This window comes from Amborella trichopoda, chromosome 7 (assembly GCF_054954075.1).
Source record: "Amborella trichopoda isolate Santa Cruz 75 chromosome 7, AtrichopodaSantaCruz75HAP2 v2.0, whole genome shotgun sequence".
NCBI lineage: Eukaryota > Viridiplantae > Streptophyta > Magnoliopsida > Amborellales > Amborellaceae > Amborella > Amborella trichopoda.
Window position 1 is genome coordinate 16450778 of NC_142342.1, and position 72089 is coordinate 16522866.

General features: G+C 33.9%; 1 protein-coding gene and 2 long non-coding RNA genes across 3 annotated transcripts; 1 reads left to right on the forward strand and 2 right to left on the reverse strand.

Annotated features, from left to right (window-relative positions):
• The first annotated feature begins 10730 nt into the window (after positions 1–10730).
• On the forward strand, positions 10731–16232 carry LOC110006405 (uncharacterized). Its single transcript, XR_002279345.2, has 2 exons — positions 10731–11352; positions 11517–16232. It is a non-coding gene; the product is annotated as an uncharacterized LOC110006405 (long non-coding RNA).
• A 3232-nt stretch (positions 16233–19464) lies between these two features.
• LOC18425994 (uncharacterized) lies at positions 19465–21997 on the reverse strand. Its single transcript, XM_006830527.4, has 2 exons — positions 21208–21997; positions 19465–19825 (listed from the first exon to the last, which is right to left on the reverse strand). The coding sequence occupies exons 1-2, from the start codon at positions 21626–21628 to the stop codon at positions 19605–19607; spliced, it is 642 nt and encodes a 213-aa protein (XP_006830590.2). The 5' UTR covers positions 21629–21997; the 3' UTR covers positions 19465–19604.
• Positions 21998–50879: 28882 nt separating this feature from the next.
• On the reverse strand, positions 50880–52124 carry LOC110006539 (uncharacterized). The gene is made up of 2 exons (XR_016058906.1): positions 51759–52124; positions 50880–51017 (listed from the first exon to the last, which is right to left on the reverse strand). It is a non-coding gene; the product is annotated as an uncharacterized LOC110006539 (long non-coding RNA).
• Between the last annotated feature and the right edge of the window lie 19965 nt (positions 52125–72089).

Sequence of the window (72089 nt, forward strand, 5' to 3'; positions counted from 1 at the left end):
CAAGGAGATTGGAAGATGAAATAATTGGGGATGATGAAATGAATGGCCAGTTCACAATTAATTCACTTTACTCTCTCCTTTTTCATGATAGGTAGATGTGGTCGATGCTTCAAATAGCTACAGTTTGAAAGCGGCCAATACTACACATGGTACAAGTCTTCATTTGGTTGGCTGCACAAGGGAAAGTGTTTACGGTTGATAACCTCATTAAGCGAGGTAAAATTCTACCAAATATTTGCTTATTATGTAAAAAGGATGGAGAGTCTTGCTCTCACTTATTTGTGCATTGTCCATTCAGCACCAAAGTGTGGTATGTTTTTCTCAATCGAGTAGGAATTAGTGCAGCGTTACCTGAGAATGTAGAGGGCATTGTTTCTCACTTAGCTTTTCAATGTTTGTCAAGTGTTTGTGGCATGATATGGAAAGTGGTGAGAAGAGCAGTTATACGGGAACTATGAAATGAACGCAATAGGAAAGTTTTTGAAGGGGATGCTCTACCTTTTGATAAGGTTCTTAATAGCATCTCTCAATCTATTTGGAGTTGGTTGAGTGTTACTAAGGAATGTCGAGGTATCTCCCAAGTAGATGTGTTGTTAAACATCATCAATCTTATCAATCTTAAGGTCATCAAGAGTAGCTTGGTGGGAAGATGGGTTCTACCTATTCAGGGCTCTTTTAAACTCAACTTTGACGACAGTTCTTATGGTAATCCGTGAGAAGTTGGGATTGGGGGTATAGTAATAAATTCATATGGGGAGGTTATATTTGGTTTTTTGGGACCCCTGAATTATGCTACTGCCAATCACGTAGAAATGTCAACTCTATTATGAAGCTTTTTAAATCCAAAAATATACGTGCTTCATTTGTAGTTGAGGTTAATCCAAAAATATTGGTGCACAAATATGCAGTGTGTGCCATGATCCTTAAAGCGTTTGTGATGGGAGATACTTGACTTGACTGGAGGGTTAGTGGTTACATTCCAATAAGTTTACAGGAAGGCCAACTCTTGGGCTGATTCTCTAGCTAAGAGAGGGGTGAACTCATAAGTACTTTTGGTTTTTAATGATGTAAATCAGTTTGTATTATTCCTCTAGATTAATAAAGTTAATAACATTGGTAAAAAATAAAAAATAAAATAAAAAGTAAAATTTGCAATATAAGTTGACATCATTGATTTTTAAAGTTTTTAGGGATGGCATTTTTTTACATCCGTCTACAAGATAGATGTTTCGATACCATTGATTTTAGAGTTTTTTTGGGATGACCAATTTTCTACATCCATGCATTAGGGGATGCTACTGTAGAAGTGTGTCCCCTAACCCACATACTACTTTTCGATATAAAATATAAAGAAGGAAAAAGTTTATATAAGGTGTCAACTGTATAGGTACACCCAAAAAATCCACTGAGAAGGTTTTTCCTAGGCTGTAATACTCTCAAATCGATCATCTAGACCTCGAGATCCATACATATGAAAGAAAGATGATTTTTTGTCCTAAAAATAGTTCATCTTCTAGCATATTATTTGAACCATCTATTTTCAAGATTTTCAAGTATTCATAATTGGGGTAGCAATAAATTTTCTTATCATCACAATAGTTTGCAGCATCAAAATTACATTTTTGATATAGTTTTGGGGTGCACCTTATTTCAACAGTATAAAGTTAGCACCTTGTACAAACCTCACCCATGCAAGAATGGAGCCTTGTATGTTGTCCTTATTTGTGGGAGAGAATATATTAGGGTGCGTAGAATGTGAGGCATATGTTTTATCTTAAATTAGAAGTTAAATATAGGGTGCCTATGAAGCATACTTTTCATCTTAAATTAAGCCTTAAATACAGCATAACAAAAACTTCCCTATTTTAAACATTTCCATGCCACAAGCTTCCCATTTTCTCAAAACCAATAAGCTTTGGAATTCCAAGCAAAATAGATGCGTCAAGGATTGGTTTGGTATTTTTCCCAATGGTTCAGCACTTCTAATGTCGAACCGACCTTAATTCATAAAACATAAAATGGAAAAAAAGGTTTTAGATAAATTTTACCCTTTTGACTGCCGTGGGCGTTTTCATTTATAATTTCAAAAAACCACTAACAAATACTCATGAGAGAATTTACACATTAAATTTCTTATGGCTGATCACCATCCAAATTTTTGTTCTTTTGCTCTTTTTTTTTTTTTAAGTGCATGATATAGTTTTATAAATTAACTCCTTATTATGGCAGTATAATATTCAGATGGATTAAATTATAAGTTAGCTATCTATTACTAATCTTTTGCTATTTGATTAAAAAAGTTTTAATTTTCTTTTTTAGATAAATATAGGTAATAAGATAGTATATAAATTTTTTTGCTATGTAGATAGTATACACTTAATCTATATTTTTCTATTTTATTTATTTATTTTTTTAGGATTTTTGACCCATTAAAAAAATTTATCCTACCAAACCAGTCCGTTAACAGCCCAGTTGGCCAGTACTGGTTCCAACTACTCGTGTCCCCATGTCTAGTTAACCATTCTGGTTTGATTTTTCGAACACTACTTCAAACAATCCTTGTAACGAGTATTGTAAATTTTCCAAATTATGGTCCAAAAAGCCTTTTTTTTGTTATTGATCCAAAAAGTCTTGGAGATAAAAAATAGAATGGTCATCGCAAGAATAAAGGCCTTTTGAGAGAGAGAGAGACGTCAAGTGCAAGAATGGGGTTGGGGTTGTGGTGGTAGCACCACTTATACCCCAACTAAGGTTTAGGTTTCCATTCTTACCTAATGCATTAAAAAACCACTAACAATTTCGAAAAATAGGTAGGGGCTCATCATCCCCATTGAATTACCCAAAAAAAAAAAAAGATGTCAAGTGCTAGACCAGAAAAACAATTCTTTCAAGTGCTAGACCAACATTTTGTATCCGAGAGAGCTGTGTAAATATTGATGCAACCGCAGGCCCGCCTAGCAATTGGGTTAGTTTTAATTAACAGTCCTTCATTATAGGTTTGCAAAAGGTTGCAATATTAAACAATCGAAGTAAGGTGCACTTCCAAATTTTGTCATGATATGAAATTTTGTATCGAGAATTCTTAGGATGGTATGCGAATCTATTTTTATCATTAATAATAAAATTTTAAACTCTAAAATTGGTCAAAACAAGAAGATCTATAGAAAATCTTGAAAATGGATGGTTTAGATAATATGTTGCAAGGTGTCCTATTTTTAGGATTTACAATCTCTTTTATTTATTTATTTTTTCTCCATATTTATACACTTCGATGCCTAAATGATCAATTGGATCTTTTTCCAAAATAAAAACTATCTCTTTCGAAGTAATTTGGAAGTGCACTCCAATTCAACATTTTATGGTGTTAACCTTATATAAACTTTTCCCATTAAATACATCTACTCCCATGTGTAAAACACATTATGGCGATTTATTTGAGACTAAAAATTTCAAATGAACTCCATTTATCTTAGCAATCACTGACCTTGAAAATACTCTTGAGACTTTGTAGATATTTATGATCCTAATAGCCTCACAACTTTGGGGCCTTTTTGGATACTAAGACCCTTCTAAAACTTATTAATTTTTCATGTTTGATTAAAAATTGTATACTATATCATCATTTACTTTTAATACAAGAAGGTCACTATTGCTTTTAGTCATTGGTTTGAAATCCGACATATCGAAATGCATCACAACTTTTGAGAAATTTTGTTTTTAGACTTTGTGCCCAATTAGTGAAACATCCTCAACCACCCGATTTCACAACCAACAATCAATAATAATTATAACTCCTTGTACAAAAAATAAATGGTTTTATCCTGTCTATTAACATATAAAGAACTATTTAATCATTCAAAGGTCGAAAAATCACCCCCTCACCAAAAAAACTCTGCACAACTTTTATAACTCCATTCTAGTCCTCACAACGATTCATAACGTCGCATGCAAGACAAAGTCATCCCCTACTAAGATAGTTAAGGGACTCACTCTCTTATAATATAGTATGGAATAGCATCCACAACGTGTGGATGCTTGAAGGGTGCTTATGCACCATTTAATGGCTCAGATTGAACATGGTATCATTCAAGGACTATACAATAAATACATTTTTATTTTTTTTTCAAATTATATTTATCTAAAATTTTGGGTATGAATTAATTTTTCTAAGGAGAACCAAATAAAAATGATAAAAAAAATTATCTTGCACAAAAAATCTTGATTAAAATACATTTTGGGGTATTTTCGTTTTTTTATTTAAACTATTTTAATATTATTTTATTTAATTCTCCTTATAAAAATTATTTTATACCCAAGATTTCATATGAATATACTATTTAAATAAAAAATGAAAATGAAGATAGACTTTGACCGTTGAATATAGCCCTATTTTTTTTCTTTTGAAACGATAAGAAATTCAGTGAGAGAATGAAGAGTTACAAGATAAAAAAAAACACAAAAAAAGGAGAGAAAAAATAAAGGCAGCCCCAACGAGGAGAGGCTAGTTACAACAAAGCTCCCTCTTTAACAAGAGTATCAGCTTCCATATTATGTTCACAGAAGATGTGACGAAAGTCCACCTCATTGCCCTGCAATCATAAGACGATGACATCCATAGCGGATGTTAATGCCCAAGGCACCTTGTTTGGGCATCTACACCAGGAGATGACGTTGGTTGAGTCCCTTGCAATAATAATTCTTTCATCTCGAGGTGCAGTTTAAGAATCCCTTCTTTCAGAGCCCTCAGCCATATCTTGTTAATATTGCAGATATGAGACCTTCCCTGATATTGCCATAATACCGCTCCATTGGAATCACGGAGAAGACCACCATAACTAGCCAAGCCTTCTTGAGACCTAAGATTGCCGTCGAAATTAAATTTGAGCCAAGCCAAAGGTGAACTCTCCTAGGAGGCGCTTCTAGAGAGCTTCTGCTTCCTGAAGATGAGAAGCTCCTTAAGTTGAGTGGAGAAACACTCCCTTGGGATCAAGCAAAAGGGTCCAACTACAGATCCCCAATGGACCAAAGCAGTTGTGCAGATCTAATGATTTGTGCAAGATTTTTCTTTTTTCCTTTAAAGGCGCGAAGGTTTCTTTCTTCCAGATTGTCCAAATCATTGCAGCTAAGAAAATCTTCCACAGGGCCAAACCAGGAGAAGGGAGAGGGGGAGACCAAATCTGCAAGAGAGTGTCATCTATAGAGGAATGAGGGGCCCAGGAGAAACCCGCTGCTTTAAGGACCTAGTCCCAAACTTCATAAGGGGGCACTGTAAAAAGAAGTGGTCTATCACTTCTTCATCTCTTTTGCACAGGAGGCACATTGAACGGATGATCATACCTCTCTTGCAGAGCTGGTCTATCACCAGAGGACGACGAAGGCCGAGCAACCACATGAAAGCCTTAACTCGGTGCATTGCTTTACATTTCCAAAAGGTTGTAGCCTTGCAGTTGACGTTAAAAAGACGATCATGACAAAGTATTTCATACAAAGCAGCCACTGAGAGGGCCCCATTAGTAGTAGGGGTCCAAACCAGCCTATCCCTTCTGAAAGGATAGTAGTAGACTTCATGTAAAGCTTCCATCAATTCCAAGAACGGTTGTTCCATTATCCTAACAACCCGTCAAACGTCCAGCTTAATCTCCCACACTGGAAGAATGCCATTTTGTGAGATAACTGAATCAACATTCCCAAAATTCTGGGTAGGCCGGTGGTAGAGCTATGGAAAGCCACTTTAAGTGGGTATTGCAGCAACCATTTGCTATGCCAGACCTTAGTCAAAGAGCCACACCTAACCACCATCCTGGAGTAAGTCTGAAATAGGTTCCTCATCGAAAGAATTCCTTTCCAAACCCAGGACATTGTGGCTCTAGCAGGAAAGCGACGAGCAATAAGTCCTTCCAGGTCTCTCCCAGATTTCTCTAAGATAATGTTCTCCCAAAGAAGCCCCTAATTCCTCGACAGCCACCACCACCATTTGGTGAATAAGGTGTCATTAACAACCTCAAGACATCTGATACCCAGGCCTCCTCCTTTTTTGAGCAAGCAAACTGAAGACCATTTAAGAAGGTAAATCTTCTTCTGGTGTTGACTGCCGTTCCATAGGACTAATCAAGGACTCAAGCTTCTTAATGTCCCAAGGTGGAGCTCTGAAAAGGGAAAGGTAGTAAATGGGCATATTTGATAGGGTGGCTTTAATAAGAGTGATTCTTCCCCTTAAAGAGAGGTATCTGGACTTCCACCCGTCCAGCTTATGTTGGAATCTACTGATCATTGGGTCCCACCCCTTGACAAAGAGGTAACAGACAGAGGGATGCCAAGGTACTTGGTAGGGAAAGAATCGATCTGGTATTCCATCCAGAGATCCCAGTCGTTAAGATGGTGCTTAGTCACAGTTTACGCCCAACAACCTAGTTTAGCCATATTTAATTTATCCCCCGAAATAAGCTCGTAGCACTTAAGAAAGAGCCAAGTATTGTGAATGTTTTCTTCCGAGGCTTCTAGCAAGAGCAAGGTGTCATCGGCATATTGAAGATGGTTCAAGGGAGAGCCCCCCGATCTAGGAAGCAACCCCTTGATCATGCCTTTACCTGAGACACCATTGAGCATCTTGCTGAATGATTCAACTACAAAGGTGAAAAAGAAGGGGGATAGTGGGTCTCCTTGCCTGAGGCCTCTCGAAGCTTTGAAGTAACTACAAGACTTTCCATTGACAAGGATTGAGACATGAGTCGAAGCTAAGCATCCCATATTCCATCCTCTCCATCTAACTCCAAAGCCCATAAGTCTCATGATATCGCCAAGAAAGTCCCAATCCGCTCTATCATACGCTTTCTCAAAATCTAGCTTGAGGAAGGCTCCTCTGCTTCAAGAGCTAGCCACTAAATGAATCACTTCGTTGGTGATAAGGACCACGTCCATGATCTGTTTGTCTTTAGTGAAGGCCATTTGCCTTGAACGACACAGTGCAAGAACTTCCTTAGCCTATTGCCCAGAACTTTGGCTAGGATCTTATAGACTACCGAGAAGAGACTAATAAGACGGATGTCATTTAGAGATTCAATTGTGGCCTTTTTAGGGATGAGACCAACAAAACTGGAATTAATGGAGTTACTTACAAACACGTCAACGTGGAACTGAGAGATCCAGCGAAGCACGTCGATTTTTACGAGGTCCCAATAATCTTGGAAAAAGACTAAGGGGAACCCATCAGGCCCAAGAGCTTTATCTCTGAGAAGACTAAAAATTGCCAATTTGACTTATTCTTCAAAAAAAAGGACCATCAATTCGTCAGCTTGACCCTGAGAGAGAGAATTAAAGGGGACATCTTCCAAAGAGCACGGGAGACGAGGTTCCCCTACAAAGGCAGCTTTGAAGTGGTTGACAATTGCTATTTCCATGGCTTCAGAATCTTCTGGGTTGACTCCCTCAATATGAAGGCCCCCGAGAGAGTTTTGTCTCTTTCTGGAATTTGCCAAAGTGTGGAAATATTTTGTATTGTTGTCACCTTCTTTAACCCATTTCGATCTAGGCCGCTGAAACTAGTAGGTTTCTTCCTTTTTGAGCAAGTCGTCCAGAATGCATTTAACGACGATCTGGCCTGAATTTGATTACGCCTCCCAAGTTTTGTTCCAAAGCATTAAGGATCTCAATTCCAACGGTAGTAGCAGCAATGGACTCTACAAGAGAGCCAAAAGTGTTTTTACTCCACTGGCAAAGCTTGGTTTTGAGAAATCTGAGCTTAGACATAAGAACGTGGCCCGGCCAACCATAGAGGTTGTTATTATTCCGGACCTAAGGCACTAAAAGCTTAAGGCTTGGCTCTTTTAGTCACTTGAGCTTGAAACGAAAAGGTGTTGGCCCAAACCTTTTACCCTCAGTGTCCAAGACTAGAGGGACATGATCAGAAGCAATGTGAGGGAGTGCTAGAATAGAAGATTTGGGATACCTCGATTCCCAATCCTGGGTCATAATGACTAGGTCGATTCTCGACATTTGCAGCCTAATTGCAGAATTGTTACTCCAAGTAAAATATGTGCCAATGATGCTAAGGTCAAGGAGACCCAATGATGAGATAAAACTATCTAAGATAACTATAGAAGAGTTAAGAAGAGGATTAGATAGGCTCTCGTGAGGCCATCTAATTTGAGTGAAATCACCCATACTACACTATGGCACACTCAAAGAATCAACAAAAGCAGAAAGCATACTAAAAAAAGCTTATTTATCAACCATTGCCTTTGGGTCGTATACATTAGAAAGCGCACAAGAGAAAAAGGGAGGGAAGGAAACAAAAAGGTTCAAAGAGTAGAGGGTACAATCCAAAATGGTGACACCCACAACAATGGGGTCCCATATAGATAAAAGACCTCCAGAGAGGCTAACAAATGGAAAAAAACTAAATCAACTGGGCCACGGCTCCAAAAACAATACGCCAAGGAGAGGCCTATGGACTAGAGTTTAGTTTCTTGCAAGAGAACGAAAGGAGGCTGGTGCCGGCTCACGAACTGAGCCAACGCCCTTCTCTAGAAAGGATCTTCATTTGGGATGGAAGTCCTTGCCTCCCCTAGTGACCCACTGGTGGGCCAGTAGCGAGTGGGCTGAAAGACAATCTAGTTGTCAATTCTTCCACCTCCCTCTGCAGTCTTGAGGGGGTTCTCCTTGGGCGAGGGTTTGGTGCAGGCATCTCCACAACGGGCACTAAGGCTTCTTCGACAATCTTAACAACTCCTGAGAAGTGCACTTGCATTGCATCCAACATCTTAGCCGCCTTTTCTCGAACCTCAGCTTTCTTGATTTGAGAAGGAGATCAGTTCTTAGAGCGTGGAGAGAGGTCCTCTTCGGAGGAATCCAAGGATTCAACCACTAAAATGGAAGGGGTCTTCGGGAGACCCTTTGAGACGTGGCTTTCAACTGCCAGCATAGAAGGGGCCTTCAGGGAAAGGTGGCCCCAAGCATTCCCCGATTCCCACTCAGAGAAGGTCATCTTCACAATATCGTCGGGGAAAGGCACAGAGGGAGCAGTCACAGGAACATCAAGGTCAAGGGCATCAAGAAAGGTGACTCTAAGGGCAGCCATAATGGAAGGATGGGTGTTTCTGGCTAAGAGAGGTTTTTGTGGATAAGTGTTAGGGAAGATGTAGAGCAGGGAAGCCACAGGGGTAGGAAAGGGCTACGGGATGGTAGCCTACTTTTCAAGGGGTGCATACAGAAAGTTGAGGGGTGGGTGCAGATAATGTATTACAAGATCCACTACTTTTAGGACATGGAATCCATTTTTTATTTTTTATCCATACATTTCAAAATCGAGCTCTTCAATTGTAGGGTTATTGGGTATCAAGACAACCTTTCCTATATTGCATTGTGCACAACGAGAGTTGGTGTGGAAGCAATAGTTGTGCAAATTACACGATGTAGGGATCGCAAAACACATTCACAAATGCACGGGGCAGCTAAGCACAAGAGTGATGGGCATGTGATCATGGTCCATTCAGGGTGAGGTTTTATAAGGTATTAACCTTATACTATTGAAGTAAGGAGCACCTCAAAACTAGGCTGAAAATGCAATTTCTGGGCCGCAAAGACTTCCGATGATATGAAAATCTATTGTTGCCCCCCAATTATGAAATTTAAAATTCCCGAAATAGTGATGATCAAATAGATCTATACACACTCGAAAATATTGAAAATGGACGGTCCATAATGTGTTAGAAGTTGAACTATTTTTAGGACTAAAAATTCATTTATTCATGTCTATGAATTTTGAGGTGGAGATGATCAATTCAAGGGTTTTCTAGCATAGGAACAACCTTCTCTCATCATTATTATCATTTTAGCATTTTCTCTATTAATTGGGATAGACTACATGAGTCCTGATTCTCCATTCTGCTCTATTAAAATCCATAAAAAACAACCTTCTTTAGTGGATTTTTTAGTTGCCCCTTACTCGTATAATATAAGGTTGACATCTTATATAAACTTTTTCCTTCACATAAACACGTATGCAAAATGCACAATGAACGGATGCAATTGTGCAAAATAAGCCAGACACGCACTGTTGCATGCGCAGCATAACAAGATGGTGTGGCAAGTTGTGTATATCATGACAATGGTGAATGTGTATTGTGCATTACATTATAAGGAAAAAGTTTATATAAGTGTGAGGCTTTAAACAATAAAATTAGGACACCTAAAAATTTTCACCAAAAGAGATTGTTTTGATGTTCAAATATCTTTAATTTTATCATCTCAACCTCAAGATCCATAGACATGAGAAAAAAATGGATTTTATTTTTTGGAAATAGTGTATCTTGTAATGCATGTTTGGATCAATAGTTTTCAAAATTTTCAAGTTTTCATAGATCTACTCAATCGACACAATTTTTGAGGCTTTAAATTTTAGAATTAGAGGTGAAAATATATTTTAAAGCAATCACAAAGATTTCTAGTATTGAAACCATATTTCTCAATACTTTTTTGAAAGTGCGCTTTATTTTTATTGTTTAGAGCCCCGGCCTTATACTAACCGCGCCCTTTAAAAATAAAACAAGTTTATATAAGGTTTCAACCTTAAAATATAGAATTAAAGTTGTACCTCAAAACTCTCTCCATCATGAAAGGTTGTTTGGATGTTGGAAAACCTTCGAATTAATTATCACAACATCGAGATGTATAAATATAAAAAGAAAAAAAAGATTTCGAGTCTATAAAATAGTGCATCTTACAATACATTACATAGACCATCTATTTTCAAGATTTTCAATTGTTAATAGATCTAATTGATTAGAACAGTTTTCAAGACTTTCATGTGGAACGTCATCGATTGAGCAACCAAAGACGCAAGGCATTAAGAGCAAAATAATAATAAAAAAAGATCAAAAATATTTATTTTATTTTAAAGAGCAAACTCGATCTAGTCCACATCCATTTGCGCTAAAAAAATCAGGCAAACGCATGACTTCTCGCAGATGTTTCGCTAATAAGATATTCTTACTAAAAAAAACCCCACCCAACCCTGCTGTTAAACCCTAGAAATTTGCTTCCATTTTTCTCGCTGATAAACCCTTGAATTTTTACCGTATTAGATCCTTCTTATTTGATCATACATGAAAGGGAGAATAGGATCCCAATTTTTTCAAACACAAAGGGTCTTTGGAGCAATCAGCCATGGATTTGAGGGAATCAATCCTAATTTATATCCTTCTTATTTGATCGATTTCTCATAGTGGAGGACCTCAGTTGAGCTTTGTTAATGGATTTTGGGTTGATAAGAGTTACGGTCTCAAGGCTTGACTTCTTAACACGGTGAATTCGATTTACTAGACTAGCCCTAAGCCTGCGAATTTCCAGGAAAAGGTAAGGTTTGATGGTTACAGTCAGATCCCTGGTGCCTTTTATGTTGCTTTTTTATTTAATTTTTTTTAATATTTTGTTTGCTTGTTTGAGGTGATGTAACTCTTTTATTGCTGCAATTGTAAAGTTCTAGTCTTGTATAATTGTTGAATTGCTCTCTTTTACAGGGCAGTGATCCATTTTGATGTTTACACCATCTAAACCAGTCAAGGTCACTTGCACTTTGGTATCAGTCAAACATCTGTTTTGCATGTGCATTGAAGTCATTAAGCAATTTAAAATTGAAAATTCAGCAAATAAATATAGTTGGAGCAAAATGGAGAAGGGTCTCTTGGTAGAGGTGGTTAAGGTCTCACCAAGTCCCAAATTGACATTCGAAAAATAATAACGAGAAGATGGAGATCTCAAATTAATATCCTTAAAAAGAAAATGTCCTTTTACTAAGCCCATGAAGATAAAAATTACTAAAATATGAAATTTTAAAGATAAAAAAGTTAACTATATCCTTGAGCAAAAGTATTCCAACTATTACAAAACAATATAATTTAACTTCATTTTCACAACAGGAAGAAAATTCTTAATAGTAAATAGAAGGGAAAATTTAGAGCATATCTTCGTGAATGAACGTACCCTCGCTGAACGAGATGTGTCCTACTCTTAACTGCAGCCCAATGTGTGTATGTTAGATATGACGATTCTCTAATTTTCTAAGCAATGAACAAATCTACTACATAGTCGGTTTAGTCTGGCCTGTATTTGAACAATTTTACCCATAGTGAGTAATATTCCCAACACAGAATCACAATTAACCAGGACTGGCTCCTACTGGTTCCTGCGGTCTAGTTTTGATTATGCTTATTCGACACGGAGTGAGGTGTTACAATCAAAAGCAAGGATGAGGAATTTCTTCATTATGCCATCAGATATGATATTTTATGGTTTATCATTCAAGTTCCTTAGCTTGCAAATATGATACTTTATAGTTTATCATTGAAGTTCCTAAGCTTGGAATTTCTTCATAATGGCCTGCTTTATCCCTTGCACATGATTCTGTTACTACTGAGCTCCTTGATGAGTTCTGTTACTTCTGATCTCCTTGATGAGGGAAGGTTGGTGAGTTCTGTTACTACTGAGGTCCTTGATGAGGGTAGGTGGGTGCATATTATTCAGCTTGCTTCCTTATAACTTATTTTAGTCTCTGAGTATGTGGGAAAACTTATTAAGTCCTGATTTACTTTTTCGTGAAGCTGGTCCTTCACTACATCTATGCATCCCCTGTTTGGGTTGAATATTGAACCATGGTGTTGTAACTCTTATGCATCAAACTGATCTGGTAACTCTTATGCATCAAACTGATCTGGTTAGGCAACTTAGAGTTCTTGCATGTTAGCGAACTCGGATTGATGATATTATGTTGTGGGTGAGGGACACAATTTGGCTGGGCTTACTGGTTCTCTTTGAGATATCTGTTTTAGTTTAGAATAGATTTGTTACCAGCTCAGCTTCTCTCTAGAACTCCATAAATTGGTCTTCTTAGAAGATGCCAATGATTCAAACTTTGTCTTCTCGCCTTTGATACATGGTTCTCAGTATGATAACCTCTGGTTCTGATGGAAGATCCCTTAGGCCCAAAGCAGACCATTTCTTGTCTGATATCAAAGGCAACTGATGTTTTGAGTGCCTTTTCTTCTCAGTTGATTGATCACATACCCCTTGACAGCGGGTTTAGTGTGCACTTCAATTGTGTTTCCTTAATGAATTTGGGTTAAGATGAGTCACGGTCTAAAGGCTGGCTTTCTTGGCATTGTGAATCGTGTTCATGAGATTAGCCCTGAGCCCTCAGATCTCGAGGTAAAGGTAAGGATTGATGTTTCTGTTTTCTTTTTTCTGATTTGAGTGCTTGCTTGTTTTTTTGATGTAGTACTGAAAGTTGTTGGAAGTGGGTTTGCTCGTTTTATTTTACAGTGCCTCTCTTATCCTTTCATTAAAAAAAAATTCAGAATGGCTTCCTTTCACCGTAATTTTGGGTGATTGCTGCTGAAGTTCCAACGTGCCTTAATCTTTTTTCTTTTTGTTGCCAGCAATGTCTATTATTATTAACACATTTTGTGGCAGTCAATTTCTATTTCACTTTGCTTCAAGTACTATGCTAAAGGGGCGAGGCCAAGTATACTAAATGGCTTCGCTTCCTCCTTCTGGTGACACCCGAAGGATGAGCTTAACTTGCTTCTACGCATACAGCTCCTCCTTTCGGTAGCTCCCTCTTCAAGCACTTTTTTTTTTTTCAAAAGCGAATCCTAGCTAGTCACTCTCTCTCTCTCTCTCTCTATCTATGTGTGAGTATGCGTGTGGGTTTTAACATTCCGGGGACATTTTATTTCCACCATATGTATGGTTATCTTGTCTACCTAATGGGTTTTCTCCTTGTCTTCCATGTTTCCCTGCTGCATTTGCGGTGGTGAAATTTTCTTTCTCTCTCTCACACACGCACACGCGCACGCTTGCACACACACGCATGCACACACAGGAGCATAAACACACATGCACATGAAATCTGAGTCAAATTTTTTTATTTTGGAAATACTCTCAAATGGTCTTCCAGTTTATTGTCTGGCTTCTCTCCCTCAGTCTAAGATTCCAAATTGCTTAAAGAATTGTGAAATTTTTCTAAGGGTGTGGTTTGTAGTGTCGAAAGATGTTTCAATACTGAAAATCTTTGTGGTGTTCTGAAAATTTATTTTCTTCTCATAAATATATTTATGAATCGGGTGTATTCATGGGTAAGGGAGGAAACAGTTTTGTAACTGGCCTGGCCCTTATTGAGAGCACTTGTTCTCCAATTATTAGCTCCAATAAATTATGAACCCTTTGCACTCCTATGAACATCCTCCCATGGGCAACTCCAAAGACAACTCCATTCAGCCCACGTTTCCTTCTGTGCAAGCTCATGAATGGATCCCACAAAAGTCATGTTTCATTCCTATCACTGTTAATTCATAGCATTGCCTAAGCTGTTTTCTGCAGTTCTACTAATTTGAAACATCAATTGAAGGAGCCGTTCCCAATGATCTCTTAGATCAATACGCTATCTGGAGATTTTTCATCATCTTTAATTCTCCTCCAATTTTATTTTTATTATTTTTGATATGTTGGTGGTGGGAATGTTGGGCGAAACGCTAAGTTGAGGCATCGGCCCTTCTCTGGGATCTTTGCCCCTGGAAATGTTCACGTTTTCTCGAGCTTGGGCCACCTAGCTTGAACTTGGCTTGAAGAAGGGAGGTAAGTTTGAGCATGGACTGGCGTAGCTTGTTTACTTAAGCAAGCCCAAACAGAAGTCAAGTGCATATTAACAAGCCCCATAATCTTACTAAAGCAAGCCAGAAAAAAGGGCAGGTCAATCTACAAGCAAGGAAATCATAAGCTCTAATTCTATGCTGCAAGCTTTATTAACAGGAAAAGGTTTCTATGCTTCCTCTACATCTACTGCATAGAAGAAACGTGCTTTCCCCCATCCAGCCGTTCAATTTAGATCAAGTGAGCCATTGATCATTTGATTTAGATCCAATGCCGCAGAGTATTACTTTTGTTTCTACAAATTTTGTGAATAAGAAATTTGGTACGTGTCATCATCATAATGGGGCGCAATTAAAAATATATTTTAAAATACTTTTCGATAAAATATAATGACCAAAATATCATTGGAAATTTTATTTTGATTATTTTATTTTGTTGAGAATATTTTTTTTATATTTTTTACCGGTGCAACTTTAAGAGAGGAGTGGACCCACAAAATTTAGTTTCAAAATAGTTTCTAAAAAAATTATTAAAAATAGTGTAAAGTCTGACAATGTAATTGGGGTCATATTTGCCATCCATTTAGAATGGATGGTTGGATAGGGGAAAGCATAGAAAGCTGTTAATTAAATATGGATATCAAACCCACTCAAACCAAGTACAATCGAAGATTACCTTAAAATGCCTGTCGAGCTCAAGCTTGTCTTGGCTTTTTCAATTAGCTTGCAAGCTGGCATTGCTGGTTAGCATTCCTAGTTCTGGTTGTCTATTGTACTCTTCCGAAATTAGAATTTTTAGTGAGATTTGAGATGCAATTTTCCCATAAGGCCTAGGCCTTATTTTAACTTATTTATTTATTTAAATTATCTAATTATCATGGCTATCAATTCGTAGCCCATTGCAGCGCTATTGAAGTTGAAGTCTTAGTTTTCTTACAGTGTGCAATAACGTGAAAAACATTGTTATGGTCACCTCTGTTGCCTTGCCGCCAATATTTTGTTCAATGAAAACAAGCAGCAGGAATGGGATAGCCTTGTTAGGGAAAAGATTTCGTGCTCCTGAGGTTCAGATTGTACGCCTGCTGCTACAGGCTAAACCCTCTTAGAGGAATTAGATTGACAATAAAAAAGTTGCAAATATCCTTCATTTATTTCAGAGATTAATTCTGGGAAAAAGAAAAGAAAAGAAGAGAATCTCTCTTAAAATTGTCTAGTTCAATACTGCTTCAATAGTGAGAAGCACGAATCGTCTATGCAATAGATGACCATAACTACCTCAGAGGAACTCTTTTTTTTCTCAGAGGGAATTGTTCATCTGTTTGGGGGAATTGATCATCCTGTGGATCAAAGATGTCTTGCGAAAAACAAGTAAAAAATCCTCCTGAGTCTCTTGCCGTCTAGAGTAATTAACTCTTCTAGAGCATCCCATATGTGGCTGTTGTTTGGGGCATGCGAAATCAGACCGTTCACGGAAAATATTTGGTGTTCCTGCAGTGTTTTGACATAAAGCACAATGTTATAGCGATTCGTTTGAGCTCGAAAATCTGCAATTGTCATTGTTTACCTCTTAAATAAATCAAAAAAGAAAAATGATATGAAGTTTAAATTATTATTCCAAGTGCATTCCGAAGATTGATTCTAGACTGGGTTTGGACTCATACTTTCAACTTCAAAATTTTTTTTTTTTTTGGATTCATCTAAGAGGTGAACAATGACATTGTGGATTTTCGAGTTCAAACGAATCACTATAACGTTATGCTTTATTCCGAATGTTCACCTCCATTCTTATTGAATCTCAGGTTTTAAGGACTCAACATCAACGTGTAATTGGATGTCTTTAGGATAACATGGGGCCCCCGAAAATCATCCTAAATGGGTGTCTTCCGAGCCGACAAAATGTACAGTATGGTCCCACGGCAGCCTTTTAAGGGCAATTTTTGGTCTTACCTAAGATTTGAAGGGGTTTTATCTATGGATGTCACTAGACAACGTGCTACTTTCTTGTGAAATTATTTTTTCGAAAGAACTATTAGACCATATATATATATATATATAAATACATATTATATATAGAGTAATGATCTTATGAGACCCTCTTACACCTATGTGTGTAGGATTTCAAAGGATCACCATTAAATTTGACACATATCTTTAAAAAAGTTTTACATACGTGTGGGACTTGATTTTATTAGAGATCTGTGTCAAATTTAATGGTGATCATTTGGGGTCCTACACTCATGGGTGTGAGGGTTTCGTAAGATCATTACTTTTATATATATATATATATATATATATATATATATATATATTATTTTTATTTTTAATTTTGGAATAGACAACTTTTTTTTAATTTGACAATAAGAATGGAGGTCAAAACCTGGGGCTGGGGCTCTACCACTAGCTCCATCTCCAGTCCCACGGACGTAACTTGGAAAATAACTCGGCATTTTGGATAGTTCAACTTTTGCTATGTGCATCACATTTATTGTTGTACTTTCCACTTGCTGTGAGGCCTCACTTTGTGGTACCCTCTCAACAAACATCATCCACATTTTCCATAAATTCAAGGGAAATTAACATGCGGATTTTTTTTTTTTTTTTTACCGTTGTAAAAAAATAGTGGTTATTATCTAAAAAGAGGGCTTCACGGTCACAGTTTTTTTATTTTTTTGACAAATTTACTTTCAGTCGCATGTTTCAAGCATCAGACTTTTTTGTAACGTTATAACAATATTGTAAAAAATAGTGGTTATTATCTAAAAAGATGAATTCACTATTATGATTTTTTTTTTTATTTTTTTGACAAATTTACTTTCAGTTTCATGTTTCAAACGTTGGGCCACTTTATTTACGTATTTTGAGCTTGGTTTGGATATAAGAAATCAAGGTCACCATTGTTGGGGTTTCTATTTAAAAAAGAATCCCGATTTTTACAGTATTTAGCAACAACGGTGCGGTACCCAACAAGGAGTAAAGCACTTGCAAGTATTCCTATATTGGCGATAACTAGAGAATATATTGCAGCCCTCTATTTCTGGGTGGGAAGTAACCTTAGAGAGAGAGAGAGAGAGAGAGAGAGAGAGAGAGAGAGAGGAGAGTCCTGAGGAGATGAGAGCACGTTGAAGTCAACGCCCCTCTAAATTCTTGATTTTGTGCGATAACACAGATTCCTATGGAGAGAGAAAGAGGGGCAATGAGACCAGAGACGTGCAAATGGGTTTGTAGTGAGAGAAAGAGGCAATGAGAAAGAGCAAATGGCTGTGTTTCTACGCATATGTAAAAGGGTATCGAAGCTCCAAAAGCAAACAACTTGGAATCGATGGAGCAACACATTCATAAGAATAAGACTGATTCTCTCCCTCTCTGCTGCTCGCCAAAAAAGAAGGATAGAGAGAGAAAGAGGGAGTCAATGGATAATAAACTGAAAAGAGAGAGGAGAGAGAAATAGCAGAGCTAAGTTTTCGAAGAGGTACGGTGTTTCAAACATCGGATCAGAGCAAATTTGTCAAAAAAAGAAAAAATCATAGATGAATCTTTTTTTTTTTGTAATGACGGGTTATTTTTGAGCCATACCATTATAACGGTGAAAAAACCTGGCCAGTATGTAAAATTTCCCCAAATTCAATGTAACTTCTTTCCTTTTTGCTTGGGTAGGAGCATGGTCGTGTAAAAAGGAACATGCTTGAATGATTGGAGATTGATTGGTATGAGACGGGATGAAATAGGCATTTTTTAAAGCTTTCGATTGCAATAAGGTACTTAAAAAAGTAAAATTGCATATCAAAGCCTGTTCAAAAATGGAAATTTGATGTTGGAAACTTTTATAATGCCAAACAATGTAATTTATGAAATTTGAAGCTCAACAAATGGTGCGGATTTGATAATTTGTTCCCAGATTATGAAATTGAAAGCTAAAAAAATGTATAGTTTGATAGAGATAGATTTGTACATACTTGAAAATTGATGGTTTAGATAATGTGTTATTAGATATTTAATTTCTAAAACTTGAAGTCTACTTTTTCTAGGTCTACTGTGGTTGAGATCGATATGATCGATTTAATGGATTTTGACATCATAATTGCATTTTCCATCTGGATTTGGAGGTGCGGCTTTACTTTTCTTCATAGATCCTATGCATTATATAAAGTTTTTCCTTTTTGAAATAGATCTCATAGAGATGGTATACATCAATAGTCTAGGGTATATTGAATCGTTATTTTCGTATCAGATGTTGAAATAACACAAAAGTCGAAGCATTTTTAGAGCTTCAAATCCATTTGAAACTCGATCTTGACGTCCAGAAATAAATTTATTAAATTGTGGATCAATACATCTTTTTGATTGATTTTGAGGGAGCGGCTACACAGGGTGGGCTGGGGCAGCACCACACACTTTCCCATTTCTCAGTTTTCTTAGGCTGAATTTCAAGAATTGTTGATACTTGTGTTTTCAACTAATATAATTGTCTCATAAAATTCATAATCTTGATTGCCTAGAAGATGCTTTTATGCAACACACACAATGACTCCCAGCATCAAACTAAGCTTGATCAAAAGAATGTGAGCCTGCCTTAGGTCGTATTAGCATCGTTATTTATTATTTACACCCCAATTGATGGTTATGTTACTAACATGCTTACTTCCATCGTAGGTAAAGTATTTGGGTTCAAAACCATACAAGCTATACGTCTAGAGGATTTACGAATTCTTCTTGCTTATTCTAAAACTCTCGAAGGCCCACCTCTGACATCCAAGTCGAGAGTGATAAATTGAACAGTTTGAAAAAATTATGATGATGATTATTACCTTAGGAAGGCAGCATGGGCAAGCAGATAAATAAATAATTTAAGCTAAGGTGTTCATACAAAATATTTATCGAAGTATTTAAATATAAGAGGATGGAGCCACAAGACCTATTGGAGTAAGAAACACTGAGAGTGGTGAAACCGGTATTTATATATTGCTAAAAGGTGCAACTCCCCATCAAAAGAGAATGAGGGAGGACCTTTAGGACCGGTTTGGAATTGGAGCTATTGGTGAGGATGCGAAGGCTCTGCTTCAAGATATCGACCTCCCTCTCCGAGCTCCGTAGGCTTGCCCTCAGTCCTTCTATCAACTCATCCTTGCACTTCAATTCCATTTCCATTCTCTCTATCTCCTTCCCGCTCATGCACCATCCTTCCTCTACAAAAACCAGCCGATCAATTCCACAATTACTTCTACTTCTACCTAAAAGAAAGAAATTAGGAATCGGCCTAAGGAATGCTCTATTTATAGGTGAAAAGGTTGGTCAACCCGCTTTTTGTTAGTTTTTTCAGAATTGTTTCAGGATTTCAGGGACCGAATTTTAAATTTTTTTTAGTTTTTTTTAGTAGGGAAACTAAATTTAAATAGAAAATATATACAATAAGATCATTTATCTTTGATACAAGGTGGTCACAATTAATCTTGACCATTAGATGTGAAATTAGATGGTTTCAATTATTCCATTGGCTACGCTCAAACTTCAAAAAAAGAAAATTCTTTAACTTTATTACACATCCACGCAATCAGATCTCACATCCGATGGTTGTAATTAATTGTGACCTCCTTGTATGAAAGGTAAATCGTCTCATTGTATACAATCCCATAAAAATATAACTAATAAAAAAACTAAAAAAATTTAAATTAAATTCAGTCCGAAGAACCTCGGACCGAGAGATAATTTTGAAAAAGATAAAAAAACATAGGTTGACCGACTTTCTTTGTAATTTCCGTCTATAAATAAAAATTTTATAATTAAAAAAAAAATTATGATCAGTACAAAAATCACTATTTTTATTATTATCTTGCTTAAACCCTAATGATTTACTTTAAAAATAGGGTATCCTTTACATAACTGCATTGACCTTTCTTCCGAAACACTTATGTTTATCAGGTGTGTGAATAATTTGAAGACTAGTTTTGCCCGACCACGCTTAACTCTTACCTAACGGCATTTAAACTTAGGTTTTTCTGATGGGATATGGTACATTAATGAACTTTGAATTTTGATGACATCATGTGTTTTAGTGTTGGTAGGACCAGCCCCATACTTAACATAAATGTAGGAGTGGGTTCGCCTACAAAAACGGGTGGAATGTGCACCTAGTCGTATAAGCAAAGGCCCGGAGGAATGGATTCTATTTAGCCAAGCAAAGATTACCCTACCTCACCTAACCTTTAGGGTTAGGTTTAGTTATTTTAGTACTCGCTTTGGGTTACTTGCGGGGACAATAAATCTCAATCAGGCTATTGGGATTTATGATTTCATTAAAGATATGACTTTTTGATGGAGCAAGATGATATATCGGAATTTATATAGCCCGACTTTAATTAGTTTAAAAAAAGCTTTGATGATAATTAACTTGCCGACTTCTCTTAAAGCCATGAGGTAATTAATGGTGTACGTGGGAGAGGCAGTTATGCAGTAGTGTAAGATGATTACTTAATATACTAGTATTAAGGTCTCACTGTTTTGGCTACTACTTGGGCAGACACAATTAAGTGAATGGTGCGAAGAAGTGGCACTAAACTGAGGAACTCACTTTTAGGGGACACTGTTGGTGTAGGCACAATTGCACTGGTGGCCGCGGCCCTCTGGACGAGGTGGTCGAGCTCCGACTTGATCGCGAGATACAGACGCTTCCATCTCTCCACCGCCTCGTCGTGTCTAGCCTGCTCCTCCCTCATCATCCCAGCCATCACCTTCACACCAACCACCCCTTCTCCCTCTCCCTCCCCCTCTCGACACCACGCCCAGCACTCCGAGAGCGCGTCCAATTGCTCTTGCATTTGCGCCCGCTCCCGTGACCAAGCCGCTTCTCTGCGAACTTGGGCCCTCTTTTCACAGGCTCTCTTGTAGGTGACTTGCCTGAGCTTAGCCTCGAGTTCATCTATCCTTCTGTTCAATGCCTGGACTTGTGCTCGCCCCTCCTTGCCATGGCACTTGCCTAGGATACCACCCATGCTGCCTGGCCCAAAATGTTTGGTTTTGGCATCAGGGCAGTGAGAAGACAAAAGTCCATTGAGAGAGAGAGAGGATTAATTGAATGATAGAGAAAGGCCCGTGAAAGGCGCAGGCATCAACGTGGGGGAGCGAGAGACTCTTTATTTCTCTTTTTCTCTCTCTCTCTCTTGTCCTTTTCTCTCTCTACTTCTTTGGGTAGGGTTTTGTGCCTAACTTTTGTGCCCCTATTTTTCTTAGGAAACTATACTATGATCCATGGATTACACCAAAAAACCAAAAGTCTTAGTCTTCTCGCTCTCTCATCGACCACCAATTGATTCGTCCATAACGATACAACTGCCCAGATTTATAATACACTTTCTCCCCCTTTCACTTCATCTCTCTCTCTCTCTTCTCTCTTTTCTGTTCTTTTTTTTTTACAAAGTACTTCATCTCTTTGGTATTACCCACATGCTGACATTTCTTTTCTTTCCTTTATTTTATTTTATTTTATTTTTTATTTACAAGTACTTCATCTCTTTGTTATTACCCACGTGCTGACATTTTTTTATCATTATTTTTCCTTTTTTTGCTTTCCTTTCTTTCTCTCTCATTCCTGACATTCTTTTACCGCAAGAACTTGTTGCATTCCCGGAGCGCGCAGGTGATGTAAGGGGACATTCTTTATTTTTACTTTATCGCACGAATGAGGTATAGAAGAACATGTTTTCCTATACGAAATTTTCTCATCATTTAAGAATTATCCGATGGTTATTTTTATAGGAATATCTCTGCACACTCTTTTTTTAAGGTACTCATGATTTCAAAACATACGGCGGTATAGAGATTCTATTTATTATATCTTTTAAATTTTTGGATTAATTTTATTTTTTTTAACTCTTTTATTTTTTTTAACCTGAACAAAAGTTCAAAAGATATTTTTTTTATTCTTTTCTAAACTCCATTCTCTCTTCTCGTGTTTCTTTTCAAACCTCTATCTCTTTATTTTTTTAATGTTAAAAAATATATTTTAAAATATTTTTTAAATATTGAAAAAAGTAGAAGAGATGTTTAGCGAAACATGGGAAGAGAAAAAGTGGTTTTGAAAAAAATAGAAAAAAAGATATCTTTTTAACTTTTATTTGGGCTAAAAGGTGGTCAAAAGAGATAAAGTTAGTCTAAAGGGTTAAAAGATATAAGACATAAGTTCTCTATCTCGCCAAATATATTTTTAAAACTTCGGTTAGTGAGAAATGAAACCTAAAAAAGGATGCACGAAGATCTTTTCCTTTTTTTTTTAAGTTCTTAGCAGACAATCCGAAAATAATACGTGTCTGTCTATAAGGCTTAGGCTTTATGATCTCAAAATTTTGTTTGAAAAGCACTTTCGATGTTGGAAATATCCATAATGGCTCTAAAATCAATTTCATTTCCAATGCCGACTAAGAATTTTGAAGAAAGTAAAATAGTATAGATCTTGTGAATCTATGAACACTTATTTTTAGGGTGAAATAGACGGTCTAGATAATGTGTTACAATACAAATTAAATTTAGGTCTAAAATCCTACTGTTTTTTAACAACCATAATGGTCAAGACTGAGATGATTAATTCCAAGGTTTTCCAACACCACAATTGCAATTTACAATGAGTTTTGAGGCGAGACTTTAGTATTTTAATAGGGCTGCCGCCCTATAAAAACATTTTCCATCCAAAATTGGTTGGTTTCTTTTCAATTTTTTCTTTTCTGAACAATTAACAGTAGCTTTTTATGGATCGGATGAAAAATTACTACGAAAGCAATACAACAAAAGGAAAGAAAACAGGAAAAAGAAAGATGCGAGAATTTCTCTTAAATTTTAGAACATCGTTTTGTTCAGGCATGTATAAAATACTTTTGAAGAAATCTATTTATTTTTTCTTTATTTTTTTTTGAGGTTTGTGACATTACATTCTCAATACAGAAGGCCTGAAATTATTCCTAGATTAGGTTTTACAGGAGAAAGTTAGATGAGAAAATGAGAAGCGCAAAATCTTGTGGCTGATAATATATATAAAAAAAGAGTCACATGAATAAATGGAGGAATAAATTGGTGTTACTATAATATTGGTCCCACTAGCTAGAGCCAAAAGCTCAACAAATGGGGACGTGGGTCACATAGTTTTTTTGGTTTGAGCCCGTGATCTTGTTCGTCCTTAGCATGCACACCTTGCGTGTCATTCACTACATTTTGAGGAGAGAGAGAGAGAGAGAGAGAGAGAGAGAGAGAGAATGAGATGAGAGAGAAGGATCAAAGCGTATGTGAACATACTTACTTGATGTGTACAAGCTACCTTTTGTTTTTTCTTGAATGAAAGGGATGTTTTCATTGATATCACGAGATTCGCCCTTTTGGAGCCTTGATGGTATTATTGGGGGACAGGATTTACGTCGATTGTTATTTTTTGAATGTTGGCTCGTTTTTATCAATGTACAAATTATATGAGGGTAAAAATTTCAGTAGTTTGTACGTGTTTAAAAACCATCTAGAAAACCCCTTTGGAATTGGCGAATTGTTGACCCGGATCGACAAATCGGACTTATTCTTTGGTGTGAGAATCGATGCCTACGAGTAAAAAGAAATAGGATAAAAATAAAAAGGTGCGGTTTGTATAGAGCCGAGGCTCTAAACAATCAAAGGAAAGCGCACCTTCAAATAGTGTCTGGAAATGTGGTTGCAATATTGGAAATCTTTGTGATGACCTTAAAATATATTTGTATCTTTAATTATAAAATTTAAAGCTTAAAAAATAGTATAGATCGAGCAGATATATGAAAATTGATGGTCTAAAAAGGGGTTACAAGGTGTACTATTTTTAAAACTTGAAATCCATTTTTTTTCTCATGTCTATGCATCATGATGTCCAGATGATCAATTTCAGGGTATTTGAGCATCAAAACTACCTCTTCTAGTGAATTTTTTGAGGTGGGCTCTAATTTGAATGTTTAGAGCATTGGTTCTATATAAACAAATCCAAAATGGGTGTGGTTTTTATAGAGCCGAGGCTCTAAACAATCAAAGTAAAGCACACCGTCAAATAGTATCAAGAAATGTTGTTTCATTACAAGAAATCTTTGTGATAGCCTTAAAATACGTTTTTATCTTTAATAATAAAATTTAAAGCTTAAAACATAGTGTAGATTGAATAAATCTATGAAAACTTGAAAATTGACGGTCTAAAAATGCGTTATAAGATGCACTATTTCCAAAACTTGAAATCCATTTTTTCTCATGTCCATGCATCTTGATGTCGAGATGATCAATTTGAAGATATTTGGGTCTCACAACAATGACTTCTAGTGAAAATTTTGAGGTGGCTCTAATTTAATTGTTTACAGCTTCAGCTCTATATAAACTTTTTCCAATCAAAGTAAAGCACACCTTCAAATAGTGTCGATAAATGTGGTTTCCACATTGTGTATAATAAGCAATATAATGTGTGGGAAGCAGGTTATCCGGATTTGATTCTTAGTCTGGGTCGACAATTTCCTCTTTAAAGTGTTGGTTTTTAAAACACTGTGTAAAGTTATATATAATAAAAAAAAACAAAATAAAAAAGTATACTTTATGGGAATCAAGAGATTCGGTACGTTTGGATCACCCAATTCCCTGGCAAACGTTCGTAGCTGATAGAACCAAGCTAGTCTACAAGAACTGAACCGATTGCCAATTTCGACAAGTAGCCTGGTTAGTTTGGACCAATTCTTGGTATGGGTCAGCCATTCCTGATTTGAATTGTTGATTTTTAAAATATTGCATAATAGAAAAACAACAAAAAAATAAAAAATAAAAAATAAAAAATAAAAAATAAAAAATAAAAAATAAAAAATAAAAAATAAAAAATACATAACATGTGGGAATTGGGAACCACCTGATACCCTGAGACTCTCTCCTAGTTCCTTAATAGATCCGTAGGACCGGCAACGAGCTAGTCTGGCCCTAACGCTCTTAGGGCTTAGGCCAGGCTGGGTTAAAAAAAATAAAATAAAATAAAATAAAGAAAATTGAAGGCCGGGCCGACCTGGCTATTGACACCCTTGCAAAGCCAGGCGAATCCATAGAATTTTTGAAAGACATGCGAATCCATACAAAATAAGATAGTTTTTTGATTCCGACAAAGAACGAGATTAGTTTGGACACCCTTGCAAAACCAGGCGAATCCATAGAATTTTTGAAAGACAGGCGAATTCATACAAATAAGATAGTTTCTTGATTCCGACAAAGAACCAGTTCTTGATTCCGACAAAGAACCAGATTAGTTTGGATCCAATCCAAATCTGGATCAACAATTCTCGATTCAGAAAACCATTTTTTAAAAACTGATTTATTAACAGAATTGTTTAGCTGGCACTGTATTTTGATGGGCACCAGCCTTCATGGTCCTTTCTCTTTAAACATGGGTAAATTACAATTTCAATTACGTTCTGTCTTTTATTTGGTCACTAAGTCTCCATATACTTTTTATTCTCCACTGCATCCGTTGACACGTACAAAGTACCCCTCTATAATTATCAGTGTTAAAAAATTCAGACCGGCCTCGGAAACCGCCCAAAAAGTTGTACCGAGTAAATCGATAAATCGGTCGGTTCAACAGGTTTAACCAGTCAAGTCTCGGCTTGTCAAAAAAATGTTAAAAAAGTTCCAAATAATATATGTAAAGTATATATAAATCATAATTAAGAAAAGTACATCCAAATGAAAGTGAAAATTAGTGAAAAATAAACTTTCAAAAAATTGATTTATGTCCAAAGGTATTTTTTAAATTTTTCAAAAAAAAAGGGAAAAATGTAAAAATAAGTATTAAGTGTTTTGCCAAAATCATTAAAAAAATTTAAAAATGCACTACAAAACAAATCCCTTATTTTTTTAAATTTTTATATTTATTTTAAATTTTATTTAAAATGTCTCGCCGGATCACCAAAATTGATCGAAACCAAAATCGGCCACTGATCAGTTTTGATCTAACCAGGCGAACGGCCCGATTTTGTAAACACCGATAATAACAGGTATGTGATGTCATTAACCAACTCCATGCCGTTAAGTACAGCCATAGTCTCAACACTATTAGAAATACTCCAAAAAGAATCTCATTCCATTGTAATCTCGTCATATGGTAACATCTATCGATATTTATAAAGATTGATGTGCTGTAATCTTTGATTGATTCAATCAAGAATTCTTACCAATTATGTTGAATACACATATATTATAAATAAAACCCACAACGTTCTCCATGGATGATGTGGTGAGTTTTGCACTAATTACAATCTCCTCTAAATTTTTTTATGATATTGGAGTAAGGTTCTTAAATTTCTCTCTCAAAGAGTATACTAGGCCTCGCTGCACCTCTCCCAAGGCTTTGACCAGTAAGTCACAGTCTCTCTCTCTAACCCAAATTCCCACTCTTTTGCGTCTTCTTTTAAATATCATATCCCTGTCCCATAGAGAAACACAAGTCAAAAAAAGAAACTACCCTTAGTTCTTTTGTTTCTTTTACTTATTTTATTTCTTTCTTTTTCTCACTCAAAAGGCCCAGGTGAAAAAGGGCCTCCTCTTTATCTTCCGTCGTTTTTTTAACCTTCCAATCTTTTTCTATTAAGCCTCCTTTTTCGTCCTTACTCATTTATCTTAGGCCGAGTCACTTCTTTTCTCAGTCTAAAACTGGTACAAGCTTTCTCTTTCTAAACTTAACAACATCATTCCTCACCTACTTGCTCACCCATAAATTTCACAAATACTCTCTCTCTCTAAGAAGCGACTAAAGGTCTCTCTACATTTCTTTAGAAACAAATGTCTTATTCTCTTCACTTTCCAATCCTTCTTCCTCAACTTGTCATGGTCATACTATGAAAATGATTATTCCTATTGTAAAACGATAAGGAATCATGAGACACCTTAATGGCTCTACACATGAACCCTCTTAGTTTTTCCTCTCTAGTAAAGATGATCCTAACCCAGAACATGAACAATGGTATGCCCGTGATTAACATGTCATAGCACGGATCAACTCTATCCTATCACTTGAAATTGCCAAAGATATTTGATCTACCCTTCATGATTCCCATGTCAATAATATGAGGTGCGATTGATGCACCTTCGCATGGGGCTTCCAAATTGCACATGTGAGACACAATCTATTTAAGATCATTTGAATAAAATGAAATCCATCTTTGATCAATTGGTAATCATACAAGATCCAATTGATGACAAGGAAAAAGTTTGCTATGTTTTATGAAGGCTTGGTAAGGAATATAAAATGTTTTTCACTCCAGTTATGGCTCGACCACCTCTGCCATCATACAACTCGTTGCCCTATCCTTTTTGAATATGAGTTGTTTATTCTTTCACCTATAAGAAATAATGACATAATCATTGAATTAGGATTCACATATAAGATTATCTATGCATCTGCTAAAATGTCTAAAGGAAGAAGAAGACGAAGATAATAAGGTTGTGGTAATCTCACCAACAGCCAAGGTGGTCTACCACCTTATGTAGCTTGTGGCAATCCTAGTGGCACCCAAGGTGGTCCACCATTCTATGCAGGTCACTGGTGTGGACTTTTACCCACACCACCAACACGTCCTATAAATAGGAATGGTGTTGAATCTTGTCAAATCTGTCGTCGCACAAACTAGCATGCTCCTCAGTGTTATTATGAAACTCAAGATTGGCCTTTCAAGACAACCCCAATGCTTTGACTCACTCTCTAGAATCTATGTTGCTCACTCTGATGCAGGTTGGATTGTAGATGTTACAGTTGTAAACCATGCAGTTGATGATTGAAGTATGTTTGTTGATATTATTCCTTATATCTGTTCATGTTCTATCATTATAGGTCATGGTTCCTTAGTTCTCATCACACATACTGGAACTGCCTCCATCGCTTTGTCCATGGGTTTCCTAAGCATGACTAATGTTTTTGTTGTCCCTAGATTTTAGGAAAATGTCTTCTCAGTATCGCAACTCATTCATCAATTCAAATTTTCCTTCTTATTTGCACCTGTTGTTCTTTTGCTAAAGTATCTTCAATCTAGGAAGCTCTTTGTTAAAAAAAAACATAGAGGAAACCTCTATTTTCTTGAAAGCAATGAAGTCCATGCCTTGCTTGTCGGTATCCTAGTTTCTACGAGTAGTCGTAGTATCTTTGTAGAACTATGACATCATCGGTTAGCTCACACCAATTATGCTATAGTTGACTACGGCCTTGCCCTCCTTGTGTAATAAAGTGCCAACTGACATTGTATGCATATGCTATTAGCTTGGAAAATATCATTAAGTACCTTTTAAACAAGTACCTTATGTCTAATGAAAATAAATGTACTTTTCACTTTCTTAAACTCTTTTATACTAATTTATGGGGACCTCCTGATGTTGCTTATGTATGTGTATGTGTATGTGTGTTGTGTGTGTGTGGGACTGATACTATTACATTAGTTTTGTTGATGACGGTCACGACACTCATTTCGTATATATATATATATATATATATATATATATATATATATATATATATATATATATATATATATATATATATATATATATATATATATATATATATATATATATATATATATATGAAAAAAGCTCCAGTGAGACCTTTCATGTATGGGAGAAATGTATGCCCAACGGTGGATATGCGTTTGGGGGCATTTGGACGGTGATGCCTCATCTAAGGTTTTCAAAACCCCCTGACATTTTCGCCCCCAGGCTACCTGTCAGCTACGCCCATTCGCCCCCATCGCCTCCAAGCTCCTTCTATCTACCTCTCCAACAGGTAAGCTTCTTTGCTTTACCTCTCCCGCAGGCGACGTCCTTCTCTCTACCTCTCTCGCAGGCGATGTAGGCCTCTCCTACCTCTCTCGTTCTCTCTCAGCTACTGAGTTTTCCCCCAAGCTCTTTCTCTCCACCTCTCCTGCAGGCTACTGAGTTCTCCCCCAAGCTCCTTCTCTCTCATTCTCCCTCAAGTTGTTCGCGTGGGAAGGAAAATAGCTGCTCTTGCTCATCATTTTCTCCATATGCCCGAAGGTTTGTACATATTTACATATTTACAGATTTGTGTTTCTCTATATGATCTTAAAGATTTGTGCTTCTCTCTGTGATTTAACCATTAATAAAATGCGAATTTACAGATTTGTGCTTATCTATGTGATTTTACAGATTTGTGCTTCTCTCTGTGATCTAACCAGCAATAAAATACGAATTTACAAATTTGTGCTTCTCTCTATAAAATTAAATTTACAGATTTACATATTTACAGATTTGTGCTTCTCTTTGGAAAAGTAAATTTACAGATTTACTTTTGGGAAAATTGGTAATCGGAAATATCAATTTACAAGTTCTACATTACCTTGTAAAAATAAATTTACAGATTTACGATTGAGAAATTTGGTGAATTTTTGCCAAATCGATATGTTAATCTTGATAGAAGTTTTGACAAGTTTGGTGAATTTTTGTCAAATATCAATTTACAAGTTTTACATTACCCTATAAAAATAAATTTACAGATTTACTATTGGGAAATTTGGTGAAATTCAGTGGTATTCTACATCAGGGTTCATTTTTTTGATAACTTCGGTAAATTTTTACCAAATCGATATGTTAATCTAGATGAAAGTTTTGTCGAATTTGATGAATTTTTGCCAAATATCAATTTACAGGTTCTACATTACCTTGTAAAAATAAATTTACAGATTTACTATTGGTAAATTTGGTGAAATTCAGTGGCATTCTACATCAGAGTTCATTTTTCTGATAGTTTCTTCATTTTGATATAAAGGAAGAGTATCTTCTATGTTATGTTTAGCATGGTATTCTTATGATCCTATTGTTTGTTGCTATTATCATCCTAACTTGCAATGAATTTTACCAGTTATTCTATTTTCTATGTTATGGTTAGCATGGTATTGTTATGATCCTATTGTTTGCTACTATTGTCATCCTAACTTGCAATGAATTTTAGAGTTGTGTGTTTCAACTCAAGCATCTTCTACATAGTTTTCGATATGAAAGGTTTCAAGAAGCTCAATTTCTTCCAAGGTATTTGAATATATGTCTTCTCAAGATATTCTTCGATATAAATGCACATATGGACTTGAACATAAGGATGGTGCTTAAATGCAAGTGTTTTCCTATGCCTGACATACCATCTCTACTAAATTGAAGGAAGGTTAGTGAGGAATTTTCAGTATGTCCCATGGAATATTACAGCATGATGGTGACATTCTCTCACTGCCTAGGGCTGAAATCTCTTCTCTTTTTATCATTCAAATTTCTTGGGACATGCATACTCGCTTTAAATCTTACATGGAGACCATTAACTCTTGGTTCTACCTCAACTGGTCTATCTTGTCACCCTGCTAGACCTTCAATTAGTGTTAGATGTGTAAATGCTGCTTGGGGTGGATCACCATCTCATTGGTGTTAGATAGACATCTTTGACATATTAATGAAAAACAACTCATGTATTGAGAAGAAAGGAAGCGAGGTTGCTAAGTTCAGCAATGGAGCTGAATATTGTACCTCGAGCAATACTGTTGTCGACATAACATGGCTTAGTTGTCATGCTGCATCTTCACAGTATTCATTTTAAGAAACCATTTGTTATACATTATGATAGATAAAGTGGCACACCAAAAAGCTATACAAGCAGGATTACATGCAGAATTACAATTATTCCTAGAGTTTATTGTGCAAGCATGATCAAAACAAACTAAATTAATTGAGCTTTGTTGAGTAGAATGAACAAAACAAACTAAAATAATGGCAAGGGAGTAGTTGTGCTCTGTGCCTTTGAATCAGTTAGTGGATAGTGATGAAAATGAATACATCGACTATATTGGTGCAGATGGCAAGTTGTTTTCTTTCTGCTATTGTTTTTAACATATTCGAAGAAAACACTGGTTTAATATGTGGTTTTGATTAGAGACCTTATTGATTCATGGCTTCTTGACAGTGTAGTAACTCTGGGTTGCCACGACCTCTGTTAGGATGAGGTAGAATCCTAAAGTAGGGTTACTCCCTTTGCTGTATTTTTATTTCCATGGTTTTACTTGTTGACTGATTTAATTCTTTTGTTTGTGAAGATGAAGTCAATAAATATTTCCATATTTAGCTTTGTATTTGCAATTTGTCATGATCTTTGCATTTTCAATATACTCTGTTCATTGACATATTTGCAATATGTTATGATGTGCTTGAAATACATAGTTATTTAGTCCTTCACAATGTGATTCTAATGCGATTATTGTAGGCCGTAACAATGTCATCTCATTCTACAAGTAATTGAGGATATACAACTCGCCAATGCCCTAAGTGCAGTATAGATTGTGCTACGAAAGTATCGGCAAGCCAAATTAACCCGAGCAGGATGTACTATAAGTGTCCATTATGTGGGTTCTTCCAATGGTGTGATGAATATGTTACCGTCATGCAAAATATCAATTTAAGGCATCGCAATACACAACAGTGGAATCCAATGGATGAATCAGAAGAACGTGTCATGGTCAATCAAGAAAGAAGTGTTAGCCCTTATACGATACTCGTTGCCATAGGGCGTTTGCAACAATTCTTACTTGGTGCCTTTGGGCGTTTGCAACAATTTTTATATATTTTGTGTATAATAAATGTGTGGATGCTTGCGCTCATCTTTTTTATTTTTGTAGTCTTTATTCGAAACATGTGATAATTTTTTGGGGTTGCCTTTTTAATAATGTAATTATTCCAATTGTAGAATTCAACTTGTTCTAAATGTCAATGTCTCAACAATTGTCTTATAGATTGATAAAAAGAGAGAGAGAGAGAGAGAGAGAGAGAGAGAGAGAGAGGAGGGGGGTGGGGTGAATTGTTTATCGAAGCACTTCTATCATCACATATCTATGCCCACTATGAGATTCATAAATTAACAGATTAAATGTGTTCCCCATATGAACTGAAAAGGCCAAAAACAAATCCCATTTTACGCCAAGACAAATCATTTTTTCCACCAAAATTGAGTCGAAGTCTCAACTGATGCAAGCACAAACTCACCATGCCAAAGAATAAACCAAATAAATTAAGCAATGGTTTTCGAAATAGATTTCAACTAGCGATTGATACACCTCAGTTTTCTATCACAACATGCAAATACAAGAAAAGTGAAAAGAAGAACCATATTTTCCAATAAGCTCCTAACAGAATTCCAGCTAGAAGAATCACACATTTAGAATTCTAATCACACAAATTTCAAATCCAATACCCAAAAATAGAACAAATAAACAGTTAATATTATCCAAAAGAAAAAATTGAACAAATAAAAAATAAACCAAAACCCCTACATATTAACAAACAACTCTCTGAAATAACATGAAATCTCTTGTAATGTCTAAGACTTATAATCAATAATCCATCATCTTTGTTAACCTTCTTCAAAACAAATAAGAAAAAAAACAAAAAAACTCAAAGAAACAAAAGCAAAAAAATAATAATAGGAAAAAAAAAAGAAAACATCAATGAAGAAAAATAGAAAAACTCAAACCTACAGGGACAAACTTAGAAATATATCCCTGTTGTCACAACTCAAATCTACAGGGAATTGCACAAGTCCAAAACAAATCCAGTCAAAATAACTAGCAAATCTTGTCCTAAGCACAACAATAAGCCAATAAAAAATAACTAATAAAATGCTACAACACAACGTGCATAAGAAATCCAAAAATCTCAAGGAGCATCAAACAATACCATCTATGCCCCCATTATTGCATCCACTAAGAGCATCACATAGAACTTAATGACAAACAATTTGAACAAGAACTGAGCAAATACTCATAGAAGCAAGCCTCCCAAAACAAACTGAACCATAGCAAGGAAAAATTACAAAAGGTCAATTTAAAATGTCGATTGCATTCTCTGTGAAAGATCCTGCCACAATCTACTGCATCAATCCAAAAACCATACAAGAAGATAATAAATGAGAAATTCTTTTCCAGAAACCCATTGTTTAGGGTGTTGAGTCCGGCACCATAAGTAACAAATTTTCATACCTCCTGCACTAATCAAAGAGAGAACAAATTCTCAATGAAACATCAATTCATCAAAGAATTTCATTCCAATGTAGGATTCCTCTCTTTCTGATCCCTTAGACGACGACGCGTGTTCCCTGTTTTCGAGATTTGTGAACTTATTTGGGGGCGGGGTTGCAACCGAGGGATCTTGCTCCATGGGCTCTACAGTATCCCCCATGTTGTCATCTTCTAACCATGTGGGGTATGCCATACTTTCTGAAATGGTGAGGTCCATCTCAGATACTAAAATTACCCTACTCAAAACACATTTTATTTGTGCACTTCACATATTTTTTAATAAATGATTTGACAACTTGCGTATCTTTTTTTTTGTTGTTACGTTAAATTTGAAGCACAAACCTAATTGAAAGACATATCTAAGCAATGGTGTTGAGATCGAGTTCTTCTTTATAACACATGTTAAAGCATCATAGAGACATGTTAAAGACATCATTGAGACATGTTAAAGCAATGGTGTTGAGGTTGAGTTCCTAATTGAAAGACATCTCACTCTTGCTCTTTGAAACTATGTTGTACAGTTTTAGAATTTCAGTAACACATTTTAAAGTATCATAGAGACTTTAGCTTACAAGATCCTTAAATTCATGTCAGAAAGAATCATCTATGGATAGAGCAAAGACTTTATCACGAAGAGTGCTTAAAGCATATCTAGAACTGTTATGCATGAAGGATAGTTGATTAGCATGAAGGATAGTTGATTGCCATGTAAAGTTGGTGCCTATGGGAGATAGATCTGTTATGAATGCAGGGGAGTTGATTAGCATATCTAGTTTCTGGGTTTCGTTCGTATTAATAGGGATTTTCTTTGTTTTGTTGGTTACAATGATTTCTTTATTTTGGCGATCCACATGATTGGTAATTATCTATTTTCATGAAGTCCTGCTTATTGGTAATTATCTAGTTTCATGAAGTTGTGATGTGCTCAATTGGAAAAAAAAAAGAAAAAAGAGAACTGGGTGACTGGATTAGTTCACTTGTACACACCAAAGCTCAATTATTTTAGTTTCTCTTGATCATGATTGTACAATAAACTCTAGGAATAACATTGAACTTAACTAAAACATCGGTACAATGCTAAACGCCAACAGAGTAATTCTTGCTAAAATATTAAAACATTGACATTTACTAAAAAAAAAATTGACAATTTTATTCAAAACACTTGTATAAGCCAACAACCTGACAAAAGAACAACAACTCCTTTGCCGCTTTATGGTGAAGATTTGCTCAACTGAAAGGAAAAAAAAAAAAAAATGATTGAATGAATTTGTTCAGTCTACACAACAAATTTGATCATGCTTGCACAATAAACCCTAGGAATAACATCAAATTTAAGCGAAACATGGGTGCTACATTGAAAGCCCACACATTACTTCTTACTAAAACACTAAAACACACTGTCGTTGGAAAAAAAAGAATTTGACAATTTTATACAAAATTGTAACTGAGCGGGCAGCACTGTAACGGTAACCAAAGTTTCAACATAGTTAATAATACATTAGGAGACCAAATTTATCAACAGAGTATGACACTTTTCACGGACCAAATTTATCAACTATCAAATGAGAATATAGGGTCTGCTTCTACTCTTCCATTATATCAAAATGAAGGAACTATCAGAAAAATGACCTCTGATGTAGAATACCACTGAATTTTACCAAATTTCCCAATAGTAAATCTGTAAATTTATTTTTACAGGGTAATGTAAAACCTGTAAATTGATATTTGGAAAAAATTCACCAAATTTAGCATAAATTCCATCTATATTAACATATTGATTTGGCAAAAATTCAACAAATTTATCAAAAAAATGAACTCTGATGTAGAATACCATTGAATTTCACCAAATTTCCCAATAGTAGATCTGTAAATTTATTTTTACAGGGTAATGTAAAACCTATAAATTGATATGTGGCAAAAATTCACCAAATTTGTCAAAAATTCCATCTAAATTAACATATTGATTTGGCAAAAATTCAGCAAATTTCCCAATAGTAACTATGTAAATTTATTTTTACAGGGTAATGTAAAACTAGTAAATTGATATTTCCGATTATCAATTTTCCCAATAGTAAATTTGTAAGTTTATTTTTACAAAGAGAAGCACAAATCTGTAAATTTACATTTTATTGATGGTTAGATCATAAAGAGAAGCACAAATCTGTAAGATCATAGAGAGAAGCACAAATCTGTAAATATGTAAATATGTAAATTTAATTTTACAAAAAGAAGCACAAATATGTAAATTCGCGTTTTATTGATGGTTAGATCACTGAGCGAAGCACAAATCTGTAAGATCACAGAGAGAAGCACAAATCTGTAAATTCACATTTTATTGATGGTTAGATCACAGAGAGAAGCAAAAATTTGTAAGATCACAGAGAGAAGCACAAATTTGTAAATATGTAAATCTGTACAAACCTTCGGGCGTCTCGAGAAAATGGCAAGCGAGAGCAGCTACTTTCCTTCCCACGCGAATAGGTTGAGAGAGAACGAGCAAAAAGAAGCTTGGGGGAGAACTCAGTAGCTTGCGACAGAACGAGAGAGGTAGGAGAGGCCTGCGTTGCCTACGGGAGAGGTAGAGAGAGGGACGTCGCCTGCGGGAGAGGTAGAGCGAAGAAGCTTGCTTGCGGGAGAGGTAGAGAGAAGGAGTATGGGGGCGATGAGGGCGAACAGGCGTAGTTGACAGGTACCCTAGGGGCGAACGGGCATAGCTGACAGGTAGCTTGCAAAAATGTCAAGGGGTTTTAAAATCCTAGGATGCGGCATCATGATCCGTCCAAATGCCCCAAACGCATATCCAACGTTGGACGTACACCTCTCCCATACGTGAAAGGTCACACCAAAGCTTTTTCATATATATATATATATATATATATATATATATATATATATATATAGGAAAAGTCTTCCCAATGCTTATAGGCGAAAATGAATAGTGATTTCACCTACCATCATCATCGTCCAAAGTTCATCGCAGGTCACGATTGTTTGGTATTATTTTTATTTTTTTATTTTATTTACAATTCAGAATAATTTGAAATTTGGAGTGTATGTACATCTTAGTGAGATGCACCTAATAAAAATATAAAAAAAACAATAAGAGAAAACCATATTGATCAAAATACCCTTGAAATGTTTCGAGGGCAGTTTGATCAATGGTTTTCATGTAAAATATGTTTTTGATATGTTTTATAGATTCAACTATTTTTGATGAATACACGCTCCAAATTTCAGGTTATTCCGATTTGCAGAAAACAAATGAAAAATGAAACAGTACCTGACAATCGTGATCGTGCGATGAACTTTGGACGGTGATGAGGGTAAGCGAAATCGCTGTTCACTTTCGCCTATAGGCGTTTGGTAGTATCTTCCATATATATATATATATATATATATATATATATATATATATATATATATATATATATATATATATATATATATATATATATATATATATATATATATATATATATATATATATATATATATATATATATATATATATATATATATATATATGTATATATATACGTATATGTATATGTATACGTATATGTATATGTATATATATATATATATCGGGAAAATATTGGATTAGCCTACTAGCTTATATGAGCCCAACGACCTAGATTGAATCTGGGCCGATCTGATGATCACGAATGTCCGGTAGTGCTTGAATTTGTTTTTTCTACAAATCCAAATCACTTGAACTTTTAGGTGTGTGTTTTTCTCATTAAAGCACACCTAATACAAAGATAAAAAATTATCCGTAGAAAATAAAATGACTAAAATACCCCCTGAAACTTTTTCGAGAGATTTTGGTCAATTTATTTCATGTAAAATATTTTTTTTGATATTTTTCAAAGATTCATCTATTTTTGATGAACACACGCTTAAAATTGCAAGTGATCGTCAGATACTACTAGACATCCGTGATCGTCAAATCGGCCGAGATTCAATCTGGGACGTTGGACTCATATGTTCATATGAGCTAGCGGGCTAATCCCATCTTTTCCCATATATATATATATATATATATATATATATATATATATGATAACTCTTCCCAAGGCCTATAGGTGAAAATGAACAGTGATTTCCCTTACCCTCATCACCATCCAAACTTCATCGCACGGTTACTATTGTCCGTTAGTATATCAAATTTCCTTTATTTTTACAAATTCAAATTACTTGAAATTTAGAGCATTTGTACTTATATATATGAAAAAATATAGGGTGCGCAGCCTAGCTTAGATAAGCTAAATGCGCCAACGGCCCAGATTGAATCTGGGCTAATCTGACGATCACAGATATCCGGTAGTATTTGAATTTTAATGTTTTTTTAAACAATCTAAATCATTTGAAATTTTTGGCGTATGAATATTCGAAAAATATTAAAAAAATATTTTACACTAAAAAATTGACCAAAATACCCCTGCAAAGTTTGGGGGTATTTTGGTCAATTATGTTTTTACCGATAATGTGTTTTTATTTTTATTAAGTGAGCTTTGATGAGAAGAACATACACCTAAAATTTCAAGTGATTTAAGACGTAGAAAAAATATTAAAATTTAAACACTACCGGATATCCGTGATTATCAGATCGGCCCATATTCAATTTAGGCCGTTGGCGCATTTAGCTTATCTAAGCTGGGCTGTACACTTTAGATTTTTCCTATATATATGGAAGATACAATAAAACACCTATAGGAAAAAATAAATAGTGTTTTCGCCTACCCTCATCACCATCCAAACTTCATCGCACGATCATAATTGTCTGATAGTGTTTTATTTTTTTATTTTTTTTAATAATCGAAATAATTTGAAATTTGAAGCGTGTGTACATCTTAGTGAGGCACACCTAATAAAAATATGAAAAAAATAATTCGTAAAATATAAATTGAACAAAATACCCCTCAAAATTTATGGAGGTATTTTAGTCAATTTATATTTTGTGAATTATTTTTCTCATATTTTTATTAAGTGTGCTTCTAATTCCAAATAGCCAGCTGATCCTATAATATCTTAAGGATCCCCCAAATTATATAAAAAGAAGCATATTTAACGCCTTCTTTATCAAATTACAAATTTTCCTTGATATTTTTCTTAATTGCCTTGTTATCTAAATCGCGGAAAAGCACTTCTCTTTCTCTTTCTTGCTCACCTGTGAACCTTTTCCTACCTCTTTCTCTAGCAACCTTCTCTAAATACTTCTCTTTCTCTCTCATCCCATGAACCTTATAAGTAAGTTAAAAGCGCATCATAAACTCAATTTTTATGATGAGGTTATTAAAAAAATAAGAAGGGGAAATTCTTTAATTCGGTTAATGAAAAAAAAAGTAAGAAAGCGGTCAAATACCATGTCGGCACTTGTACAGAGCAGGTCACACACTTTTTTTTGCTGAACCAGATCTATATTTATCTTTTTTCGGTCCAACACATTTTTGTACTAGATAGACGCAACTTGTGCAAGGACGGTTCGACACATTTTTTGTGCTAGAAAATACTTGTATTGGACCCATGTTTTGTGAACACAGAATAAAATAGAAGGTGTTTAAGTTCAAAAAAATTAACTTGAAGGTCGGTTGCAAAGAAAAATAATAGGGACAATTTCATATAGAACCCTAATTCCTCATATTATTTCATGGTAGATCATTTTTCCATTTTTCTTTCAAGAGGCATAAGAAAACCCTTAAAGATTTTACCGTACCCTTTCATCTCTTATCTCTCTTTGTAATTGATTTTTGAACATAAAAATTAGCCCCAACAATTATTTTTTATACCATTTCAACCTAAAAATGTTTTTAACCATCTTTTTTCTTTTCCACATATTAAAAAAGTTTTTGGGTTGAAATGATATAAAAAGATTCTTTAAGGTTAATTTTTATGATCAGAAGTCAATAAAAGAGGGAGATAAAAAATGAGGGGGTATGGTGAAATATTTAGGGGTTTCTTTATGCCGTTTGAAAAAAAAAAAAAAAAATGTCTGCCATAAAATAATATGAAGAATTAAAGTTAATAGCACGATATCAAAAGTGTTAGAAGGAGAATACCTATATAATACAAATTGGGGGTATCTATCATTTTCCCCGTAAATAACCGAAACAACTCTTTTAGAAAATGCTAACAAAGTACCTTTCGATGTCTAACTGTTCTTTCCTTTAGTTGGACTTGATTGAGGAAATGTTTCATATCAACAAAAGGGGAGCTAATATCACCAGCACTATATTGAATAGTTTTTATCATCATACAGTTCCCTAAAAGTTCCAAATGAAAGTATGATAAGATATCATAATATCTTTTTTTATGATAGATGCTAGCAAAGTACCTTTCGAAAAATTTGGGCCCCAAATTATTAGCCGCTTATAAAAAGTTGATCGTTATGTCAACCATTCTTTCCTTTAGTTGGACTTGATTGAGGGAACGTTTCACATCAGCAAAAGGTACCTAATATCACCAGTACTAAAATGAATAATAAAGCACACGTACCAGCATTCACTTCCCTAAATATACCAAAGGAAAGTATAATACGATATACTATTTTGGTATTTTATTATAGATGCATTTTTAACCATTGACAATAAAGTATAATTGAGCTATCTCCTTCCTTCCATCAGAAGTGCTACCATTAAGAATGATATTCATAAGCTAATCACCATCATAAGTTGAGAGGGGTTTAGTATCATTTGATATTTCATTTGTCCAATATTACAAGCACCACCCCCTACTTTAGGGTTTGTTTTTTTTCTCTTAATTCATCCCCTTGTTCGACAATGAAAACACTGAACAGATGGATTATTCTTAAGTGAACTACTCTTTATTGTTTGATGTTTGAAGTATCGGAGAGCAAACCACATCAAGAAATATATGTCATACGATAAAAACTCTCGTGTACTTTTGGCCTTACCTAATATCTTCTCTCTAACTTTGTTAGCAAAAGCTGCCAGAATAGACACAAGGTACATTTTACCTCCTTTCTCTCTCTAAAGTCTCCACGAAGTTTCAAACAAAAGAGATGTTCTCTTCTTCTCTCTTATCTTCTCTATGGACCGAGTATATTTTTATTCAATGATGTTTTCTCTCTCTACATGTTCTCTCACTACCAACTCTATTTTAATAGGGGAGTAAGTCGCTCTCAACTCTCCCTCTCTCTTTTATATATATATATATATATATATATATATATATATATATATATATATATATATATATATATAAAAGTAACTTAATTATTAAGCAAGTACAAATTTGAAATTTTTAGAAAAGTAAAATGGCATTTTAGAAATCAGTGTCTTCGAATTTTATTTGTAGAGTGCCATTAACTTTTAGTAAAAATTTCAACTTTACCTTTTATGGAGATAACAAAAGCACCCTTTGTCCTATAGTAATATTTACAAAATTGTCTTTACTTAATGATAAAGATATCACAAAAAGTAATTTTTTAAAAAAAATAAACGAAAAAATTAATAAATCCACCATTCATAACTCTATATATCTTTAACCTTTGTAATTTGAAAGGTTGTGAAGTTTAGATTATCCCTATAAATATATAGGGAAAAAGTTTAGAGTCGAGGCTTCAAACCATTAAATTAGAGCCTACCTAAAAAATTTCACTAGAAGAGGTTGTTTTGATGCCCAAATATTGATCATCTCGACATCAAGATGCATGGACATGAGAAATTTTATAATCTTCAAGTTTTAGAAATATTGTATTTTGTAACGCATTTTTGGACCGTCAATTTTCAAGTTTTCATAGATCTAGCGATCTACACTATTTTTGAAGCTTTAAAATATATAAATAACTATGAAAATATATTTTAAGGCCATCACAAAGATTTTCAGTATTGAAACCACGTTTCTGGACACTATTTGAACGTAGGCTCTAGTTTGATTGTTTAGAGCCTAAGCTCTATACAAACCGCAACATCTATATATATATATATATATATATATATATATATATATATATATATAGGAAAATACTACAAAACGCTTATAGGCGAAAAATGAACAGTGATTTCGCCTACTCTTATCACCGTCCAAAGTTCATAGCACGGTCCACGATTTTTTAGTAGTGTTTCATTTTTTATTTTTTTTTACAAATTGGAATGACATGAAATTTAGAGCATGTGTTCATAAAAAATAAGTGAATCTACGAAAAATATCAAAAAATATTTTACATAAAAATAATTGACTAAAATACCCCAAAAATATTTTGAGGTTATTTTGGTTAATTTTGTTTTCTTGAAATAATTTTTTTTACATTTTTATTAAGTACGTCTCACTAAGATGTACGCATACTCCAAATTTCATATCATTCCGATTTGTATATAAAAAATGAACAATAAAACACTATCGGACAATCATGACCGTGCGATGAACTTTGAACGGTGATGAGGGTAGGCGAAATCATTGTTAATTTTCATCTATAGGCGTTGGGAAGAATTTTCCATAGATAAGCGTTGGGAAGAATTTTTGCCTATTGGCCTTGGGAAGAATTTTCGACACACACACACACACACACACACACACATATATATATATATATATATATATATATATATATATATATATATATATATATATATATATATATGAGAAATGACACTACGAGACCCTCTCATACCCATGTGAGTACAACTCTAAAGGATCACCATATATATATGAGAAATGACACTACGAGACCCTCTCATACCCATGTGAGTACAACTCTAAAGGATCACCATTAAATTTTGACACAGATCTTTAGAAAAGTTATGACATGGGTGTGAGACTTAGGTAAATGGGTTTTGTAGATATATGTGTCAAAATTTAATGGCGATCATTTGGGGTCCTACTAACATAAGTGTGAAAGGGTCTCATTGTATCATTACTCTACCCACGGGCTAATAGCTACAGTGTCAGCCAATGGCCAAGATTGAATTTGGGCTGATCTGGCGGTCACGACCTCATTTATTGTTTGAATTTTCATTTTGTTCCTACAAATCCAAATCACTTGAAATTTGGAGCGTCTATTCTTTAAAAATAGAAGAATATAATAAAAATATAAAATAATAATTCACAAGATATAAATTGAACAAAATACCCCCGAAACATTTCGAGGATATGTTTGTCAATTTATATTTGGTGAATTATTTTTTTATATATTTTTATTAGGTGCGCCTTAATAAGAAGAATGAACGCCTAAAATTTTAACAGATTTGGATTTGTAGAAAAAATATGAAAATTCAAATACAAAATGATATTTTCAGATCAGCCCAGATTGAATTTACGTCATTGACTGACACCGTAGCAGTTACCCCGTGGGTTAACAGAATCCACTCCCATATATATATTTTCTAGAGTTAACAACCCTCCAAAAATCCTAAGTTCAAATTACAAGGACTTGTGAAGTGCCAATTTACATTTATTACCCTCACATTATTTGATGACCAAGGCTTATACACAAGGGTATTTTAAACATTCGTTAAAAACCCAAAAAAACAATTAAAAAAAAAGGGAGAAGTTTTGAATTTTGGCCTTTGCTCCCTACCCTCTCTGACACGCTTCTGCTCTCTCTCTCCCCACCCCCTTACCTTCCCCATTCTCTCTCCTTCCTTGCCCTCCCCCATACTCTCTCTCCTAAAAACGCAGGCAGGAAACACTATCCTAAAAAACGCAGGCAGGAAATGAAGATTGAATGGAGAGTGCCTCTTTGAGAACCCATTAATGAGGTAGGGATTATCCTAAAAATCTGGATTTTGAATATGGTATGGATTAATGAAGGAATTCATGCCCTGAAACACTATCCGAACTTGACGTTGATGAACTATTGGATGCTCTAAGACTGCTATCCGTGTTAGAGAGAGAAAATGTTGACTGCTGTACTGAGACTGCATTAGGCGAAAACTCTTGAGGAAAAAATCATACAGTAATGTGATCATGGAATGACAACACCAGAATATCAAAATCAAAAAAGAGTAGGATGAAGCTCTTTGTTCTTTTTCCACACAGTTGTCTAAAATTTTGCACTGGCGGTTCTAGTGAGAGAATTCAAAAGAGAGAACTGTACGTCATATACATCTACATCACAGTCACTGATCTGCCTCCTGATGCTCTTACTGCAAACTTCTGTAAAGTTTTTTCTTTTTTCACATTCACTGGAAAAAACAGAAGAAAACATTGATTGATTTGTTGGTATCGGGTTCTCTTTGCATTTTGATTTTTCATTGTATTTGTATTTGTTTTGGCAACCCCAATGCTAAAAACCCAAGCACCTAATATAAATGGAATTATCTCATTCTACATATTATCTCATTCTATATATAATTTTAAAAATCGCCCAAAAAAATATGAGTTCATATTAGAATCACACAATTTAGTTTTTGATTCATGGTAGCTACTGCGATTATTGACTTGTTTGTAAATCTTATTGAGATCCAACACATCTGCAAAGTATTCGAACTTTGGAAAATTGTAAAATACGATGCTTGTAGCTTTCTAAAATACTACGATAACCCGGCAAAAATCTAACTTCTTGTGCCTCAAGAACATCATGATTATGCAAATTATCAAATGTTACAACACGCCAATATGAAATATTAGAATCCACGACTTTTGTAATACTCATATGCGCTCCACAATTGCATCTCCTTGATGATCGACCTCTTTCTCCTTTATTTGCAGACAATTTTTTATTTATTAAATGGCCCGTCCTATGGCAAACATAATATCTTCTAATAGTTTGATTGCCATCACCTTCTTTTCCAATTGTTCATTGACGACGCATTGAAAACCCTCATGCCTTGGCAAAACTCATGTAAAATTCATAAGCATCATTATGACTTGAAAATATTTTCGCATGTTATGGAATTAAATCACTAGGAATTGTTTCTAATGGGTTTTCTACAATCGAAGCAAAGCCCTCTACAAGCATGGTTTCATTTGGAGGAGTTTCCATATGGGATCTATTTAATTACCTATAAAAAAGGACTCAAGTTCAAAAGATATTACAGAAGTATATGGTTTCCTAGTACTACTTATCAATGTAAAGTTCAGAAACCTATTACAGTCATTAACAATGCCCAAAATTGTGCCAAGAACAATGCTGCCCAAAATTGCAGCCAAGAGTAGAGCTGCCAAAAATTGTTTAATGGGTCAAAATTGCCACTATATTGTGCCAAGAATAGTGCTACCCAAAATTAAAACCATTACAACCTGAATTTGGGTAAATCATAGCTGAAATACTATGCATAAATTTCTCAAAGTACCACTAAAAAAAGAAAAGAAAAAAAAAAGTAATTAGGACCTAAAAGAGCAACCAAATTGTAGGCTCTCAATAGGAGGTTCACAACCCAAACACAGTGGCTCCTCATGACTCTGGTATAAAAGGAATAAGAACCAGCCTCATCCCTAATCCTCTCCTGAATGACCAATGCTCTCTACCTGCCTGCCTCAAAAATGGCAGCAATTATGCTTGTCTCATATATACCAGAATATAGGAATGCAACATAAATTTCACAAAGGAGAGGCCCTTGATGCCAACATGTCAAAATTGGCCCTACTGTATAGGGCATCACCTCTACTAGGAATTTTGTCAAATACTTTACAGATGTGTTGGATCTCAACAAGATTTACAAACAAGTCAATAATTGTAGTAGCTACAATGAATCAAAAACAAAATCGAGTGATTCTAATATGAATTCATATTTTTTGGGGGGATTTTTATATAGAATGAGATAATATATAGAATGAGATAATTCCATTTATATCAGGCGCATGGGTTTTTATCATTGGAATTGCCTAAACAAACACAAATACAGTGAAAAATCAAAATGCAGAGAGAACCCGACACCAACAAATCAATCAATGTTTTTCTTCTATTTTTTTCAGTGAATGTGAAAGAAGCAAGAACTATACAGAAGTCTTCAGTAAGAGCATCAGAAGGCAGATCAGTGACTGTGATGCAGATGTATACGAAGTACAGTTCTCTCTTTTGAATTCTCTCACTAGAACCACCGGTACAAAATTTTAGACAACTGTGTGGAAAAAGAACAAAGAGTTTCATCTTACTCTTTCTTGATTTTGATATTTTGGTGTCGTCATTCCATGATCACATTATTGTTTGCTTTTTTCCTCAGGAGTTTGGCCTAATGTAGCTTCAATACAACAATCAACAGTTTCTCTCTCTAACACGGATAACAATCTTAGAGCATCCAATAGTTCATCAGCATCAAGTTCAGATAGTGTTTCAAGGTATGAATTCCCTCATTAATCCATACCATATTCAAAATTCAAATTTTTAGGATAATCCATACCTCATTAATGGGTTATCAAAGAGGCACTCCTCTATTCAATCTTTGTTTCCTGCCTTTATTTTTTAAGATTGTGTTTCTTCCTGCGTTTTTAGGAGAGAGAGTATGGGAGAGGGCAAGGAAGGAGAGAGAATGGGGAAGGCAAGGGGGTGGGGAGAGAGAGCAGAGGCGTGTGAGAGAGGCGGTAGAGAGCAGAGGCCATAACTCAACATTCCCTCGTTTTTTTTGTAGTTGTTTTTTTTGGGTTTTTAGCGAAAGTCTAAAATACCCTTGTGTATACGCCTTGATCATCAAATAATGTGAGGGTAGTAAATATAAAATGGTACTTGACAAGGCCCTCTAACTTGAACCTATGGTTTTTGGAGGGTTGTTATATATATATATATATATATATATATATATATATATATATATATATATATATATATGGAGTGGATTCCATACGCCCACGGGCTGACTGCTACAATAAACGACCATAGCCCAGATTGAATCTGAGCAGATCTGACGGTTACGACCTCATTTCGTATTTGAATTTTAATTTTTTGCTACAAATCCAAATCACTTGAAATTTTGAGCGTTCATTTCGTATTTTAGTTAATTTATATTTTGCGAATTAATTTTTTAATATTTTTATTAGATTCTATTATTTTTGAAGAATAGACGCTCCAAATTTCAAGTGATTTAGATTTATATAAAATAAATAAAAATTCAAATACGAAATGAGATCGTGATCATCAGATCAGCCCAGATTCAATCCAGACCGTGGGCATTTACTATAGCAGTCAGCCCATAGGCTAACATGATCTTTTCCTATATATATATATATATATATATATATATATATATATATATATATATATATATATATATATATATATATATATATATATATATATATATAGGGTTTGTCCAGAGTTAACAACCCCTAAAAATACAAAGGTTCAAGTTAGAAGGGGTTGTGATGGGTGTATTTATCAAAACAATCATTTTTTTATTAAATGATTACTATTAATAAGGGCAAATTTGAAATTTTCATAATAGTACAATGGCATTTTGGAAATTAGTATCCTAGAACTTTGTTTGTTGAGTGCCCTCGTCTTTTAGTTAAAACTTCAATTTTAACCCTTATGGAGATAACATAAGTACCCTTTGTCTTGTAGTAATATTTACAAAATTCCCCACAAAGGTAACTTTTTTAAAAACATATACTTCAAAAGTAATAAATCCACCCTTCACAACTCTCTCTAATTTGAAGGGTTGTGAAATTTAAAATATGCCATATATATATATATATATATATATATATATATATATATATATATATATATATATATATAATATCTTTGTGAGGGCCACAATTCAATTGAGCCTGATCACTTGTGGTAGGAGAGAGAAGGAAGCCGTAAGAGACAAGAATGCATGCCCGGCGCTAAGGGCGAAAGATAGCGCCGTCCGTGTGATTTGGCCTAGTACTGTCCATGTAACATGGAGGCAATGCTGCGTTCAAATGAGGGTATTGCCGCAGGTATAAGGGTGGACGTCGTGCGTAGGCTAGACTAACGCCGCGCATGAATGGAGGCATCACCGTTTAGAGTAACGCCGCCTGGGCTAGCACCGCGCATGAAAGGCGGGATACGTAACGCCGAGGGTGAAGAGAAGCAACACTATTCGTGAGACGTCGCGCATGAAATAGCGTAACACCGTCTGCACACCACCGTCGGCGGAAGGAAGAGTAACATCGAGCACATGAGGAGGCCTAGCACCATGAGTGAGGAGAGAAAGAGAAAATCAAGCATCGCCGGTTGAAGCAACACCACCCATCGACTTGGGGCATCGCCGTTTGGAGCATCGCCATGCACGTATCGCCGTCTGGAGCATCGCCACGACTGCGTATCACTGCCTGAAGCACCGCCATGAGCATATCACCGTCTGGAGCATCGCTGCGAGCGTATCGCCGTCTGGAGCATTGTCGCGAGCGTGTATTGCCATCTGGACTATCGCCACGAGTGTATCAGCATCTGGAGCATCGCCGCGAGCGTATCGTCATCTAGAGCATCGCCGCAACCATGTTGCCGTCAAGAGCATCACCGCCTGGAGTAACGCCGTGTGCGGATGGTAAAGTGTGCAACCGTCAGCAGTGTCAGCGTCACGCTGTACCTATCAGTGCTGCGCGAGTGACGCCAGCTACAACTCTTTTCTCAACCACCCAGCGACATCAGTCACAGTTACCCTCACCTACCCATGCGCCTATAAATCGTGCCCCTCCTCACCCTCATCGTTGTTTCCCTCAAACTTTCTCTTTTTAGAGAGCCTTGTGCTGCTGCTGTTGGGAGGCTGCCGACTGGAGCAAGGGGTGACCTGCACGTGAAGGCTTAGGAGTGAGGCTGCTATAGGGGAGTAAGGGGCGACCTGCGCAAGGAAGTTTAGGGGGCGCTGTGACCTTTAGGTAAGTGGATTTAGTGTTATACCTCCCCTAGATTCACTTGAATGGGATAGGACCGATATAATGAACGAATGTAGAGTGGACAAAAAATGAAGTGGAATAATGTTTGAACATGACCAATGAATTTTGGAAAAATTATAGAGTTATTTCCTTGACAAATTTACAAGTTTGCTTGATATGATTAAGACTAAAATTATGACTTAAAGTCAATCCATAAGATGGTTTATAATATGGTGATGGCATGTTAATGCTTGAGGGACGAGGATTTTCCAGCAACTGTATGGGCTTTTGCCCTGTGCTTTTCGCTAACTAAACAGTGCCCGAATGGGCTTAAATCGGTTTTAAATGGAAGATATACATGTCTAGTTAAAGTTTGCCTTTTGTATCATAATAAAATGTTACATGGATCAAAAGATATGGCCCAAAGCACGAGACATGTCACTGCTCACAGTCGCTGTAAATTCCATCACCTGTGACTCTTTTTGGGCCGCACTCTTGGCCTGACAAACGAAGTCCAAATGTCCTCGAAATGCCATCGTTGGAAAGCCCTGTGAATAGACTTAAAGTTACGTGCTTTGAGATTTTCGAAACTTCCCATAAATTTTGAGTTATACCCCAAAATGCGTGAGTGTGTCACAGCGTTTCAGCAACTATTATTTGTTTAGAACTAAATTTTTGACCAAACTAATGACGTCCGATTTCCGTGACAAGTGAAATATTGAAATTCTCTCATCTACATATTAATTGAAGTATTAAAATTTTTGTGACAAGTGACAAGTATGAATGCTATATGATAATTGCCATGCATATGCCACAAGGTTATGTGAAAGATGTTGTACAACCATGTACTATGTGAAAAGTGATGAGCACCATATTGACGTGATTATTTCATGATGAAAATTTCACTATAGGTACCAAAATTTCGTTGATGATATCTATGAGTAAATGTTATGCTACGATTCATTTAATGAATGTTTCATGTTAATTGCCATACTGATATGATGAGAATGTCATTTATCTGTTATGAAGCGTTGAATTGGCATGAATGCATAGATGCTCGAGCAAGAGATGAGGCCCTAATGATGACCACTACGCAATGGGACACCCATTAGTAGTAAACATTGCTCTGTTATATCAATATGAGAATAGCCATTGTTTTTAGATACTGGCCACCATGCAATGGGTCACTTATCGGTAGTGGAGACTGATGCACTGAGACAGTAATGCCAGCATGTTCCCTAACCTGTACAATGACAGGAACTGGTTAGGGGAGAAATGATGGTCGCTCCCTATTATTCATGAGACGATATATATGATTTATTGATGCCTTGCAAGGTAAAAGCCCATAGAATCCCAATGCACGCTGGGGACCGTGTGTGTGAGTTGAAGATATTATAAAGCGGACAACCCTACTTGTCATTACCCTTCCTCCTGTGGGATGGTAGAAGTCCTAAGCAATATGTTTGACTTGGCCTAATGGATATGACTTCTACAAGCTGGAGTAGGTGAACTAGGGAGTGAGTGTGTAACAAATGAATTGTGACTGTGATTTCCTGTGGTCGTAATAACTATATGATATTGTCTATAATTGATGTACTGTTGCTTGGATATCCTGTTTATAATTGATGTACTGATCTGATGACCATTATACGTGACTACTGCACTGCCACTAATATGGTCTAGTAAACTGTTTATTGCACATGGGTAGACTTGTTACCAAAGTATAACACTAGATATGCTTACTGAGCTTCAAAGCTCATTCCATTATTTTTCTTCCTTGTAGAATGAAAGTGACAGGTTCAGAGTTGGGAGTACGGGTTGCAACTAAAGATCGAAGCGGCCATTCAGAGAAGGATTTTTTTTTTGTCTTGTATGTAGCTGGGCTCTAAGCCCTATTTGTACTGCTTTCTTTGAAGTATGTAAGTCGGGGCCCTAGAACCCCAAACTCTATTGTACTACTTTTGGGATATAATGTAATGTAATGAAACATTTTTTCTTATGAATTTGCTAAGTTTTAAATTTTTAGGCTTGTTGAGCATCAACTTTACTTGGTTTGCTTAATTACCGAGAGTAAAGTGTTGAGTCTGCTCCTACCCGATAGTGTTTGAATTTTAATATTTTTTTCCAGTTTAGATGGTGATGAGGATAATTTCATTGCCATACTTTTGCCAGCGAATAATTATAATCCAAGTAGAACTTAAAACAAATCATTTTTAATCTGTGACTTTATTTCAGAAGTCTAGCCTGAAATTCAACCAAGAATGTGATTGGTACCCATTTACTGAATGAAAACATCTACTTGAGGAAAAGAAAAAAAAATCACAAGGAACAAGTTTAAGGCAAAATTTTGGTGTGAAGTTTGAATTTTTCAAACCTCGCCAACATCTAAAGGAAACACATCTTGAACATCTTGCTTTTATCAGTTAAATGAAGAAAAAGGCTCACTGCTTTTTATCAAGCATGATTAACAATACATCTCTATGGTACTTTGAGAAAGGGTAATGACAACAGCCCAAAAGCCCTTTCTTTCTCAATACACCTGCATGCCATTTGCCCATATTTTCACCTGCTACAAATTCAAAAGCCCTCAACATAAAAAACTCAATGTCTTGGGGTAAATCTTAAAATCACAAACATTCCACATCGATTCTCCACATCAAATTGTAAAAACATGATTTCTTTGAATATTCTTTTTTTCTATAAATAATTTTTGCACATTAATTCCTAGTATTAGCAAAAGTTACAAAAAAAAAATAAGTGCAATCGATCTGCAAAAGAAAAATAAAAAAGAAATCCAAATTTTTGCTCTATAATCACTTTAGAACTGAGAAGAAAAAGGAGCAATAAAAGAAGAGAAAGGAACTAAAATTTTTTATTTACTGTGACTCACAGTGGGTGGATCACTGTAAATAAAACCCTTTTACTCCAATGATTAGAATTGTGCTCTCATATGATTGGCTAGACCGGTGATTTTTGAGTAATAATTTGGCGATTGATTCTGTGATTTATTAGGAAATTTGAGTTTTGAAGTAAGAATTCGATGATTTATTGGGGAAAAAAACGTAGGTTTTTGCTTTGGGCTTTGGAAAAAAATTAGGTTTTCCACAATAGATAGTTTTCCATTGAAAAATACTCACTATAAAAATATTTCATGAATTTGATGCATAGCATTGTAAATCATAGGGTTTTATTTATAAATCTCGTTTTGGAAAAAAATTGGGTTTTCTTCTTTATTTGGGTTGGAGTATATTCAAAGATTATGGGTTGGGTTCCAGCAAAAAATTCGAGATGATACGATATCACTAACCCGGATTGGTGCCTTAAATAGAGGAGGGGTGTCGTCAATTGCAAGAGGAGGGGGTGGCGTCTGTTGCAATAAGATTCGCAGAGGGTGGCGTTTGTTGCAGCAAGCTTCGTAGAGGGTGGCATCTGTTGCAGCAAGCTTCACAGAGTGAGGATAAGTTATCTCCAGATCTGCATGGGCTTTGCATAGAGGAGAGAGCGTGAATGAGAGAGAGGGCAGAGGAGAGAAGAGGGCGAATGAGAGAGAGTGGAGGCTCGCAGAGCAGAGGAAGCGGGAGGAGGGGTAAAAGGAAACTTTTCTAGGTTTGAAGCATTTGAGCAAAGCACACCCTTTCGCGTGCAGGGTTTCCAGCCAATCCAAACCCTTCATTTCGTTTTGTTTGAACGAAATCGTTGTTTCTTATCGCTTATATATATATATATATATATATATATATATATATATATATATATATATATATATAAATGCTAATATTAGCCCATTAGCCCATATGAACATATGCGTTCATATGAGCCCAATGGCCCAGATTGAATCTAGATCGATTTAGCGGTCACGACCTCATTTCGTATTTGAATTTTAATTAATTTTTTAAAAATTTAAATAATTGAAAATTTTAGCGGTGTGTTTCAAAAATAAGATAATCTAATAAAAATATCACAAAAATAATTTACAAGAAATAAAGTGACCAAAATACCCTTGACAAGTTTTGGGGGTATTTTGATCAATTTATTTATTACGAATTATTTTTAAAATATTTTTATTAGGTGCGACTTGATGAGAATAATGGATGTCTAAAATTTCAAGTTATTTGGATATGAATAAAAAAATTTAAAATTCAAACACAAAATAAGGACGTGACCGTTAAATCGGCTCAGATTCAATCTGGGCAGTTAGGCTCATATGTTCGTATGAGCTAGTAGGCTAGTCTCTGCATTTTTCATATATATATATATATATATATATCTCACTTTCAGAATAGAGGATATCTTGATTTTGTTCATTCTTAACAGTCCATTGACGAGTATTGGTTAAAATCTGATTTTTAGAGTTTCAGGGAGGTGAAAATCCCACCATCCTCTTAACCAGTAAATCCACAGACTATGGCTTTGGCGACTTCTTGATCTTGGTTGCCAACCATTTTGCAGGCTGAAGCATACATTGTCATATGTTTCATAGTATCTAGTACTGGGGTTTCAGCTATGCCATCAATATTTCAATTGACTATTGACCTTCCAAAATAGGAAGTTGTATGTGATATTAAATCTTCTTCAAATTGAATATCAACTGGTGTGGGTCTAAGATGATAAGGTCTAGCAGTAGCAGGTTTCCAACCTTTACCATATGCTATTCTTTGAATGTATGGATTTTTTGATTCTGTGAAGGCTATTGTCTAGTGTTCAATAGTGTCTTCTATTACTGGTATTTCTTCTTGGAGAGTTAAGGTAGAAGATTCTGGTATTAATTTGGATTTACCTTTTATGTCTTTTATGCCTAGATCAGCTAAATTGGATATAAGTTGATCCATTAAAGTTTTATTATTTTCAATCATACTGAATCTATTTAATGCAGGAGGAGGTTTAAATAATAAAGTCTTTTTCAGTTCTGGAATTGGATTTGGCCTGATCATATTTTCTATTCATATAGTTTGTTTTCCTATGGATTGCATATATAAATTAGTATAATTATTTCGTTCAATAATATGAGGGATTAATTCTGTTCGATGAACAATTTCTCTTGTTGTCATTTTGTAAGGAGTAGCTCTTGTTTCAGAAACAAGTGAACTCTCTCCTTCTTTGTTATTAGATCCTTTTATAATAATACTTTTTTCTGGAGGATGTATACTGGTTATATTCAGACCTTCTATTGTTTGATATGTGGTATATTGATTTTCTATGGTACTTATTATATTTTTCTCAAAATTTGGAATTTCAACTTTTCTTTCTATTAATGTTCTTCATAACCATGTAAAAAATCGTATATTACATGTTTTTGTTTTATATAACTTATTATATCTTTTGTGGAATAATTCTATTAACCTGGGTTGAAATCTTTTTAAATACCATTCTCTTATATCTTTATTTTCTTTAAAAAGATAATCTTGTTCTATCCATTGTTTAGATAAAGGTTTAGTGAGAGTCAGAATATGAAAATCCATTTCTGTATCAGACAGATCTGGTTCAGTTTTTAATGTGGGTTGATATTGTGGAATTACTATATTATCTTTTGTTCTTAATAAACTTTGTATTTTTGGAACTATTATGAAACTAATATAGCATATGAACCTAATTTAGCATATGAACCTAATTATGAAACTAATTTATGCCAAGATCTACTCTGAACCAATTATGAAACTATTATGAAACTAAATTAGCATATGACCCTAATTAGCATATGAACTTGAAACTAATTTAGCATAATTAAATAATTATGAGTCTAAACTAATCTTACTTATCCTAAGTACAAAAATAGTAAAACTAGAATGACTATCGAAAAAGGAGCTATATCTATTACTAACTAAGTAAAATAGGTATTCTCATAAATCTTAACACTTAAAACAATACGAATTAACATAACTTTTATGCAAGCTTTATATAAACATACTGTTTACAATATACAGACGAACAAGACTAACTTACTGTGTAAAGCATAACAGAAATTTACAGTGACAACATTTTGAGTACAGAATAAAAGTTACAGATGAAAAAACAAACTTAAAACAAAATTACAATATACTTACTTACAAAGTACAAATGCAGAAACTACAAAACGACTTTCACTCAGGTGGACAGAATCTTGGTAGATCCTGTAAATGACAATCACACATCACACTCTAAAACTTAATATTTTACAAGAGAAAGGGAGAGAAGAAGAAGAGAGCAGGAGAAGAGTATTCTTTTGAGCTTGTGAACTCCTAAAATCTTCCGATGATTTTCGAATGAGAAAAGGTCTTCTATTTATAACCCCCGGACTTCAAATGTTTCTTCATTGTATTTCAGTCTTATACAGGTGGCAAGATTCGTTGTAATTATGAAGTCTCCAGGTGGCAAGATTTGCTGCAATTATGAGGAGAAGACGGAAGTAAGTGAATGCTTTTTGTAGTGGGAATCTTTCGTGGCAGGTACGTTGAGAAGGAAATAGTTGGCTGCTTTCATGGCGTGGTGAATTGATTTGAAAGGAGGCGGCACAGACTGTCTTCAATAGTGAGGGAATCTTTCTTTAATTTTGTCGTATATAAGCAGTGGGCGTCTTATATCTTGTATGGTCGGTGAGCTTCTTGTCGTATACGGTCGGTGAGCATCTTATGTCTTATCAGGAGGGGCTTTGGTCATATCAACAGGTATTTTTGGTCTTGTCATAACAACTTTGAGCATTTTATATCATGTCACAAATTTTCTTTTATCATGCTTCAATATAATGTTTGTTTTTGAGACATTCCATGGGCCGATGTACCTTGGGCTTCTTCAATGGCATCTGTTTCTATGGTTGTTTTAGCTTCTTCTGAAAAAATTTCATATAGTTGTTTTTCTTGTTCAGCTCTGGTGGCTTGAGGATTGTGTTTCCTTATTTGAGATATATATTCAGATAAATTATTTGGGTTAAAATAAGAAGAAGGTTTGAAGCTAGTTGGCGCTGGTTTCAATATGATATGTTCTGGGTCTAAATTGTGGTAGACAAAGACGTTCCACCACTTCACAGCAATCTGCTTTCCTAAACATGGGATATATTCATAATTATTGATATTATTATCGGATATAGCAAATAAGCATTTTAGTATCTACGGTATCTGATAAAATGCAACAAAATATAAATGATAATTATTTTTAGGATTCTTCCCATTGTATTCAATAAACTTTTCTTGAGAGGCTTGCAAGGTTTCTGGCATTATTTGGAATAGTGATCCCCAAATTGTAAACCAATTTAGGAACCAATTTGGAACGGGTTCGATTACCACCATTTTGAATTGGAGGAACCATGTGTGTGAATTATATTGGTTTTAGATAGTAAGTATACGGTGCCAAGCATCAATTTAGTCAGAGAATCGATAATGTTTATTTGAGAAATCGGGAGATTGTAATTTTTTAGATCGTGAAGGGTCTGGGCGCCATTCACTGAAATTCAATATCTTTCGCATCTATATCTTTGAATATGATATAATCTTTGAATTCTTATGGTAATAATAAGTAAGATATATAGAACATGTTTCAAGTAGAATCATCTCAAACCACTCTCTGGTTTTCGTACCATTAGAGGGGTTCAGATTATTGCATAGGTAATATTTAGCCACTGTATTTGGGTCTTCTGAAGCATGTATGTTTTCAATAATGGCATCGACAATAAAAGCAATATTTTCATATGGGGATTTGTCTGAGGTTGTAGGTTTGCGGATAGTTGGAGATTGTATAAAAAGTGGGGTTTGAAGAGATAATGGTGCTTGGCTAGAATGTTGTGGATAGTTTAATGGACTATTTGGGATATTGGGTGAATACGGAGTCAAATCTCTGTTAGGAGATTGTATTGGGACAATATCTAGGGATATTTCCATCGTAGCCTTTCCTTTGGATTGTATGGTGTAGGTATTCATGATTTGATTCTCAATTGCTCTATTTTTATTGAATAATATTAATGGTAAAGATAATTCAGGTGGATCAAAGCGATCAGTATAGCCCTCCCTGCAAAAATTCACGGGTGAGAAAATCAAGAAGGTGATTAGTAGAACCTTGGAGATGTTCAATAGAAAAATCGAAGAATAGTAAAGATTCTTACCATCTGGAAAAAATTTGTTTCGAAACCAAGTTTTGCTCGTCTTTTTCAACAATATCTTTAGCAGCTTTGCAATCAGTGTGAATGAGAAAATGAATATTTAAAATATTAATTTGAAATTTGGTAACACAATGTACAATAGCCAGTAGCACTTTTTTTATAGTAGAATAATTTGGTGGGTAGAATTTCAGGCTTTGGATGTATATCGCACCAATTGTTCAGTGGCGTTAATTCTTTGTTTTAATATTCCTCCTAATCCTAATTCAGAGGCATCACATTCAATTATTTTGAAAGTATTAGGTTGGGCTAAAGTTAAGTAAGGTAACTCCTTTGCTTTGAGTTTAATTTTTTGTACAGCTTGGGTATGTTCATTTGTCCATATGAGAGGATTCTTTTTAAGTCTATCATATAGTGGTTTAGCATCTAATGCTAAATTTTCATTGAAATCAACTATATATAATTTAAACAACCTAAGAATCTTTGTAATTCAATTTTATCTAATATAATATCTGGAAACTTATCAGCAAATTGAATAGATCGTTCTATTGAAATAATTGTTCCATGATGAATATGATGTCTTAAGCATCTAATCTTAGTTTGGCATAGATTAATCTTTTTAGCAGAGACAACTAGTTCTGCATGTTTAACTGCATTAATAAAAATATTAATATGTTTAAAATGTTGATCTATATTTTTAGAGAATACTAAGACATCATCAATATAGACAATCATGAATTTATAATATAGATTGAATACTTCATTCATAATCTTTTGAAATTTTGATGGCGCATTTTTTAGGCCAAATGGCATCACATTCCATTGGTATTGTCCGAATGGTACATTGAATGCAGTTTTATATTTGTCTTCTTCTTTTATTTGTATTTGCCAATATCCTGATTTTAAATCAAATTTAGAAAAAATTGTAGCCTTGGGTAATCTGTCTAATAAATCTTTTTTATTTGGGATTGGATATCATATCCATTGAAGAACTTTATTTAATGGTTTATAATTTATTACTAACCTGCGCACACCTCTTTTTTTTTCAGTATTTTTATTTACATAAAATGCAGCACAGCTCCAATGAGATGTACTTGTTCTTATTAATTTTTTGGCTAATAATTCTTTTATTTCATTTTGGCATGTTTCTAATTAAGTAGAATTCATTTGGACAGGTCTTGCTTTTGTTGGTATTTTTTTATTCTTCAAATCCAATTTCATATGGCAATCTTACAATGTGTTTTTTCCTAGTCCAAAAAGCATTTGGTATGTCACTACAATTTTCCTGTTCAATCTTTTGTTTGATTTGGTTTTGTATTTCTTCTTTTTGTAATGCTTCTTCAGAATTTCTATAAAGAATTTTTTCTTTTAATGAGTACAAAAATGATTCTTTATTTTGAATAATTTTTTTAACATTATTAACTTCTTTGAGTTTGGGTTTATCTATGAATTCAAATATGATTTTATTTTCAGCTATGGAAGTTTCTACTCCTTCATGAGTTATTAGTATTGGATATAATAGAGTAAGAAATAGAACTCTTAATATTACTGATTGACTTAGTCCTTTTACCATAGTAAAAGGTATAGGAAAATAATGTTCTTTATTACATACTCTAATATTGGATAATTTATATTTTATAAATAATCTACTACCATTAGCTGTATTTAATATTTGAGCAGTTTTATCGAAATATTTTGTAGGTACTAATCCTTCATTAATACAGTTTAAATCAGCTCGTAAGTCTATGAGTGCTATTGAATGAAACTCATATTCTTGATTAATAATAATTTTAACTTTAACAAACCATTTTTGAGTTATTATTTTATTGAGTATATTTACAGATGTATTAGTATCTATTTTTTCTATTTGTGTTCCTGATGTTTCAGGTGTATCTACTAATTGGGTAAACTCAATTTCATCTGAATTAGTTATTTCCCCATTCACCTCATTTTGTAATTCTAATATTTTAATTCTATTTTTGAGATGATTTATTTCTTTTTTTACTTCGTTGGCCTCTTGTTTTAATTTAGCTATAGTAGGTTCTTTTTGTATATATTTTTTTTGATTAATTCTTTTCATTATATCAACAAAATTATACTCATCTGGGGGTTTTATTAAAGGAGTGGTTTTAGATTTTGATTTTGTAATATTAATAATCTGAGTTAGAATTTCTCTTTTCTCATCAGGGTTATTTATTTTATCTATAATATCTAAGATCAATGAATATTCTTTTGATAACATATTCCAAGATGGTACACTACATGATCATTCCATATCAGAAGAGCTTGAAATTATAATATTTTCATCTTATATTTGTCCTATAAGGGAAATATCACTACTACTATCATTTTCTGAGCTTGAGGTAGATTCATTTTTATTTATTTGGATAATATCATATATTTGATTCCTTATATTTTCATCTAATATAATTGCATTTAGTTTTTTCTTAACTTTACATGTATTTTTATAATGGCCTACTTTGCCACATTTATAACAAATAGGTATTTTTCTTTTGCCTTTTCTATATTGGTCTTTAGGCAAGGATTTTTTTATATATTTTTCTTTTTTCTTTCTTTTATATAATTTTCTTTCTTTCTTTCCTGGTCTATATTTTTTATGTTTATGTTTATGAGTTTTATCCTTTTGTTCTATATGATAACTAAATTGTTGACAAACATCTCCTAGTTCTTTTTTACCTGTCATATTATGTTTATTTGATAATAATTGAAAGTTTTCTTGATTACTAGTTACTGATACTCTTTGTTCTACAGTTTTTATTGCATAACCTACTTTTAATTTAAAAGTTCCTTTATTATATATATCTGAAATAAATTCCTTAGGTAATTCCAATTTGAAATTTTTTTTTCAATATTATCTATTACAACTTCTTCTTTGTTTTTTATCCTTAGAGTATTACTAGCTTGTGGTAGTGCATTACTTGATAGATTCTTAATGAAATTTGCCATTATTAGGTTGCGGATGAGTACTTTTTCTGGCTACCTCTTACGTCTTTTTTACCTCAGCGGCTCTCCTGACCTTAACGGTCTCTCGACTGGGTGCTCTTAAATCTCAACTCTCGGACTAACTTTATCTAATGGTAAATATCAGTCGCGTTTCTACCTTATAACATAATAACACTTACTTGTAATGCTCCTTAAATAAGAAACAAAGATTTATGTTGCTAACAGAGTTATCTACAGAGTTGGCTCTGATACCATTTTATGCCAAGATCTACTTTGAACCTATTATGAAACTATTATGAAACTAATTTAGCATATGAACCTAATTTAGCATATGAACCTAATTATGAAACTAATTTAGCATAATCTAAATAATTATGAGTCTAAACTCATCTTACTTATCCTAAGTACAAAAATAATAAAACTAGAATGACTATCGAAAAAGGAGCTATATCTATTACTAACCAAGTAGAATAGGTATTCTCATAAATCTTAACACTTAAAGCAATACGAATTAACATAACTTTTATGCAAGCTTTATATAAACATACTGTTTACAATATACAGACGAACAAGACTAACCTACTGTGTAAAACATAACAGAAATTTACATTGTAAAACAAAACAGAAATTTACAGTGATAACATTCTGAGTACAGAATAAAAGTTACAGATGAAAAAACAAACTTAAAACAAAATTACAATATACTTACAAAGTACAAATGCAGAAACTGCAAAACGACTTCCACTCGGGTGGACAGAATCTTGGTAGATCCTTTAAATGACAATCACACATCACACTCTAAAATTTAATATTTTACAAGAAGAAGCGAGCAGGAGAAGAGTATTCTTCTGAGCTTGTGAACTCCTGAAATCTTCCGATGATTTTCGAATGAGAAAAGGCCTTCTATTTATTACGCCCGGACTTCAAATGTTTCTTTAATTTCATATATGTGAAAAGGGCTAATCCTTTAGCACATATTTCTGTTGATAATTCTCTTAGAGTAAATTCAAAATATTGTATAGTTCCACCATGTTTATTCTTTAATCTGATTCTAACTTTTTCAGCAAATAAATGTGGTAATCCTGAAATAAATTTTTCTTTCCAGTGGTCAAGGTGACTATCTTCTCGGGATAAGAGTCTAAAAAAGAAAACATCCTTGTACCATTTATAATGTGATAAAGTTAGATATCTCAAATTAGAAAGTAAGTCTTCAGATCTCGCTTCCATTATTGCAGTACTCCCCACAAAGTGAAGTGTTATAGTGTAAATGAGTGTATTAACAACACTTTTAGAATAGAGGATATCTTGATTTTGCTCATACTTAACAGTCCATTGACGAATATTGGTTAAAATCTGATTTTTTAGGGTTTCAGGGAGGTGAAAATCCCACCATCCTCTTAACCAGCCAGTAAATCCACAGACTATGGCTTTGGCGACTTCTTGATCTTGGTTGCCAACCATTTGCAGGCTGAAGCATATATTGTCATATGTTTCATAGTATCTAATACTTGGGTTTCAGCCATGCCATCAATATTCCAATTTACTATTGATCTTCCAAACTAGGAAGTTGTATGCAATATTAAATCTTCTTCAAATTGAATATCAACTGGTGTGGGTCTAAGATGGTAAGGTATAACAGTAGCAGGTTTCCAACCTTTACTATATGCTATTCTTTGAATGTATGGATTTTTTGATTATGTGAAGGCTATTGTCTGGTGTTCAATAGTGTCTTCTATTACTGGTATTTCTTTCTGAAGAGTTAAGGTAGAAGATTCTGGTATTAATTTGGATTTACCTTTTATGTCTTTTATATCTAGATCAGTTAAATTGGATATAAGTTGATCCATTAAAGTTTTATTATTTTCAATCATACTGAATCTATTTAATACAGGAGGATGTTTAAATAATAAAGTCTTTTTCGGTTCTGGAATTGGATTTGGCCTGATCACGTTTTCTATTCATATAGTTTGTTTTCCTATGGATTGCATATATAAATTAGTATAATTATTTTGTTCAATAATATGAGGGATTAATTCTATTCGATGAATAATTTATCTTGTTGTCATTTTGTAAGGAGTAACTCTTGTTTCAGAAACAAGTGAACTATTTCCTTCTTTATTATTAGATCCTTTTATAATAATACTTTTTTCTGGAGGATGTATACTGGTTATGTTCATACCTTCTATTGTTTGATATGTGGTATATTGATTTTCTATGGTACTTATTTTATTTTTCTCAAAATCTTGAATTTCAACTTTTCTTTCTATTAATGTTCTTCGTAACCATGTAAAAAATCATATATTACATGTTTTTGTTTTATATAACTAATTATATCTTTTGTGAAATAATTCTATTAACCTGGGTTGAAATCTTTTTAAATATCATTCTCTTATATCTTTATTTTCTTTAGAATGATAATCTTGTTCTATCCATTGTTTAGATAAAGGTTTAGTGAGAGTCAGAATATGAAAATCCATTTCTGTATCAGACAGATCTGGTTCAATTTTTAATGTGGATTGATATTGTGGAATTACTATATTATCTTTTGTTCTTAATAAACTTTGTATTTTTGGATTCATTCTACTTGAAGTGGAATATCTAGATGATTCACTAATGGCTATAGGTGATTCGTTAATATTTTTTGATAATATTGATTTACGAAGTATACTTGTATCATCTTTTATTAGTTGATTGGGGAACTGGATTTCTATTTTCCCGTCCTGATGTTCTAGGATTCTATCTGGAATATTTCTATTAGGTGCCTTTAAATGATGATTTTCATTGTCTATATTCCAAGCTTCTGGTAATTTAATATCTGACCATTGTATAGTTTTAGGAATTATTACATTTGATTTTTCTATATTTGTTTGGAAGAAAGTAGTTTTTCCTTTGTTATCCATTTGGACAGCATTTGGGCATAATGTATTCATTACTTTGTAATATATTCTATATACAATAGCGATATTTTGAGATCCTGGTAACATATCGAAACCTTGGGTTTTAAGATTCAATGATAATACTTTTAATATATTAGGATCAGTTAATGATATTGAATAATCTGGAAAATAGTTAAAATATATTGGTCCACTACATAAACTTGATTCAATCATTCCTAATAGAGAGTCAGAAAACTTATTGTGTCTATTATCTCTTAAACATACTAAGATAGAATTATTTCATCCTAATCTTCTTAAGGGTTTAATAGCTACTTGGATTAATCCTATATATAAATAATTATAGTTTTTAGTTCTGTGTACGTGTATTATTTTTTCTGATAATAATTGAAAGTTTTCTTGATTACTAGTTACTGATACTGTTTGTTCTACAGCTTTTATTGCATAACCTACTTTTAATTTAAAAGTTTCTTTATTATATATATATGAAATAGGTACCTTAGGTATATTCCAATTTATAATTTGTTTTTCAATATTATCTATTACAACTTCTTCTTTGTTTTTTTATCCTTAATGTATTACTAGCTTGTGGTAGTGCATTACTTGATAGATTCCTAATGAAATTTGCCATTATTAAGTTACGGATGAGTACTTTTTCTGGCTACCTCTTACGGCTTTTTGACCTCAGCAGCTCTCCTGGCCTTAACGGTCTCTCGACTGGGTACTCTTAAGTCTCAACTCTCGAACCAACTTTCTCGAATGGTAAATATCAGTAGTCTCTCTACCTTATAACATACTAACACTTACTTGTAATGTTCCTTAAATAAGAAACAAAGATTTATGTTGCTAACAGAGTTATCTACAGAGTTGGCTCTGATACCATTTTATGCCAAGATCTACTCTGAACCTATTATGAAACTATTATAAAACTAATTTAGCATATTAACCTAATTTAGCATATGAACCTAATTATGAAACTAATTTAGCATAATCTAAATAATTATGAGTCTAAACTAATCTCACATATCCTAAGTACAAAAATAGTAAAACTAGAATGACTATCGAAAAAGGAGCTATATTGTCACACCCCAAGAATTTACAATACTATTATTTCTGAGATGTGACAGTCAAAACATATATACATCTATTGATAGGACAAATTTACAGTGGCGAGGTCTTACAAAGTAAATAAAGAAAGCTAGCACAACAACAATATCTTCCAAGGTTGATCTTGACTAGCACTCAAAATGAATCCGCAGTTATCCTGAGAAAATGTTTACCATAGTTTGATGAGTTTGACTACTCAGTAAGTGATCATCATAATCCTAAAAAATAATCATGATTGAAAGATATCAATATTTTCAAAAAGAAGATCTATTAACAGAAATGTATCAACAGTTTCACTTTCAATAAATGTATGAAATGCACATAACACTTTAACGGCAATGCATAATTCAAAGGATTTCACAAAATACCCTACTGGCGTCCCAAGTAGGTCACCTATATAGCCCATCAGCGTCCTGATGGGTCCACGTAATCCCTATCGGCGTCCCAGATAGGTCCACTTAATCCCTGCAGGTCCACTTATACCTCACCGGCGTACCGGATGAGTCCACTTAATTTCTACCGACGTTCCGGATATGTCCACTTATACCTCACCGACGAACCGGATGAGTCCACTTGCATACTTAAAGTACTTCTAAATCTCTTTAAACATTCGAAAGCAGCAATATCATGTACTCAATGTATCACTGAAATCATTAATATGAATTTCACTAAAATCATTAATAACATTCACTTTCAATAACATTTCAAAAATAACCAATCAAATATTTTGGGCTCAAATTTAGAAAGGTAGCAGTTCGTAAAGACATTCTGGCATAATTGTCAATTTAATATGTATAGAAAAACTCTTATAGAAATTCAAGAATACAGAATTATCACAATTTATGGGATATCACTTCACAAATAAACATTTCACAACAATGCTATAATCAATTGCAAAAATATCAATTTTTAAATAATAAGGCAGTCATTTGCACATGAATTTTACAATATCTAAATATTCAAAAACAGTAGAAAGAATTCTCACAATTTTACTAACAACAGAAATATCACATTTATTTTTAATAATTTTACAGTATCTAAAATTTTCTAACAATAAACAAGAAAAATAAATAAATTTATTTTTCTAAGAATTTACAGCATTTAAAATTTCTAACATAGATAAAATATCACAATATTTATTAAAAGGATTATTTTTCAAGATAATGAGGTCACGTGCGCATAAAATTTATCGCGCCTAAAATTCATGATAATAAGTAGAAATAATTATTTCATTTCATTTTTAAAAAGAACGGATTATTTTTTGAGACAATGAAGTCACTTACACACAAAACTTATAAAATAAAAATCTTGGACGGAAATATCACTATTTATTAAAAACATACTATTTTTCAAAAAGACAATGTCACTTACATTAATTCCGAAATTGGGTGACCATCAGTTTTGGATGTGGGCTTATCATATGCATCATCGTAGTCTCGTGTGTATATAGTTCATAGGCCATGGTTAGAGAGAGAGGTTTACGGAGCGTAGAGATAGGGAAGGTTTTGAGATGAAGGTTGATGAGAGAAAAAGAGAAGCCTCATGACTTACAAACGCAGAGAGAAAGAAAGAGAGACACATGCTAATAAAAACCATACACCTCATATGCAAGGTGTACCTTAAAGAGGTGTCCTTATAAAACTTTAAGTAGTGGACCTAAGGTCCACCCAAGTAGAATTGAACCCTCAAGTATATTAACAATAATATCATTTATTTATTGTTAATATATATTATTGTTAATATAAAAGCAACAATATCCTAACGGCATATTAGTATTATTATTATTATTATCATTACTAATATATATTTATTATTTTATTTATTTATTTTTTATATTTATTTCTGTTAACACCATTAATATTATTATTATGATTTATTTTTATTTTATTTTTTGAAAGTTTAGGATTGTTACATATATCTATTACTAACCAAGTAGAATATGTATTCTCATAAATCTTAACACTTAAAGCAATACGAATTAACATAACTTTTATGCCAGCTTTATATAAACATACTGTTTATAATATACAGACGAACAAGACTAACTTATTGTGTAAAACATAACAGAAATTTACAGTGACAACATTCTTAGTACAAAATAAAAGTTACAGATGAAAAAACAAACTTAAAACAAAATTACAATATACTTACAAAGTACAAATGCAGAAACTGCAAAACGACTTCCACTTGGGTGGACAGAATCTTGGTAGATCCTTTAAATGACAATCACACATCACACTCTAAAACTTAATATTTTACAAGAGAAAGGGAGAGAAGAAGAAGAGAGCAGGAGAAGAGTACTCTTCTGAGCTTGTGAACTCCTGAAATCTTCCGATGATTTTCGAATGAGAAGAGGTCTTCTATTTATAACCCCCGGACTTCAAATGTTTCTTCATTGTATTTCAGTCTTCTACAGGTGGCAAGTTTCGCTGTAATTATGAAGTCTCCAGGTGGCAAGATTTGCTGCAATTATGAGGAGAAGACGGAAGTAAGTGAATGCTTTTTGTAGTGGGAATCTTCCGTGGTAGGTACGTTGAGAAGGAAATAGTTGACTGCTTTTATGGCGTGGTGAATTGATTTGAAAGGAGGCGGCACAGATTGTCTTCAATAGTGAGGGAATCTTTCTTTAATTTTGTGGTATATAAGCAGTGGGCATCTTATATCTTGTATGGTCGGTGAATTTCTTGTCGTATATGGTCGGTGAGCATCTTAAGTCTTATCAGAAGGGGCTTTGGTCATATCAACAGGTATTTTCGGTCTTGTCATAACAACTTTGAGCATTTTATATCATGTCACAAATTTTCTTTTATCATCGGGTCATGGGCTTTAATATAATGTTTGTTTTTGAGACATTCCATGGGCCGATGTATCTTGGGCTTCTTCAATGGCATCTGTTTTTGTGGCTGTTTCAGCTTCTTCTGAAAAAATTTCATATAGTTGTTTTTTAGTTCGGCTCTGGTGGCTTGAAGATTGTGTTTCCTTATTTGATATATATATTCAGATAAATTATTTGGGTTAAAATAAGAGGAAGGTTTGAAGGTAGTTGGGACTGGTTTCAATATGATATGTTCTGGGTCTAAATTGTGGTTGACAAAGACGTCCCACCACTTCATAGCAATCTGCTTTCCCAAACATGGGATATATTCATAATTATTGATATTATTATCGGATATAGCAAATGACCATTTTAGTATCCACGGTATCTGATAAAATGCAACAAAATATAGATGATAATTAATTTTAAGATTCTTCCTATTGTATTCAATAAACTTTTCTTGAGAGGCTTGCAAGGTTTCTGGCATGATTTGGGATAGTGATCCCCAAATTGTAAACCAATTTAGGAACCAATTTGGAACGGGTTCGGTTACTACCATTTTGAATTGGAGGAAACATGTGTGTGAATTATATTTGTTTGGATAGTAAGTATACATTGTCAGGCATCAATGTAGTCAAAGTATCGGTAATGTTTATTTGGGAAATCGAGAGATTGTAATTTTCTAGATCGTGAAGGGTCTGAGCCCCATTTACTGAAATGCAATATCTTTCGTATCTGCATATTTGAATATGACATAATCTTTGAATTCTTATGGTAATAATGAGTAAGATATATAGAACCTGTTTCAAGTAGAATCATCTCAAACCATTCTCTGGTTTTCATACCATTAGAGGGGTTCAGATTATGGCATAGGTAATATTTAGCCACTGTATTTGGGTCTTCTGAAACATGTATTTTTTCAATAATGGCATCGACAATATAAATATTTTCATTTGGGGGTTGTCTGAGGTTGTAGGTTTGCGGATAATTGGAGATTGTATAAAAAGTGGGGTTTGTGGAGATAATGTTGCTTGGCTAGAATGTTGTGGATAGTTTAATGGACTATTTGGGATACTGGGTGAATATGGAGTCAAATCTCTATTAGGAGATTGTATTGGGACAACATCTAGGGATATTTCCATAGGAGCCTTTCCTTTGAATTGTATGGTGTTGGTATTCATGATTTGATTCTCAATTGCTCTATTTTTATTGAATAATATTAATGGTAAAGATAATTCAGGTGGATCAAAGCGATCAGTGTAGCCCTCCCTGCAAAAATTCACGGATGAGAAAATCAAGAAGGTGATTAGTAGAACCTTGGAGATGTTCAATAGAAAAATCGAAGGATGATAAAATTGCTTGCCATCCGGCAAAAATTTGTTTCGAAACCAAGTTTTGCACGCCTTTTTCAACAATATCTTTGGCAGCTTTGCAATCAGTGCGAATGAGAAAGTGAGTATTTAAAATATCACTTTGAAATTTGGTAACACAATGTACAATAGCCAGTAGTTCTTTTTTTACAGTAGAATAATTTTGTTGGGTAGAATTTTAGGCTTTGGATGTATATCGTACCAATTGTTCAGTGGTGTTAATTCTTTGTTTTAATATTCTTCCTAATCCTAATTTAGAGGCATCACATTCAATTATTTTGAAAGTATTAGGTTCGGCTAAAGTTAAGCAAGGTAACTCATTTGTTTTGAGTTTAATTTTTTGTACAGCCTGGTTATGTTCATTTGTCCATTTGGGAGGATTCTTTTTAAGTCTATTATATAGTGGTTTAGCATCTAATGCTAAATTTTCATAGAAATCAACTATATAATTTAAACAACCTAAGAATCTTTGTAATTCATGTTTATCTAATATAATATCGAAAAACTTATCAACAAATTGAATAGATCGTTCTATTGGAATAATTGTTCCATGATGAATATGATGTTCTAAGAATCTAATCTTAGTTTGGCATATATTAATCTTTTTAGCAGAGACTACTAGTCCTGCATGTTTAACTGCATTAATAAAAATATGAATATGTTTAAAATGTTGATCTATATTTATACTAAGACATCATCTATAGACAATCATGAATTTATAATATGGATAAAATACTTCATTCATAATCTTTTGAAATTCGGATGGAGCATTTTTTAGGCCAAATGGCATCACATTCCATTCGTATTGTCCGAATGGTACATTGAATGCAGTTTTATATTTGTCTTCTTCTTTTATTTGTATTTACCAATATCCTGGTTTTAAATCAAATTTAGATAAAATTGTAGCCTTGGCTAATCTGTCTAATAAATCTTTTTTATTTGGGATTGGATATCGTATCCATTGAAAAACGTTATTTAATAGTTTATAATTTATTACTAACCTGGGCACACCTCTTTCCTTTTCAGTACTTTTATTTACATAAAATGCAGTACAACTTCAAGGAGATGTACTTGTTCTTATTAATTTTTTGGCTAATAATTCTTTTATTTCATTTTGGCATGTTTATAATAAAGTAGAATTCATTTGGACAGGTCTTACTTTTGTTGGTATTTTTTGATTCTTCAAATCCAATTTCATATGGAAATCTTACAATGTGTTTTTTCCTAGTCCAAAAAGCATTTGGTATTTCACTACAATTTTCTTGTTCAATCTTTTGTTTGATTTGGTTTTGTATTTCTTCTTTTTGTAATGCTTCTTCAGTATTTCTATAAAGAATTTTTTCTTTTAATGAGTACAAAAATGATTCTTTATTTTGAATAATTGTTTTAACATTATTAACTTCTTTGAGTTTGGGTTTACCTATGAATTCAAATATGATTTTATTTCCAGCTATGGAAGTTTCTATTCCTTCATGAGTTATTAGTATTGGATATAATAGAGTAAGAAATGGAACTCCTAATATTACTGATTGACTTAGTCCTTTTACCATAATAAAAGGTATAAGAAAACAATGTTCTTTATTACTTACTACAGCATTGGATAATTATATTTTATAAATAATCTACTACCATCAGCTGTATTTAATATTTGAGTAATTTTATCGAAATATTTTGTAGGTACTAATCCTTCATTAATACAGTTTAAATCAACTTCTGAGTCTATGAGTGTTATTGAATGAAACTCATATTCTTGATTAATAATAATTTTAACTATAAGAAACCATTTTTGAGTTATTATTTTATTGAGTATATTTACAGATGTATTAGTATCTATTTCTTTTATTTTTGTTCCTAATGTTTATGTGTATTTACTAATTGGGTAAACTCAATTTCATCTGAATCAGTTATTTCCCCACTCACCTCATTCTGTAATTCTAATATTTTAATTCTATTTTTGAGATGATTTATTTCTATTTTTACTTCGTTGACCTCTTGTTTTAATTTAGCTATAGTAGGTTCTTTTTGTATATTTTCTTTTTGATTAATTCTTTTCATTATATCAACAAAATTATACTCATCTGGGGGTTTTATTAAAGGAGTGGTTTTAGATTTTGATTTTGTAATATTAATAATTTGAGTTAGAATTTCTCTTTTCTCATCAGGGTTATTTATTTTATCTATAGTATCTAAGATCAATGAATCTTCTTTTGATAACATATTCCAAGATGGTACACTACAGGAACATTACATATTAGAAGAGCTTGAAATTATAATATTTTCATCTTCTATTTGTCCTATAAGGGAAATATCACTACTACTATCATTTTTTGAGCTTGAGGTAGATTCTCTTTTATTTATTTGGATAATATCATATATTTGATTCTTTATATTTTCATCTAATATAATTGCATTTAGTTTTTTCTTAACTTTACATGTATTTTTATAATGGCATACTTTGCCACATTTATAAAAAATAGGTATTTTTCTTTTGCCTTTTTTATATTGGTATTTAGGCAAGGATTTTTTTATATATTTTTCTTTTTTCTTTCTTTTATATAATTTTCTTTCTTTCTTTTCTGGTCTATATTTTTTATGTTTATGTTTATGTGTTTTGTCCTTTGCTCTATATGATAACCGAATTGTTGACAAAAATCTCCTAGTTCTTTCTTACCTGTCATATTATGTTTATCCAACTATTTCTTTAATTTCATATCTGTACAAAGGGCTAATCCTTCAGCACATATTTCTTCTGATAATTCTCCTAGATTATAATTAGAATATTGTATAGTTCTACCATGTTTATTCTTTAATCTGATTCTAACGTTTTCAGCAAATAAATGTGGTAATCCTAAAATAAAATTTTCTTTCCCGTGGTCAAAGTGACTATCTTTTCGGGATAAGAGTCTAAAAAAGAAAACATCCTTATACCATTTATAATATGATAAAGTTGGACATCTCAAATTAGAAAGTAAGTCTTCAGATCTGGCTTCCATTAATGCAGTACTCCCCACAAAGTGAAGTGTTATAGTATAAATGAGTGTATTAACATCATCACTTTCAGAATAGAGGATATCTTGATTTTGTTCATTCTTAACAGTCCATTGATGAGTATTGGTTAAAATCTGATTTTTTAGGGTTTCAGGGAGGTGAAAATCCCACCATCCTCTTAACCAACCAGTAAATCCACATACTATGGCTTTGGCGACTTCTTGATCTTGGTTGCCAACCATTTTGCAGGCTGAAGCATACATTGTCATATGTTTCATAGTATCTAATACTTGGGTTTCAGCAATGCCATCAATATTCCAATTGACTAATAGCCTTCACAGAATCAAATAATTCATATATTCAAAGAATAGCACATGGTAAAGGTTGGAAACCTGTTACTGCTAGACCTTACCATCTTAGACCCACACCAGTTGATATTCAATTTAAAGAAGATTTAATATCACATACAATTTCCTGTTATATATATATATATATATATATATATATATGTGTGTGTGTGCAATTCAGAAAGCGTAAAGCATCCATCTTAAAGATGGATGCAAGTAGGAGTTCCATCTAAAAAAAATGGAAACTAATGATCTAACTGTTTTCTTACGAGAATTATTATTTATGGTTTTTAAAATTTATTTTTTTATTCATATTCATGATCTCCATGTTGGATATTACATGTCCTTAAAAATTAATTCTTAAAGTCCATCTCAAAGATAGATTTATTAAGATGCCCGCTTTTCTACAAATCACGGATATCCAGTAGTACTTGAATTTAATTTTATTTTTCTACAAATCTAAATTATTTGAAATTTTAGATGTGTATTTTTTTCATCAATGCACACCTAATAAAAATATACAAAAAATTATTTGTGAAAATTAAAATGATCAAAATATCATTTTAATCTTTTTGGAGATATTTTGGTCAATTTATTTCATATAAATTTTTTTATTTTTTATTTTTTTAAGATTTATTTATTTTTAATGAACATACATCTAAAATTTAAATGATTTAGATTTGTATAAAAAAAAATTCAAATATTATCAAAATTCGTGATCGTCAGATCGATCTAGATTCAATCTAAACCGTTGGACTCGAATGTTCATAGGCTTTTAATATATCTTGGGTGAGATCGGGAATCCTCAATTTGAATATCAACACAAAGATTCAGCCAGCAAATCTCTGCAATTTGCAGGTATTGGGAAGTACATGCCATAATCAGGATGTACCCTTCTCTTTTGTACCAAGTTTTTTCTGTAGCACGATAGCACCTGTGGTTTTACTGGCATGGGAGAGGTGGTTTATGAGAAGCTGTGGAAACTTTCAAAAGACACGGTGTTTTTTTTTCCTTTTAGGGATATGTTCTGTGAGTTGGAGCAAAACCTTTTCATCAAGGTTTTTGGAACTCTGTTTAATTCGATGACAGAG

Bases quoted from the DNA above. Each gene is read 5' to 3' on its own strand.
- LOC18425994 (XM_006830527.4), bottom strand. From the start codon at position 21,628: ATGGGTGGTATCCTAGGCAAGTGCCATGGCAAGGAGGGGCGAGCACAA. The intron at 19,826-21,207 runs GTGAGTTCCTCA...TGGTTTTTGTAG, and splicing joins ACCAACAGTGTCCCCTAAAA to AGGAAGGATGGTGCATGAGC.